This window comes from Psammomys obesus, unplaced genomic scaffold (assembly GCF_907164565.1).
Source record: "Psammomys obesus unplaced genomic scaffold, mPsaObe1.curated_primary_1811, whole genome shotgun sequence".
NCBI classification, from domain to species: Eukaryota; Metazoa; Chordata; class Mammalia; order Rodentia; family Muridae; genus Psammomys; species Psammomys obesus.
Genome location: NW_026592732.1, coordinates 13034186 through 13106274, shown reverse-complemented (window position 1 = coordinate 13106274; position 72089 = coordinate 13034186). Strand labels below are relative to the sequence as shown.

Sequence of the window (72089 nt, the reverse complement as noted above, 5' to 3'; positions counted from 1 at the left end):
GAAGTTTTACCTCTGCTTATCATTGTAGGCTCACAGCTTTTGCTCATCAAAGAATTCTGTACTGTCCATCACAGAAGTCAGCCCAGGTGCACAATTATGAGTCATGCCGAGTGGAGAATCAGACAATAGTTCATCTCCAATAGTTCAAACTACAGTCCCGGAACTGAGTGTTCCTAGACACATTTTAATGTGGTTCACATCCAATCCCTGAGTCAGAGACTTTACATCAACTTGATTTGCTTAAGTTAATCGAAGTAGATCTACAGAACCAAGCAAAAGATTATTACCTTTCAAACATCATGACTGTAAAATCCAGGATATCTTTAATAAATTAGAAAGGAATGTTAGGGGAGCAAGAATCAATTGGCCACAAAGGTAACCAAACATATTGCTATTTATTATTTTATTTACTTCATTTTTGCTTATTTTATTTTGTCATTTTGAGTCCAGTTCTCATAGAGCACTGATGGACTTGAACTTGGAAAGGTACAATGGCCTTGAACTCCCAGTCTTCCTGACTCTACATCCCAGTTGTTCAGATTACAGACATGTGTACCCACATATTGCTTAATTCTTTTTTAAATTTGAGAAAACAATATTTTTGTGTGAAAATTTTATAAATTATTACAGCTGAGAAAATAGTAAAGGATGCCATTTTATTCTATGCAAAAAATCTTATTTTTTTTTAGGACCTTGGGAGGATGAACATCCGGTTATCTCACTTGACATTATTGGTTAGCTCTTACTTTCTTTTTTTTTTTTTCTTATTTTACTTTCTTTTATTTTCTTTCTTTTTTTAATTTTTTATTAATTACACTTTATTCATTTTGTATCCCTCCATAAGCCCCTCCCTCCTCCCCTCCCGATCCCACCCTACCTCCACTTTCTGCGTGCATGCCACTCCCCAAGTCCACTGATAGGGGAGGTTCTCCTCTCCTTTCTGGTCTTAGTCTATCAGTTCTCATCAAAAGTGGCTGCATTTTCCTCTACTGTGGCCTGGTAAGGCTGCTACCCCTCAGGGGGAGGTGATCAAAGAGCAGGCCAATCAGATTATGTCAGAGGCAGTCCCTCTTCCCATTACTATGTAACCCACTTGGACACTGAACTGCTATGGGCTACATCTGTGCAGGAGTTCTAGGTTATCTCACACTTGGTTGGAGTGTGAATCTCTGGGAAGTTCACTGTGTTCAAATATTCTTGTTCTGTTGCTCTCCTTGTAGAGACCTTGTCTTCTCCAGCTCTTACTATTTCCCACTTCTTACATAAAATTCTGTTCACTCTGCCCAACAGTTGGCCATCAGGCTCAGCATCTGCTTTGATAGTCTGCAGGGCAGAGGCTTTCAGAGGCCTTCTGTGGCAGGTTCCTAGGTTGTTGCCTGTTTTCTTCTTCTGGCTTTCAGAGGCCCTCTGTAGCAGGTTCCTAGGTTGTTTCCTGTTTTCTTTTTCTTCTGATGTCCATCCTCTTTGCCTTTCAGGATGGGGATTGAGCATTTTAGTTAGGGTCCTCTCTTTTGCTTAGTTTGTTTAGATTTACAGATTTTAGTGGGTATATCCTATGTTGTATGTTTATATGAGTGAGTATATACCGTGTTTGTCTTTTTGCTTCTGAGACAACTCACTAAAGATGATCCTTTCCAGGTCCCACCATTTACCTGCAAATTTCATGATTTCCTTACTTTTCATTGCTGAGTAATACTCCATTGTATAGATGTACCACAGTTTCTGCATCCATTCTTCAGTGGAGGGGCATCTGGGTTGTTTCCAGCTTCTGGCTATTACAAATAAAGCTGCTACAAACATGGTTGAGCAAATGTCCTTTTTGTGTACTTGAGCCTCTTTTGGATATATGCCTAGGAGTGGTATGGCTGGATCTTGGGGAAGCACTATTCCTACTTGTCTGAGAAAGTGCCAGATTGATTTTCAGAGTGGTTGTACAAGTTTACATTCCCACCAGCAGTAGAGAAGGGTTCCCTTATCTCCACAACCTCTCCAGCATGTGTTGTCACTTGAGTTTTTCATCTTGGCTATTCTCATGGGTGTAAGGTGAAATCTCAGGGTTGTTTTGATTCGCATTTCCCTAATGGCTAATGAGGTTGAGCATTTCTTTAAGTGCTTCTCTGCCATTCGATATTCCTCTACAGAGAATTCTCTGTTTAGCTCTGTTCCCCATTTTTTGAGTGGATTACTTGGTTTGCTGCTTTTCAGCTTCTTTAGTTCTTTATATATACTGGATGTGAGTCCTCTGTCAGATAAAGAGTTGGTGAAGATTATTTCCCAATCTGTAGGCAGTCGCTTTGTTTTGATGACAGTTTCCTTTGCTTTGCAGAAGCTTTTCAGTTTCATGAGGTCCCATTTATTGATTGTTGCTCTTAGAGCCTGTGCTGTTGGTGTTCTGTTCAGGAAGTTTTCTCCTGTACCAATGAGTTCTAGGGTATTCCCCACTTTTTTGTAGCTGATTTAATGTGTCTGGTTTTATGTTGAGGTCTTTGATCCACTTGGACTTCAGTTTTGTGCAGGGTGATAAGTATGGATCTATTTTTATTTTTCTACATGTAGACATCCAGTTGGACCAGCACCATTTGTTGAAGATGCTGTCTTTTTTCCATTGTATGGTTTTGGCGTCTTTGTCAAAGATCAGGTGTCCATAAGTTTGTGGGTTTATTTCTGGGTCCTCTGATCGGTTTCATTGATCCACCATTCTGTTTTTATGCCAGTACCATGCAGTCTTTATTACTGTTGCTCTATAGTACAACTTAAGATCAGGGATGGAGATACCTCCAGAAGATCTTTTATTGTAGAGGATTGTTTTAGAAATTCTCAGTTGCTTGTTATTCCATATGAAGTTGAGAATTTTTCTTTCTTGGTCTGTAAAAAATTGTGTTGGTAATTTGATCGAAATTGCATTGAATCTATAGATTGCTTTTGGTAAGATGGCCATTTTTACTATGTTAATCCTGCCAAGCCATGAGCATGGGAGATCTTTCCATCTTCTCATATCTTCTTCTAATTCTTTCTTCAGAGACTTGAAATTTTTTTTCATACAAGTCTTTGACTTCTTTGGTTAGGGTTACTCCGAGGTACCTTATGTCATTTGTGGCTATTGTGAAGGGTGTTGTTTCCCTAATTTCTTTCTCAGCCCTTTTGTCTTTTGTATACAGGAGTGCTACTGATTTTTTTGAGTTAATTTTGTATCCGGCCACTTTGCTGAAGGTGTTTATCAGCTGTAGGAGTTCCCTGGTAGAGTTTTTGGAGTCACTCATGTATACTATCATATCATCTGCAAATAGTGATAATTTGACTTCTTCCTTTCCAATTTGTATCCCCTTGATCTCCTTCAACTGTCTTATTGCTCTAGCAAGGACTTCCAGAACTATGTTGAAAACATATGGAGAGAGTGGGAAGCCTTGTCTTGTCCCTGATTTCAGTGGGATTGCTTTAAGTTTCTCTCCGTTCAGTTTGAGGTTGGCTATAGGCTTGCTGTATATCGCCTTCACTATGTTTATATATGTGCCTAGTATCCCTGATCTCTCCAATACTTTAAACATGAATGGATGTTGGATTTTGTCAAATGCTTTTTCAGCATCTAGGGAGATTATCATGTGGTTTTTTTTCTTTCAGTTTGTTAATATGGTGGATCACATTGATGGGTTTCCTTATATTGAACTACCTCTGCATACCTGGAATGAAGCCTACTTGGTCATAGTGGATAATATCTTTGATGTGTTCTTGTATTCGGTTTGCAAGTATTTTGTTGAGTATTTTTGCATCAATGTTCATAAGGGAGATTGGCCTGAAATTCTCTTTCTTTGTTGAGTCTTTGTGAGGTTTAGGTACCAAGGTGATTGTGGCTTCATAGAATGAGTTTGGTAATGTTCCTTCTGTTTCTATTTTGTGGAATAGTTTGAAGAGAATTGGTGTTAGCTCTTCTTTGAAGGTCTGGTAGAATTCTGCGCTGAATCCATCTGGTCCTGGGCTCTTTTTGGTTGGGAGGCTTTTGATGACTGCTTCTATTTCTTTGGGGGATATAGGACTATTTAATTGATTTACCTGGTCCTGATTCAGCTTTGGTAAGTCAAATCGATCAAGAAAATTGTCCATTTTGTTTAGATTTTCAAATTTTGTGGCATATAGACTTTTGAAGTAAGTCCTAATGATTGTTTGGATTTCCTCAGTGTCTGTAGTTATGTCCCCCTTTTCATTTCTGATTTTGTTGATTTGGGTGGTGTCTCTTTGCCTTTTAGTTAGCTTGGCTAAGGGTTTGTCGATCTTGTTGATTTTCTCAAAGAACCAGCTCTTTCGTTGATTCTTTGAATTGTTTTATTTGTTTCTAATTGATTAATTTCAACCCTGAGTTTGATTATTTTCAGCTGTCTACTCCTTTTTGGTGTGTCTGCTTCTTGTTTTTCTAGGGTTTTTAAGTGGGCCATTAAGTTGCTTGAATGCACTGTCTCGAATTTCTTCTTGAAGGCACTTAGTGCTATGAACTTTCCTCTTAGCACTGCCTTCATTGTGTCCCACAAGTTTGGGTATGTTGTGTCTTCATTTTCATTGAGTTCTAGGAAGATTTTAATTTCTTTCTTTATTTCTTCCCTGACCCAGCTCTCTTTTAGTAGCAAGTTGTTCAGTTTCCATGTATGTGTAGGCTTTTTGCTATTTCTGTTGTTATTGAGGTCCAGCTTTATTCCATGGTGATCAGACAGGATACAAGGGATTATTTCAGTCTTCTTGTATCTATTGAGGCTTGCTTTGTGACCAACTATATCGTCTATTTTGGAGAAGGTTCCATGAGGTGCTGAGAAGAAGGTAAATTCTTTTGTGTTTGGGTGTAAAGTTCTGTAAATGTCTGTTAGGTCCATTTGATTCATGACCTCTGTTAGAGATATTGTTTCTTTGTTTAATTTCTGTTTAGTTGACCTGTTTTTGCTGAGAGTGGGGTGTTGAAGTCTCCCACTATTAGTGTGTGAGGATCTACGTGTGGTTTAAGTTTTATCAATGTTTCTTTCACAAATGTGGTTGCCCTTGTATTTGGGGCATACATGTTCAGGATTGTGATGTCTTCTTGGTAGAATTTTCCCTTGATGAGTATGAAGTGTCCTTCCCCATCTCTTTTCATTAATTTTGGTTGAAAGTCTATTTTATCAGATATTAGAATGGCTACTCCTGCTTGCTTCTTGGATCCATTTCCTTGGAAACCTGTCTTCCATCCCTTTACCCTCAGGTAATGTCTATCTTTGTGACTTAGGTGTGTTTCTTGTATACAACAGATTGCTGGGTTTTGTTTACGCATCCATTCTGTTAGTCTGTGTCTTTTTATTGGAGGATTAAGTCCATTAATATTGAGAGAGATTAATGACCAGTGGCTGTTGTCATATGGTTGTGTGCTTGGTTGCTTTTTGTTTTACTCTAGTGGGGTTATTTATTTCCTGTGTTTTCTTGAATGTAGCTAGTTTTCTTGGGTTGTATTTTCCCTTACAGTGTCTTCTGTAATGCTGGATTTGTTTGTAGGTATTGTTGAAATTTGTTTTTGTCATTGAATATCTTGTTTTCTCTGTCTATGAGGACTGAGAGTTTTTCTGGGTATAGTAGCCTGGGCTGACATCTGTGTTCTCCTAGGGTCTGCATGATATCCGTCCAGTCCCTTCTGGCTTTCATAGTCTCTGTTGAAAAGTCAAGTGTGATTCTAATGGGTTTGCCATTATATGTTACTTGGCCTTTTTCTCTTGTAGCTTTTAGTATTTTTTCTTTGTTCTGTATACTTACGGTTTTGATTATTATGTGGCGGGAGGATTTTCTTTTCTGGTCTAATTTATTGGGTGTTCTATAGGCCTCTTGTATTCTTATTGGCCTCTCCTTTAAGTTGGGGAAATTTTCTTCAATGATTTTGTTGAAAATATTTTCTGGGCCTTGGTGCAGGGAATCTTCTTTTTCCTCTATTCCTATTATTCTTAGTTTTTGTCTTTTTATGTTGTCTTGAATTTCTTGGACGGTCTGTGTCAAGAATTTTTTAGATTCAACATTTTCTTTGACAGATACATCTATTTCTTCCATTGTATCTTCCACACCTGAGATTCTTTCTTCCATTTCTTGTAGCCTATGCTAAGCTCTGTAGTTCTTCCCTAAGTTCTTTCTCTCACAATTTCTTCCATTTGTGTGTTTTTTTTTAATTTTTCCAATTCTATCGTCAGATCTTGAGCTATTTTGTTGGTTTCCTTCACCTGTCTCACTGTATTTTCATGTTTTTCCATCAATTCCTTCAGTTGTTTGTTTAAACAATCCACTAATTTTTTTATTTCATTCAGTGATTTAAGCATTTCCTTTCTAAAGGCTACAAACTGTTTGGCTGCACCTTCCTCTATTTCTTTTCGTATTTTATTTGTTTCCTCTGTTATCTTCTTCGTGAGCATAGATGTTAGGTCATCTCCTTGAATTTCAGTTATGCTGGGGTGTCTAGGGCTATTTGCCCCTGGCTAACTGGGTTCTGGAGATGCCATATTGCTCTGGCTTTTGTTGGTTGAACTTTTACGCTGTCCTCTACCCATTGGGCTATCTTAGTTGTTTGAAGTTAGTTTCTGGTTGTTCCTGGACTCTTGTAGTGGAGAGAATCCCTTTGGCAGGAAGATGGTTTTTCCTGAAGGAAGCCTTCTCAGCTTTTTGGGTATAGTCACTGGATGGCCGGTGTTTTTCAGGAGTTGCTACAGCTCACCTCAGGCATAGAGACCTGGGTGGTAACTGTGGTCCTGATTAGTCAAGAGGGCTCTCCTCTCACCGGGAGAAGTCCTGGAGACAGCTGCCCTCCTTCTGGGTTTCTTGCTGTAAATTTAGTGATCAGCTGCTGTAACCTGTGTGTCCCGGGGTTTGGTCGGTTTTATTAGGGATAACTGGTTGCCCCTTGGAGCATTATCTGGGGGTTGATCTCAGGGTTCCCGGTCTTTTGTAGGTCTGAGGTTGGGGCTCTGTGCCCCAGAACCCAAGAGGTAATCTATGGCGGGTGAGTACTGCTCTCCTGGTAACAGCAGGCTATCTGGGGCACAGCAGTTCCCTGGGTTGGGTCAGTCTGTGGGACCTTTTCTGGGGATATACTGGGTTGCCTAAGTCCGTCCCCTTTGCTTCGTGCCTTGTTCCTTGTGAGGGTTTCTCCAGACAGTGACTCTAAGACTCTGTTGTTTTGGGGCACACAGTTCTGTCTGTAAGGAGTAGTTGGTACAAAGCAGGCCTCTGTGCAGGTGAAGCATGCGCTCGCCTGCTAGTCGGCAGGAGCTGGGTTCCCAATAACTCTGTGCTCCCTGCTTGGGCCCGGATCTGTGATTGCTGGACATACTCACCTGTTTGCGATCTGCGGTCTGCTAGACTTTCCCCAGGCAAAGCCTAGGTGACCCCAAGCAGCACGGTTTCTTCCTTCCCTGTGGGGCCCTTTCTGGGCAGGGGTTTCCAATCTCTGTTGCACTGGAGCCTGCAGCTAGACTGTACAGGTGAGCTGTGCGTGCAGCTCTCCGCGCAGCAGGAGTTCAGTTGTGATGGCGGCGGGTACCCATGGTCCGTGAAACCTTCCAGGGAAGGACTGGGTGACCCGTGATCAGACTCGAAACTTTGCTTCCCCGTGGGGTTTTCTTACGACTGGGACTCCCAATCTCAGGCACCTTTGTGCCCACCGATCAGCCTGGGAAAGTGATCAGGACACGCAGGCTTGCGGCTCCAGCATTTTTAAAAGGATAACAATAGAACACTTTAAATAATTTAACTGAAACCAAACATAAAGACATAATTCACGGGAGTTAATTCAAATTTTACATTTAAAGGCATATAACCTAGTTGAGATCTCTGGTACCCATATGGATCTCTAGAAACTCCGCCATCATATTGCATACTTGCATCATCGGTCAGAGATGGAAGAGACTTGGAGCATACTGACCAGTCAGTACATCTAGACAATTGTTAAGTTCTAGATTCAATGAGAGACTCTGTCTCAAAACGAAAGGTGGAGAAGTAATTGAGGAAGGTACCTGATGTCAATGTCTGTCTTGCATGCACACAGACATGAAAATATACACATATAATCACACACAGAGAAACACAGAGAGAGGACGAAAGAGTGAATCAGTCTTTAATAAAGGTACCAAATGAATAGAATGAGAAAAGCCTGAGACTTTGAAAAATACATAAAATAATCATCTGATTGGTACAAATTATCATCTCATGCCATGTACAAAACTTAACAGGAAATAAACAATAGAGTTATAACTAATGACAAAATTACTTGAGTAAGGGTTATATGCAGACTTCTATGTTGGGAAGAGATCTTAAATGAACACAGTATCACAAAGTACAAAAGAAAATTAAGCTGGAGTTCCTAAAAAAAAATAAAAATGTTTTGTCCTTCAAATAAGCTGCTATAAAAATGGAAAGGTAAAATAATGCCTTTTTTATCACTAGATTCAAATGAATAACTCAAATGCCTTCAACAGATGAATGGTAAAAAAACAAACAAAATCATAAAACAGAATATTATTCCACAACATTAATAAACATGTTATTGATACACACAACTGCATAGTTTTTCAGGACGAAAGTAAATCGTGGATGGTTTGAAAGAGAAAAAAAGTCTATAATACAAAGCACAAGAAATTATTGCAATTGAGCAATACATTTCTCACCTTTATTTTTGTAATGAACTCCAAGTTTGAATATATGCACAGCTTTTTAAAATTAATATTGATTCATTTTTGGTATAATACATCCCACACAGTTTCCCTTTCCTCTATCCCTGCCATATCCCTTACCCAACACACAAATGCTATTTCTCCCAGACCCACTTGCTCTCTGTTTCCTTCCAGAAAAGATAAGACCTCCAAGAGAAAACACTCACATGCCACAAAACAAGATACAATAAGACAAGACAAATGCCCTCAAATCGAGGCCAAACAAGCCAATCCAATAGGAGAAAGAAAAGTCATAGGTTTTGAAAGTTAAGTTTATTCAATTTATTATACATCAATTTTGCTTCAGAAATACCTGTAAGAGCTAAAACATATAAGAAACTGCTCTAACTCTGAAATCAATATTCCCTTTGATTGGTCATTTGTTTCATTGGCTCTTTCTTTGTTTTTCGAGTTTGTTTCCTTAGCTGTTCAGAGCTTTTCAGTATGTTTTCATTTTCTAGTGTCTCTTTTAATCTTTTCTTTATAGACTTTAAGTTTTCTTTATAGATGTTTTTCACCTTTTTAATTAGGCTTATTTCAAGATATTTTATTATCTTTGATGCTCTTGTAGATAGGGTTGTGTCCATAATCTCCTCCTCAGTGTGTTCTCTGTTGGTGTATGGCAAGCTACTGATTTTGTAAGTTGATGCTGTATTTTGCTACTTTACTAAAATTATTAGTAGATATTGAAAATATTGATAGAAGTCCTCTGGTAAAATTTTGGGGATCACTTACATATTATATACCATCTGCAAACGAGGATAATTTGATTATTTTACTATTGGTATCACTTTTGTTTACTTCTCTTGCCGTATTTTTTGGCTAGGCTTTCAGGAATGTGTTGAAAAGTAGTGGAAATAGTTGGCAACCATGTCTTTCTTCTGATTTTAATAGGATTGCTTCAAGATTTTTCTCCCTCTAGGTTAATGTTGGCTGTTTTTTTTTTTCCATATACAGCCTGTATTAAATCAAAGAAATAAAGTTGTCAACATGGGGTGAGGATGCGAGAGCTTGGAGAAAGGGTACCTGGGAGGAGCTGGAAGGAGGCGAGGGATGGGGGAGACTGGTGGAATTTTATTCCAATTACAGACATTTTAAAAAGAAAATAAATGTTCTCTTTGCATTGGGATATACTAATTACCAATTCTGAATTTCAATTCTTCCCCTGTAAAGGGAGGTTTTACTTGATTTTGGAAGTCCTTTAAAATTTGAAGATCCTATTTTTCCAATTTGTATATGTTATACATGTCGGGGGACCGTGCTGTTTAAGGGGGCAATCCACCATGCCCATATCATTATCAAATTTCAGCGCTAAGTAAAGGATTTTCTCCCTCAAGCATGGACCTTCACTCTTTGCCTGACCTTGTCTGTAGAGAATCTCCATGCAGAGATGTCTAACCATATCTGGAGTAAAAGGTTTGACACAGTTCTCTGCAAACAGTCTCCCTCTGCCTCCCTTAGGATAATTAGGCATTGTGCTCCCATTCATATGAAAGAACCATGCTGCCAAAAGCAAAGAAAGCACACTGTGGGCACCTATCAGGTGATGTCCCGACTACTGCTCCCATCCTATATAATCTCTTCATTTCCCCTGAATAAAGTTGAGCTCTCTCACTTAAGTTGTTTCCTGGGAAGTTATTCCATCATACTCACAGGCTGTCACCTCTTCCTGGTTGACTAGTGGCCAGCGACCCCAGGGAAAGGGACCACCACAATGCACGCTGCATATTTAGCTTAACTGGGCTGGTTGAGTTGTGTTACTCAGTGAAGTATGACTGTAAGGAATACGCATACAAGTTTTAGCTGAATGGTTCTGCCTCAACTATGCAATTAACAAGTCTAAGACATGAGTTCATCTTCAAGCCTGTTTCAGAAGGAGGAAGATGGAGGGGTGGTGAGAGTTGCATCAGAGTTCTCAAAAGCACGATAGAGCTCTCTGTACATCTATGATCTGAATGAATAGCAGCATAGCAAGGTGTGTTATTTGCAGGTGCCATTTCTTTGATATGACCGCAAGCACTGCATGGGTAGCTAACAAAGATCAGAAGAAAGCATGTAAAGGAAACACAATCTTGAGACAATTCTCAAGAAACCTTTCAAGAAAATGGAGAAAGCTCAGAGAAAAATTAGGATTTGCAGGACTGAGAATATAGGACAGATTATTGTTTCCAACCAGCAAATAACATAAAGAGAAGATCCTATACAGCAGTGAGTGATTCACACCTTATCCATTAAAGAAATTCAATCCAACAGTGAGGCTGAAGAGCATCGTTTCTTATTATTATTAAAATCATTACAAATATTCTTTACTTCTAAAGCTAACAGTCAAATAAATAACATCTCTGAGTCCATAGCCATGTCCACTGTGCCAAATATAGGTGCTTGGCTAAACCATAGATTGGTGATGCATACTCTCTTCAGCAAAGTGCATGACCAGTGATCATATGTCCTCTGCTGAGAGGCTTTAACAATATATGTCTGATTTCTAGACCAGCTACATTCAACATCTTGACCACTCTTAGCCAACGTGTTCTAAAGCACGTTTCCTAGACCAATTATTTTGTGTAATGTTAATGTTGAAATAAATCTTCAGTCAAATTTAGTTGTTAGTTATTACCACAGAAGAAAGAGTAGAAAGAATATTAAAAGCTAAGAGATAGGGAGGAATGTTGTGAACTGCTGTTTTCAAGACATGGCATGGCTTCTGTGCTCATGAACTCATAGCAGATGTGGTTATATGCTCAGGCCTACACAAGATTGTATCTGCCAGCATTTCATCATGGATAGGGAGGGGCTGATGAGGTCTTAGCCTTTCCTTTGAAGGTGCTGGCAGTTAATATTTGCTGGAGAAGCAGGGGTCATTTTTTTTCCAGAGGTGTGCTTGAAAGTTACTCATACTCTAGTAAATAGCCCCATAACCATACTCATACAAACAACCCTAATTAAACTCAGTAGTTCACAAAACAAACAAAAAAAGAAAGAAAAAGATGAAAATGAGAAGAGAACTTGAACTTTTGGGAGAAAGAAAGAGTGGAGATAAGAGAATTATGGGGTGAGTATGATAAAAAGACATTACACATCACATACATCTTTGAAATGGCCAAAGAATATTTTTAATTATAAGAAAAAAATTACATTACAATTGTGAATGCAGGACTCCTAAGGGGACTTTACATCAGTGGAAATGGTCAGTTTCTATTATCTGACCATAGAAAGTCTTTGTTTTTCCTGTTAGGCATAGTGCACAATTCCCCTTCTACAGAAAACACACAGAATTCAATACTCCACTAAAATGACTCCAGTGTCACTGGAAACACTAAACAGATGTTAATAGATTTTCTTCCCTTCCTCTGTGTGTACATAGTTCCCCTGTGGAATGAAGAAAGATGAGGAGGGATGATAGTACACCTTAAATGTTTACTTCTGGTCAGTTATATTTTCATGCCATGTGGATTGTGATAATCAATACATTTGTTTCTCCATTATGCCATGTTAATAGCTCAATTACAGCACTTCATTACAGCAAAGAAACTCTCTTTTGTTGTCCCCAGTACAGAATAATAGAGCCCTGCTTCAGTGGGAAACAAGCCAATCATAGCTCACTGCTGGCCGGATGCCTGGCACTCCAGTGTTACATGATACAGGAGCAGGGAGCCATAAAGTGAGTCCTGAGCAAAGTGTTGAAGCATTGCTCACCTCCTACTCTCCCGCTCCTGTTCTGTTCCTGTCACTTATCCAGCTTTGCATTATGCTCTGTTATTCATTACCTGCTCCCTGAGCTCCTCTAGCTTAATGTCCTCAAACTTCTCCACATACGCCTTTTCTTATTTCCTCCCAAATTTCCCTAGTTTGTGCTGATGTGAGCCTGTTCACTCTTTGGGGTTTGCTTGAAATGTCTACTTGTCTTTGTTTTACTAATTAAATGTACACTCCTTCTTAAGAAATAAAAAGCATGTCTTTCATCTCAGTTTTGATGTGATTCTCATTTTTCATTGGTAGTGTTGATTTAATATAACAGTGTCTTACCTATCTAACTATAATGGATGTGGAAGTAGGATGTATAATTTGTTTACCTCTGGCTCTCTGTATACACAATTTTCTTGTTTAGAACATGTACAGGAAGACACTGGTGGATAACCCAATTTAAACAAAACAGTAACCCACAGCTACAGTGAGGGGCTTATACCTGGTCAAACATACAGGACCACATAGTCCTCATACCTGGAACCCCCAGAAAGAGCCTGTTTGCAACAAATGTGTTAGTAAATAACATAAACTTTTGAATTCATGACAGAGGTGACATTCTATACATAGTTATGAGGTTTTATCACCACTCCTTTTGTAATAGGCTCCTAGACCTTTGTTGACCCGGAGAATACGTCATCATTCTCATAGAGTCAAGAACATAAACCCTGTCTTTGCCTTCCCAAGATGCCCACTCCCAGTACTTGAATGCTGTTTCTTTCTTTCTTTCTTTCTTTTTTTTTTTTTTTTTGGCAAAACAAACAGCCTCTGTATCTTCATATCTTCTCAGACAGCATCTTTCTAAAACACTATCCATACTCTCTGCAACTTTTTTTTCTTTCATTCTTTCTTAAGTGTACTGCAATTAAATTTTACTACTACCATCTTCCCCCAAAATCTATACCTCTCAAGGATATACCTTCTAGATAACTGGGTATTTTGTCCACTTTGAAAGATATTTGACTAATACTCACTTGGTCCTCTTGAACTCTTGTTGACAGTGCTACCTAACATGTTTCCCCATGGGGTTCTCCTTCTCATGTGAAGGATTCTCTTAAGGCTCCAGTGGTGGCTTCCTAAATTTTCCTGGCTTCTAAGGTTGCTGTCCTTGGAATCAGTCATTGGACACTTTCCTTTCCCTATCTCCATGTATCCCATAAGTGACCTCATATGAGCCTACAGTTTCCATGTGTCCCACATGTGTTATTGACACCTCAATTTACATACCAGCTTTTCTCCAAATTACAGGTCTCCATAGCCAACTTCCTGTTTATGATTTTCATTTGTCTGATAAACACTCCTCATTCTAAAGTACCGTGAGTATTCTGTCCAAAGCAAAATAATTTACTTAAGTATAATCCTCATACAATAATTTTTTGTTTTAAGTATTAGAACCTACAAATATTGACTATTTAAAATATCAATCTTCTGATAGTTTATGAAAATGTGGATGATTTTCAACACATGGTTTCTACCTCCCTCTTCTGCTTTCTCTTCTGACTCCCACCCATGGGCAAGGTAATAACTGTTTCTGACTTCTCTCTATAGAATCGCTTTGTCTCTTATGAACCTTGTATAAAAAAAAATTGTACTGTATGCATTTTTCTGAGTGTTAGTATTTTGACTCAATCTAGTAGTTCTGAGACAATCGTTTCTGTCTCTGAAACTAATTCATTCTTCCCTGCTGAGCACAGCCTCTTGAAAAACAAAGAAATAAAACAGCAAAAATCATGCCACTGTTTTAATCCCTTCACTTCTGTCTTGGCTGTTTCCAGTTTGTAATTTCTCAGAAGACAGTGTTAGAACATCCCTACCCAAGAGAAAGATGTCTCTATTTCTGTTGGTAAAGACCGGAGAAAAGGCTATCTGACCTGTATTGGTTTAATCTTACAATGGGAGACTCAAGTTTTCTAAACTGAGTAGTTCAGTCCATTCTCAAGAGTCAGGTATCTTTTTTCACAAACTTCTTATCAGTTAGTGCTATCTGTTTTCAGTATTGTAGCATTCAGATTGACTACGAAAATTGATTTCACAAAGATCTTTAGCTCACATTTCCCTGTTTACCTATGATAACAAATCCTCACATGCTGATGAACTATCCCCACCTCATTTGCTGTGGATGCCTTTCCTTCCCACATCTTGATGGGGTTGTTTCTGCTTTGATTCCTATTACGTTTGTAGAAATTTATATATTTTCACTGATATCGCCCCAAAAATGTCTTTCCTCCCCTAAGATAACTGCCTTAATTATTTCCTTTACTTTCTTCCCATTTGTGTGTGAATGTGCATCTGTGTACAAGCGGTGTGCATGAGCCCATATGTACGCTCTGTGTATGTGTGGCATAAAGACATACACTTACATATTGAGGCCTGAAGTTGATTTCAGGAAACATCCTCATCGGGCTTCTGCCTTATGCACTGAGGCAGGGTCTTTTAATCAAGCCCCGAGCTCACAGATAGGGCTCCTGTCAACAGCCAGTTCAGTCTGAGGAGCTCCTTTCTCGGTTTTCCAAGGCTAGCGTTACACACAGGTAGCCATGCCCATGTGTCATTTCATGTGGTGTGCTGGTATTAGAATTCCATTCTTCAGGTTTCTGTGGTAAGTGTTTTAATCTTTGCACTATTGCCAATCCCTATTTATTTTTTAATTATTGACTTTGGTGAGCAAATATTAAAAATACGGTGCTCCCTAATCAAAAAGCTTAACTGATAGTGTGCTGGGGGAAGAATTAAATGACTTCAGGGAGATGCCATATTCATGAGTTGCAGTATAATTATGCATATAATGCCACAGATTCAAAAATTTCGGTGTAAGAGGAAAACACTACTTTGAAGGAATTGGTAGTGATTTCACTTTTTAGAAGACAATTTCATAGAAGTATCAATTCGATATCAAAGAATGAAAGCTAATTTGTTGACACATGCCACATTGGTTGAGAATGCTCTCTAAAATAATTTCAACAAAATCATAATAGTACTTTTGTGAGAATAGGAAATACATCTCTAAAAGGAATACAGACTTTGTAATTAGAGTCATATGGATATGTTCAATTAATTACATTATGGTTCCTAAGTAACTAAATGACAATAGAACAAAAAATGTTTAATGAGATTGTATTTTATTTCATTAATTTTGCATGTCTTTTCTGATCATTCATGACTTAGAAGAGTTGTCTTTCAAGGTATTTAGAAACTGGATGGATCACTCTCAGACTTTTTTTTTTAAAGATAGTTCTTTTGACATTTTTTAAAAATTAAGTATTTATCTCATGGGTCTTAAGTATTTGATTCCATGCAGAGTAGACAACAAGTACATTTTTGTTTTTATCTTCGGTCTCTCTGGAAGACAGGACTTTCAGAACAAATTCTTGTTTTTTGTAGTTGTTGTTGTTTCTTTGTTTTTAAGAGTTTTTTAAAATTAATTAATTTTTTATAAATTACACTTTATTTACTTTGTAACCCAGCTGTAGCTCCCTCTCTCATCCCCTCCAATCCAACTCTCCCTCCTTTTTCTCCTCCCATGCTTCTCCCCTTGTCCACAGATAGGGAAGGTCCTCCTCCCCTTCCATCTGACCCTAGCCTATCAGTTCTCATCAGGACTGGCTGCATTGTCTTCTTCTGTGATCTGGTAAGGCTGACCCTTCCCCCTCCCCCAGGGGAAGGTGATCAAAGAGCCAGCCACTGAGTTCCTGTCAAAGACAGTCCCTGCTCCCCTTACTAAAACACCCACTTGAACACTGAGTTGCCTCAGCCTACATCTGTGCAGGGGTTCTAGGTTATCTCTATGAATGGTCCTTGGTTAGAGTATCAGTCTCAGAAAAGACCCTTGGGCCCAGATATTTTGTTTCTGTTACTCTCCTTGTGGCGCTCCTGTTCCCTTCAGGTCTTTCTATCTCCCCCTTCTTTCATAAGATTCCCTGCACTCTGCCCAGAGTTTAGTTATGAGTCTCAGCATCTGCTTTAATACCCTGTTGTGTAAAGTCTTTCAGAGACCCTCTGTATTAGGCTCCTGTCCTGTTCCCTGTTTTCTCCCTCTTCCAATATCTATCCCATTTGCCTTTCTGAATGAGGATTGAGCATCTTACTCATGGTCCTCCTTCTTGCTTAGCTTTTTTTAGCTATACAGATTTTAGTATGATTATCCTATATTTTATGTCTAATATCCACTTATAAGAGAGTAATTATGACCTAATGAAACTGAAAAGCTTCTGTAAATAAGGAACACTGTCATCAGAACAAAATGACAGCCTACAGATTGGGAAAGGATCCTGACCAACCATATATCTGACAGGCAGTGAATATACACAGTATATGAAGAATTCAAGAAGTTAAACACCAACAAACCAATTAAAATATGGGGTATAGACCCTCCCTAGGGGAGGAGGGAGGGGCTTATGGGGGGATCCAAAATGAATAAAGTATAATTAATAAAAGTTAAAAAAAAACAAGCTTGAACCACATGAAAATGGAAAAGTAAGTTCAAATGTTAATACAACTAGGAGAACAATATTTTATGGATTTCTATTCTGAAAGTCAAATTAATTCTGCTCAAGGTTGAATATTCTCTATTAAAAATAGAGCTAACTGATGTTTGACTAATTCTAAACTAGGTCCTGTTTTCAGTGATGAAAGAATGTTGATTCCCCCCTAGTAATGGGAACAGGGACTGTCTCTGACATGAACTCAGTGGCTGGCTCTTTGATCACCTCCCCCTGAGGGGGGAGCAGCCTTGCCAGGCCCAGAGGAAGACAATGCAGACAGTCCTAATGAGACCTGATAGGCTAGGATCAGAGGGAAGGGGAGGAGGACTTCCCCTGTCAGTGGACTAGGGGAGGGGTATGGGAGGAGAAGAGGGAAGGTGGGATTGTGAGGAAATGAGGGAGGAGGCTACAGCTGGGATACAAAGTGAATAAACTGTAATTAATATAAAAATAAAAAAATTAATTAAAAAAAAGAAATGCTCAACATCCTTAGTCATCTGGGAAATTCAAATCAAAATGACCCTGAGATTTCACCTATACCTATAGAAGGGCTAAGATCAAAAACTCGAGTGACAACACATGCTGGAGAGAATATAGAGAAAGAAGAACCCTCCCCCATTACTGGTGGGAATTTACACTTTTACAACCACTTTAGAAATCAATCTGGTGCTTTCTCAGACAACTAGGAATATTGCAACTCAAGACCTAGCTACACCACTCCTAGGCACATATCCAAAAACAAATTTTTAACACTGGATAAAGTGTATAGCCATCTCCTTCCACAATGAGATTTCTCACATGTGGTCTTTATCTGCTTTTTGGATTGACTGATGAAATCAGAATTCATTTCCCACCTTCCATGTATTACCTTGACTTTAAGCAATCCCACAAGTAGAAAAATGAGAAAGTTGGTCTTGGCTGATGGTGACTTAGTAAACAAAATTTTGGAAACATGATGACAGGAAACCATAGAAATGACTATAAGCATTTTTGAGCTCCAAAGATTATATATTGCTCTTATCCAACAAATTTCAGGTTTATTGCAGTCAATCCCAGGCAAGGAGTAATCATAGTTCTGAGGAAGGAGACAAATGGCCAGTTTGTTTTTTAAAGACACTTTCTTTGAAGGTTTTGAATTATATTTCACATTTGTCTAATAAGCAATGGTTGAATAACTATTTCAAATAGTTTTTGATTTTCAAAATCACTGGGAGCCAGGAAATCCAAGAGCATGCAAACTCCTAAAACCTTTAGTAAATGACCTCTATTTTACCTTCCAGTAATGATGTTTAACTTGTATTTTTTAATTTGATAATAATAATTATAATTTAAATAATACTTTTAATAATTGTTATTATTTATCATAATTTATTCACTTTGTATCCTGACTGTAGCCCCCTCCCTCATGTTCTCCCAGATCCACTCTCCCCTCCCTCTTCCTCCTCTATGCTCCTCCCCTAGTCTACTGATAGAGGAGGTCCTTCTTCCCTACTGTCTGACCCTAGCCTACCAGGTCCCATCAGGACTGTCTGGATACTCTTTCTCAGTGTCCTAGAAAGTCCATACCACAAGGGGAAGGTGATCGAAGAGTAGGCAACTGAGTTCATGCCAGAGAGTGCCCCTATTCCAGTTACTAGAGAGACTGAGCTGCCCAAAGGCTATACCTGAACAGGGAGTCTAGATCCTCTACATGCATGGTGTTTTGTTGATTCAACAGTATCTACAGGGCCCCTGAGCTCAGATATTTTTGGCTCTGATGGGACCTGATGAAACTGAAAATTTTCTGTAAAGCAAAGGACGCTGTCAACAGAACAGAATGACAGCCTGCAGACTGGGGAAAGATCTTCACTAATCCTACATCATGAAATTTGCAGGCAAATGGATGGAACTAGAACAGATCATCCTGAGTGAGGTATCCCAGAAGCAGAAAGACACATGTGGTATATACTCACTTATAAGCAGATATTAGTCACATAATACAGGATGAACATACTAAAACCTATACTCCTAAAGAAGCTAAACAACAAGAAGGATCCTAGGGAAGATGCTTAATCCTCATTCAGGAGGGCAAACAGGATAGACATTGGAAGTGGGAAAAGACAGGGAACAGGACAGGAGCCTACCACAGAGGGCCTCTGAAAGACTACCCAGCAGGGTATTGAAACAGATGCTGAGACTCATAATCACACTTTGGGCAGAGTGCAGGAAATATTATGGAATAAGGGGGAGATGGAAAGATGTATTTAAAGTAAAAGAATCTTAACTCTGCACTGCCCAGGTAGACCACAATCAATCCTGTGAGCTGGGGTAACAAGCGGTGTATCCTCCATTGCTGATCATAAATCTTGGAACTGATCTACAGTCTTCATTTAATACATCTCTTTCTCAGTGTCTTTGAATCCATTAGAATGCTTCCAACCCTTACCCAACAATGTCCTCACTCTTCCTCAGAAACTTTTAGCTTCCTTCCAAAATATGACTTTATCTTGCTCATATGCTATACCTGATTACAAAGTATTTCACTGAGGAGGCTGAAAATCTGTACAGAAGTAGGTCTTACCTCCTGGTTGTTCTCACAACAGTGTATCTGAGTAATTGGTATATCCTACAGTTCACTCTCTCATAGTCTATTAATCATGCTGCTTAAAAGCCTTCAAGTCACAATTTCGTTTATAAAAATTCCCCTAGTCTTTGAATTCTGGGTCTTCCAAATGCTGTGCTTCCCGCTTCACGGGAAATTACTCATTCTGGGCAGCTACCTGCTGACATGAAATTATGTTGATTTTTGTTCATGTGTAAAACTATTCAGAGGAGAGTGATTTTTTTTTCTCCCAGTGTTCTACTGTATCTAAGCAAGCAAAGCTTGCTTTGGTCCAGTTCCTGTAAGACCCTTATGTCAATCTCTTGAGGAACTTATCTGATCTCTCTTTAGATTTCTAAGCCCCAAAATATATATCCTCAATATCGTTGTGGTTTGGACAGGTTTTTGAGGAAGACCGGGTATGATGAGCAGTCTAGCCTACAGCTGTTCCGGGTAGTGATAGGTACTCTGAAAGCCAAAAGTCCAGGTGCAAGTAGAACATTGAGGCTGTGCCCTTAATGGCCTTTGTAGGTCTCTGCTCTCATAGTCCTCCTTTTGTCCACTAGTCCCTGATATGAGAGCATTGTCTCTGCTGTAAACGTCTATGGCAGCCATGGTACTGTACTGTCTTGCCACAAAATAATATGGCCACCAATCATGAACTAGACTCTCTCAAACTGTAAGTATGAATGTATCTTTGCTCTTATTTAGTCATGTCATGTATTTGTCACAGGGACATAAAGCTAACTAACACAAGTATCTGCACAATAATTTTTATGCACAAAAATCTTTGCTAGATCTTGCTGTAATATAATTGTGCCATAATGAGAATATCACACGCTATATAAAGGTTAATTGTCCAGAAATAATCTGCAACAAAACAAGCCTCCTTCAGGAGAAAAAGATCCTGAGGGAGGCACTTACCTCAATTATTTTTAAAATCTCTTTAGTTTAACTCAAACATATATCAAAAGTTATACATGCTAATGAAATATCATATGACATTTGGGTACATGCAATTATGCAATAATTGAATCAAGTCAGGAATATCTATTTTATAACAGCAAAAATCTGACCACATCTTCTCTTCTTTTAAAGTTTGGTCAGACACTCTGTAAATTGTCTAAATGCTGTGCTTTCAGTGTGCACATGCCAATGTGCACTTAACACAAGCAAAAAACTTTTAGCAAAGAAAAGTTTTAGGCAGGTCTTGCATCAAATTACCCCATTTTATAGGTTGCTGTGGAAACAGATCACGTGTCTGGAAGTGCAAAACCATGCTGCAGTTTAAGGCAGAGAACAATCCACTGCATGAAAGGGAAGAACATCTGGGAGCTAGATGGCGTGAGCTGACATGTCAGACAGTAGCCAGACAGTGAGGCAGGCACCGTCTGGGAAGAAAGGCCATGGGGGAAGGGAGGGGAAACAACTGAACATTGTCACCAGGATCTATACAGCTTCCCATCTGCTGCCTCTCATCACAGCAATGAAATACAGAGAATTCCATTCATGAGACGTAAACTCAGATAGTGAAAAATTCAAAATAAAAATGATTGAATGAGATTGCTAAACCATCTTTATTTGAAACTTCTTGAGATAAAAAGTGAAAGCAGGGCCCCATTTCCTAGTCTTTCTAGACACACTGCCCTCACTGATGGTTGATGTGGGATACAGGAGCTCAGGGCCATTCTTCTCTCTTCCTGAGCCATTGCTCTTCTTGCTTTGTGAATTTTGAGCAAATGGTCAAGAATATCTTCACAGGTGGCATTTCCTCTTGCAGTGATCTACAAGGAGTTGCAGAAAATGCCAACTGTGAAATGGAATCAGGATGTCTCCTGGCTTAGTATCATTTGGTGGAGTTACCTAGAAGTCAGGATTCTGGGCACTGCCTACTTCCTTTGCTTTCTCTGAGCAACCCTAAGTGAGTCAACCTTTGCCAAAGGGGCTGTCAGGGAAAATGTTTTATTAGTCACATAGCTTGAGAGTTCCATATTTGTGATTTGTGGTGACTCATAATCGCTTCTATTATACTAAACTTTTAAGAATACTTAAAGAGGGACATGAGAGACACCAGGTTCAATCTGTCATTTCCTTCCATATTTTACAATAGAGGCCTCTTAACACCTACTGAGACCACATGGCAATGGATGGGATCTTTGTAAAATGTGGGAACAACCATTTTCACCTTGAAAATCTGCATTGTACACTGCACTTTCCAATGTTCACACCGTGGGCTAAGATTCATTGTTATTGAAATCTGCACTAACCGCAGAGGGCAGCTTTTAACTCATAAAAAATATGGGTCACGGTTTAACTGGAAGAGGTTATTTTAGTAAGTAGTTCCCCTCCTGCCCTTGAAGACATGAATGACAGGCAAAACTGGCTTTTTACCCATAGGCAGAATCTGGATATTATAGATTTTTAAAAAATATCAAGACAAAACATCCTACAGTCCCAGTTTTTAAAAACAACTCTAGTAGTTGGAGAGATGGATCAGAAGTTTCTGTTTGCCTCTCTTTCAAGCAGTCCTTTCTGCTTGGTTTACTTTCAAAGGACCAGAGTTTCATTCTCTGCACCCACTTAAGACAGCTCTCAACACCTGTAATGCTAGTTCCAGGGGACCCGATGACTTCGAGAAGGCATCTATAACATAGAAAGAGAAAACAGAGCAACTCTGTCACCAGCTGTGAGTTTGGGTAAATTACATTGATGAAGTCCTTAAATTTTCTCCTAAAAAATAAACATAATGTTAGCATTCACATAGTACCTGATATAAAGTAAGTGTTTGATAAAGGTGAAAAGTGAAATCTAGTAAAAACAAATTAGGATTAGTTAGCTTCAGAAAATCCAGACTCTTTCTCCAGAAAAAACATGACATCAAAAAGGAAATGTTTCTTGTGTTAAGTTTTGAGATTATAGCCTTAGTGGCTTGAATTTACATGAATTGTATCTAAAATTAACTGACACACTAGTCATGAAGTTGGTTTAATTTTGTTTTCAAATTTTGCCTCCCTTTACCTCAGTGATACCCATTCCAAAATGAAAACAAAACCTTCCTTGTGACTAGTTGAGATTTTGTCTATCGCTTTATTGTTTAATAAAAAAATAATAATTATTGAGAGCCACAGGATCCACTACCAACTCACTTCTCATGCCCAACTTATTCTACAAACTGCACAATTGTCTTGCTTGTTTCAGAGCACACTTACCTACTGCATATCCTAAGTACCACAGTAACTTGTGGCAGTTTCTGCACAGCACTGACCCTTTGTTGCTGGCTTGGTTTGTTTTTTTCTGGTTGATTCATTTGATGTCTTCTCCAAGCTTTTCCCAAGCATCTTCCAGCCCTCATCCAATCACAGAGCCCTACTCAGTCCTCTGTGTGCTCTGAGTGTTCTTTTCAATTCCTTATTCTCCAGTGTCATGACCCTGGGTTGCATTGAAAGGCTGTGGCTCCTGCTCAGCCTCCAAGTTCCTTCCTGAGACTCCAGGTATCTCTGGCTCCCCAGCATCTCCCAGAAGGCCCCACACAAGCATCTGTTTAAATGAAGGCACTCGAGAATAGGAAGATTTCTGGAAGCTTTTATTTGACAAGTGCCTCTGGGGCATTGAGGAGAAGCTTCCCTCCAGTAAGGGCTTTTATTGTAGTAATAATGTGCATAGCAGAAGCTGAGGCTCGGGAGATGTTTGGCTTAAAATCCAGTTTCTTATCTTTCTAGTTGAAAATTATCAGCAAGGCTCTTTACCCTGGTCAGCCTGTTTCCTTCTCTGTAGGCAATCTTGCATACTCTGGTTCTCAGTACAGATTGGCTGTGTGGTGGCAGTTTGTTAATAGCTATATTTCTCTACAATATATGCCATTTGCATTTTTTTTAACACATGTTAGTTTAAGTTGGTGCCTGAGCCAATATGTGCATTGTTTGACCTTAACAGAGTCGGATGTCTCTTTCTTAAAGGGTAGCAAGAGTGGAGAGGAAGATAGGAAAGACCTCCAAAGATTAATTATATTTATCTGTGTAAGTGCTTTTATGGATGTGTGTGTAAGTACTCTTTGTTTGTGTGTTTGAGTGTCAGAAGATGTCCAAGGCTACTGTTCTTCAAGTGTAGCCTAACTTTCCTTAAATGGTTTCTTACTTGACTGAAGCTCACTAAGTCGTTAGTTGCCAGCTCTCTAGAACCTCCCCAGCTCTTGGATTACAGAACCTGTCACTGCATCTGCCTTTCTTTATATGTGGGTTCTGTGAATCAAACTCAGATCTTCGTACTTTTAAGAGAATCACTTTAGGGCTGGAGAGATGGCTCAGAGGTTAAGAGCACTGGCTGCTCTTCCAAAGGTTCCCGAGTTCAATTCCCAGCAACCACATGGTGGCTCAAAACCATCTATAATAAGGTTTGGTGCCTTCTTCTGGCATGCATGTGTTACATGTAGGCAGAATACTGCATACATAATAAATAAATTTTTAAAAAGAGAGAGAGAGAATCACTTTAGACCATATACTTCCTAAGTATAATCCTCTTGATGTGAAGATCATAAACTGCAAAGTGCTATTGAGCTGTTAGGCCAGTGTTTATCTTATTTAAACTCAGGTTATATATTCTAAGTCTTAAATCTAATTCTAGGTGTGGTAGTTTGTTTGGACACAAAGTAATACAAATGTGTGAGCTGATTAAAAATTGGCTTCACAAATCACCTTTGGAGACACTTTCCAATATAAATATTCAGGATTCAATGGTCTCAAAATTACTGCCTTACCTAGATATGTCAAATCCATTAAAAGCTTCCACAGTCTGTCTTCACTAAAATAAGGGTAATTGAACAAAAAGAATGGAAGTAAATGTGCAGTGATTTTCTGAGGTCTGCTCACTTTTCAGGGAAGGGGTCATTAAATGGAAAAGAGAAGCAGGTTGAGGCACCAAAATCCAGAACTTCATTTACTTGGCAAAGGCCTATACTATACCCTTGTGGGAGCCGCAAGTGGGAGTCATGTTTAAGGAGGCCTTGTTTTATTTGTTTGATTCTTTACTTTAGTAATGACATGATTCTGGAGAGATTGTGCTAGTGGAGAAACAGGAAGAGTGGCTAATAGAATAACTAATCAATAAGACGCTATGTTTCCATGGTGTCAGGTATATGTGTTACACCTTCTTGTCTGCTGACGCCCACATTGATGTATCGGCTTGTGAATCCTGAATAAGCATAAAACACTCAGGGATGGAAACTGCACTTTTCATTCTGAGAGAATAGCTAAGGAGTTAACTTTTGTATTTATACCATTTGTGAGGATAATTCCTCCTTCCAACGCTGGCCACATAGCCAGTGTATTTTAATTCACATGGTTTGTGTGCCACAGCCACCAAACAAACTGCCAAGCATCAGTGGGAGCAGAGGCTAGAAGTCGAGGGATATTCCAGTCTCCCTCTCTGACAGAGCTGAGGTGAATGAATCATGACCGTTTCCTCCTTTATTGGCTCACTAAGCATTAGGATTAGCTCTCTTGGAGTAAAAACATTCTACACCCAAGCCCTGGCCTCTAGTACTGAGGGAAAGGCACATCTTTCAGCCTTTAATGCATAAAAAGCCTGAAAATGCCAATGTCCTTGATTTGGTTCAATATTTTGTATGTATTGTGACACTATTATGAGTAAAGAAATAGTCTGATAATTTATTTTTTTACAGTTTTGGCTAATTTGTGAATAAATTTATCTTTCTGTATGTATCGATATATATATATGTATATTTATATATACACACATATATATACACATATATATCGATATGTATATAGACACACACATACATATATATATATATTAATTATATCAGTTTTCTCCTGGTGCAGAGCCCTTCTACCCAGAATCAGGCCCATGGTCCCTTGGTCCAGTAGCTGTGCTCCACAGCTTTATCTCATTAGGACAAATGTCCATCTATTTCAATTAATATTGAGTTACTGGTAGCATTTCAGATGGCCAGACCTATCTAACCTTACTTGGAAAAAACCTTCTTCAGGAAAAAGGCAACAAGCCTCTAAAGGCATCTGAGTTTGATACAGGCTATGCAATAGATTCTTTCTAAGGCAGCATTCCTCTCTGTATCCATTCCATGTAGTTGGAACTTGGATATGGTGGAGGAGAATGTTAAAGGGAGGTAGGTCTTGTAACAAAGGCTAGCATCCCATGTGTGGAAGTATGCTGATAGTCAAGCAAATAAAATGAATGGCTCACAATTTCTCTACTATGCAGATTTATAGGTCAAGAAAAAAATAACAGAAAAATAATGTATATATATTAATTTTTAAGTAGCTACATATGTGTTTGTATGTTTGTACTTATTTTCACACATAAGTACAGTACCCATGTAAACAAAAGAAAGCAGCAGGGCATAATCCCCTTGAATTGGTATCATATGCTGCTGTACACCAATCAGTTTGGGTACTTGGAACCACATGTTTGTGTGTTTAATCACAGAGCCATCTCTTCAGCCTCAAGTAAAAATGCTCTTAATAAGAAGTTCTTCAGTCTGTATACATTTACCAAGCCCATAAGGTGCTATGAAGACAGTTTATGTCTATTTCTGAATCCAGAGCCATCCTAATCTGGGGACAAGAGGTCCCCAGTTTTAGATACTCATTTTACCATTCAGTGTTACTGACTATAAGGTCACATAGGCAAGTGGAACACTCTAGAAAGGCAGGGAGCCAAAGGACGTGTGTGTGTGTGTGTGTATGTGTGTGTGTGTGTGTGTGTGTGTGTGTGCGCGCGCGCGCTATGAGATTAAGTCAGGCTTCTCCTCCATTACCACTTAAGTTCTTCCTTGGCCTTAGCTATCCCACTAGCTCTACTACCTTCGAAGATTTTCTACTCCATCCACTGAAATATTCACTCACTACTTTGTGTGCTTCTAACAAGGGGAATTAGTGGTTGTTATTCAGATGATTCCTGAAATTAAAAAAAAAAAAAAAAACATGACTCACAGTGTACCACAGCTGCTGTCCTATATTTAAAATAACTGCATACTCATATGTGCGTGTACAGGCATGGAAACACACCTATACACACATATCCTTGTGCCCATTTTTATATACATACTCCAAAAAAGATATGTTTGCTGTGTTCTGAATTTTTTTCTTCAGAATTTCTTGCATTATTATTTTTTTTATCTAATACATATTTAGATCACAAGGAACTGTTTTAGCCAGTTTGGAGTCTCTGTCACAGAACACTAATTTACCTTTTACATGAACCCTGTGTTACTGGAACCAGGAGCTGAGTCAGGAAATAAGACTACTAAATCTCATTATCTTCTCGGTTGGATTTAGTTACAGGAAGGTAATCACTACTCACAGGACCGAGATCATGGCACCGAATTACATGATTGACACTTACTTTCCTGCCCAAATACCCAGAAAAACTGCGGAATGATATCCTCTTGGTCTGAACTAGACTACCACTATAAGATTAAAAACCTAAAACACAAAGCTTGGATATGTTCTTTTAATTGGCTTTAAAAATGTAGAAAAAGGGTCTTGGCATTCAAGAGGAAAATCTGTGGATCAATATAATAAATTCCATGTTCAAGCAAAAGAACAGTGAAGGGTGACAGCCAGGGTGGAAGGGCAGACAGGACTGGATATCATGCAGGCTAGCAGGAATCTAATCACAGACAGCATATACTGAGGAAAATCTGAAAATCAGAAACCAAAGGTAAATGTTTTCCTTAAATTCACCACAGTTCTGAATTTCATTGATAAAGGAGAGGTCAACATTAAAAATAAAAACTTGAAAACAAAAACATGTTTTTCTTGAATTATCCTTAGTTCTCATCTTTCACAAGTGTGATTTACTTTTTCTGTGACTGTGACAAAAAGGCCTGACAGAAGCAACTCAATGAAGGAAAGCTTTGATGGGACTTGCAGACAGAGAGCACAGCCCATCCTGGTGGGGAAGGCACAGCAGCAGAAGCTGGAGACATGCAGTTACTTTGTGTCCACAGTCAGGAGACGAAAATGCCGATGCTCAGTCCGCCTTCTCCCTTTCCTTCAATACAGGATCTTATCCCATGGAGTGATGCTGTGATGCCCCGCACAGGAACAGTCTTTCTTTTTTCCTCAGAAACACCTCTTTGGAAGTATCTTCATAAATAAGCCAGGAGATATGTTTCTATTATGTTTCTAAATCAAGAGAATTTGACTTAATTATAAGTATGAGGAAGGACATAAACACAGAAAATAACCTTCTCTTTTTGTGAAATGAAGGCAAAGGATATGGTTATCTCTAACTTCCTTTTGCCAAGTCACTGTTTTCAGAGGTAGCTGTGTAGGACTACACATCAGCATGGCCTCTTTTTGCAATAGAAGCCACAAACTTCCAGTGGATTCTGAAAGTAGCGACACAGCCATGACAAGGGAACATGAGTATTTTCTCAAACAGGAAAACAACTCAGGGTTGCCAGCCACTTCCACTGGGGCCTTTTGGAAGATTTCATTTCCACAAGCCTTTGGAGCGCATTTCTGGAGCAGATGAGAGCTCAGGAGGCTGTGGAACCTGAGTCCCAGCCTTTGAAGTCACTTCCTATGGGTTGTGTTTCCTTTTAAGAGAGGATATATGGAGCCATACTTTAACTCATTTACCAGAAGAAAATCAAATCAGAAAGCAACGGAGTTATCCCAAAGGCCCTGAAGGGAGGCAGGGGAGAGTGAATTACAGTAATAGGGGAGAGAAAGTGAAGAAAGAAAAGAGTGGAACGTCAGGCAACAGAAACACCCAATAAACTTCCATCTCCTTAAGTTTTGTAAAGGGAATAATCTCCCTTCTTTCATACCTGCCTTGTAAATAATGCAGACACAAGAGTGAAGAAAATAATTAGAACATGCCCTTTGAAGTGCAGGGACAATTCCATTTACTGTGTTAAACACACATGGATTCTGGGTACAAAATTACATGAGAGGAGTTTAATAGATACAAATTCAGAAAGTTCTTTCAGTTTTCTAGAGTTATATGACAACCACACAGAAGTATTAGGTGGTTTCTGAAAGGACAGATTTTCAAAGAGGATGTTTCTTAGGGCTGCTGAGGACAATTCTAGATCATACTGTGCTAATATGGACTTACAGCACATGAAATGTGTGTAAGGCTCCAGAAACATTGTCTATGAATGTTGACTTGTTTGCCAGAAGATTCCCCAAATCACACTTCATTAGCGTTAGCACAGGCTGGGTTAAGAATATTAACCTAACCTGATAAGCTAGGGTCAGGTGGAAGGGGATGAGGACCTCCCCTATCAGTGGACTGGAAAAGGGGCATGAGAGGAGAAAAGAGAGGGAGTGCGGGATTGGATGTAGATGAGGGAGAGGGCTTTAGCTGGGATACAAAGTGAATACATTGTAATAAATAAAAAAATATTAAAAAATAAAAAGATTAAAAACTAGATTTACAAAGAATAAAAAAATAATATTAACCTAATTGAGATGTCCTTTACTAAATTGATACATTCACAGAGCAAGTAAGTTCTCTTTATTGTTGTGGTTAGTTGTGATAGATTTTGGTCATATAACATGCTCTATAAGCATTTCCAAGGGATTAGACAATATTACTCAGTATAATAATCACTTCCCTTTACTTTTTAAGCTTTTTTCATTAGTTGTCAAGTACATGGTTATTAATGTAATTGTTTCAATAAACGATTAGACACAGACTACAACACTCCTCTGAAAACTCAATATGCCAGTGAAACTGACATAGTTTAGGGAAATTAAATGCCCTAGCCAGTAGGCATACATAATCAAGCTTAATGGTCATCAGCAAGAATAACAAAACAAAGGACCATACTTTAACTCCCAAGAAGAAAAATCAAATCAGAAAGACTGTATTCTGTAGTGTCATCATCATCATTGTTGGGACTTTTATTACCAAGTCTGATCCATAGCAGAGCCAAAGAAAATAATTACTCTATGAGTAATTTCTTCCCTAATATGATGCCAACTAAGTTGCATTGCTAGAGAGAGTTCCATTCTGACTATTGAAAATAGGAAAACACAAAGCAGGATATTGAAACCAACCTTCCAGCAGAGAAGCCCCATCTTCTCAAAAGCTTCCCTTCTGATTTAGAAGATGTCCCCAGGCCATAAACGCTCAGCCTCTTTAAAAACTGGATTCCTCTAATCCAGAAAGTAGGGAAAATACACTTTTTCAGAAATGTGAAACCATGGATCTCATGGCCCTGACAGCCCTACACCATAGCAGGAAGTAGAGAAAGGAACAAAGCATATCCTCCTCCTCCTTTGCAGTGTGCATTTCACTTTCCTGGTGTCTTACATCCAGGAAAAACTTTCACATCCAACTGTGTGTGTGCCTTATACAGGTTCACTGTGACTTTAAAGGCAAATCACACCACAAGGACATTACTGACACAGTCACCATCGGCTCACAGCAGAGCCTGTAAAGGCTTGGCACAGAGAATTAACAATCAAGGCAACAGAATTACGTATTTATAAGGATACTTTGTATAAGTAGTTTATATATTTTGGATATTATTCCTTTGTTGGATGTAGGTTTGTTGAAGATCTTTCTCTAGTCTGTAGATTGCCATTTCATTCTATTGATTGTGTCCTTTGCTTTATAGACTATTTCAGGTTCAAGAAGTCCCATTTATTTATTGTAGGTCTTAGAACCTGAGCTATTGGTGTCCTGTGCAGGAAGCTGTCTCCTGTGCCAATGAGTTCAAGCTCTTACTCATCTTCTCTTCTACCAGATTTAGTGTGTTTGGTTTTATGTCAAGGTCTTTGATCCACTTGAACTTGAGTTTTGTGCAGGATTATAAATATGGATCTTATCACACTTTTTTACATATAGACATCTGGTTAGACCAGCACCATTTGTTGAAGATGCTGTCTTTTTTCCATTGTATGGATTTAGCTCCTTTGTCAAAAACCAAGTGTGTATATGTGTGTGGGTTTATTTCTGGAGCTTCTATTCAATTCTATGATAAACATGCAGTTTTTATTACTATTGTTCTGTAGTATAGCTTGAGGTCAGGTATGGAGATATCTCCAGAAGTTCTATTACTGTATACTATTGTTTTAACTATTCTGGTTTAGTTTTTTTGTTATTGTTGTTGTTGTTTTGTTTTGTTTTTCCACATGAAGTTTGGAATTGTTCTTTTTTGAGGTCTGTTTTTTGTGTTGGTATTTTGATGGAGATTGCATTGAATATGTAGATTGGTTTTGGTAAGATGGCCATTTTTACTCTGTTAATCCTACTGATCCACGAGCATGGGAGACCTTCCCATCTTCTGGTATCTTCTTCAGTTTCTTTCTTCACAGACTTGAAGTTCTTGTCATGCAGGTTTTTTACTCCCTTGGTAAGAGTTACCCCTAGATACTTTATATTATTTGTGGCTGTTGTGATGTGTGAGGTTTCCCTAATTTCTTTCTCAGCCCATTTATCATTTGTGTACAGGAGGGATACTGATTATTTTGAATTAATATTATATCCAGCAACTTTGCTGAAGAAATTTATCAACTGCAGGAGTTCTCTGGTGGTATTTTTGGGGGTTTCTTATGTACACTATCATAACATCTGTGAATAGTGATACTTTAAATTCCTCCTTTCTTGTTTGTATTCTTTTGATAACCTTTAGTTGTCTTAATGCTCTAGGTAGAACTTGTAGTACTGTGTTGAAGAGATATGAAGACAGTGGGCAACCTTGTCTTCTCTTTGATTTTAGTGGGATTGTTTTAACTTTCTCTCCATTTAGCTTGATGTTGGCTATTGGCTTGCTGTATATAGCCTTTATCAGGTTTAGGTATGGGCCTTGTATCCCTGATCTCTCTGAGTCTTTTATCATGAAGAAGTGTTGGATTTTGTCAAAGCATATTTTCTGCATCTAATGAGATAATCATATGCTATTTTTTTTCATTCTGTTTGTTTATATGGTGGATTACGTAGATGGTTTTGTATGTTGAACCATCTCTGCATCCCTGGGATGAAGCCTACATAAACATGGTGGATGATGTGTTTGTTGTGGTCTTGAAATCAACTTGCAAGCATCAATGTTTATAAAGGAGAGTGGTTTGAAATTTTCTTTCTTTGTTGAGTCTTTGTTTGATTTAGACAGCAGAGTAACTGTGGCTTCTTAGAATAAGTTTGGTAATGTCCCCTCTGTTTCTATTTTGTGGAATAGTTTCAGGAGTATTGGTATTAGCTATTCTTTGAAAATCTGGCCAAATTCCGCATTAAAGTCATCTGGCCTCAGCTTTTTTTTTTTTTTTTTTTTTTTTTTTTGGGAGGTTTTTTTTTGGTTTTTTTTTTTTATTTTGGTTAATTTCCGCTTTAAAGTCTTTTGGCCTTATTTTTTTTTTTTTTTTTTTTTTTTTTAATTGGGAAGCTTTTAATGAGGTTTTTCTATTTCCTTAGGTGTTAAGCTGCTGTTTAAACAGTTTACCTGCTCTTGATTTAATTTTGGTAGGTGAAATCTATCAAGAACGTAATCCAGTTCCTTTAGATGTCTCAATTTTGTGGAATACAAGCTTTTGAAGTAAGACTTAATGATTCTTTGGATTTCCTCAGTGTCTGTTGCTATGTCCCCCTTTTCATTTCTAATTTTGTTAATTTGAGTATTGTCTCTCTGTCTTTTAGTTAGTTTGGCTAAAAATTTGTCTATCTTGTTGATATTCTCAAAGAACCAACTCCTGGTGCCATTAATTCTTTGTATTGCTCTCTTTGTCTCTAATTTATTGATTTAAGGACTGAGTTTGCTTATTTCCTGCCATCTACTCCTCTTGAATTTGTTTGCTTCCTTTGTTCTAAGGTTTTCAGGTAATCTGTTAAGTTTTTCGTATGCGATCTCTAAAATTTCTTTATGAAGGCACTTCCTCTTAGCGTTGCTTTCATGGTGTTCTATAAGTTTGAGTAAGTTGTGCCCTCATTTTCACTGAATTCTAAGAAGTCTTTGTTTCTTCATTTCTTATTTCACCCTGTAATCACTGAGCAGGGAGTTTTTCAGTTTCCATGAAGGTGTAGACTATTTTTTTTTTTTTCTGTTGTGGTTGAGGTCTAGCTTTAATCCATGGTGATCTGATAAAGAACAATGGGTTAATCCAATTTTCATGTATCAGTTAAGATTTGCTTTATTACTGACTTTATCGTCGATTTTGGAGAAGGTTCCATGTAGTACTGAGAAAAACTTATATACTTTTGTGTTTGGGTGTAAAATTCTGTATACAACTATTAGGCCCATTTGATTCATGACCTCTGTTTGCTTCATTATTTCTCTATTTAGCGTCTATCTCAATGATCTGTCTATTGGTGAGAGTGGGGTGTTAAAGTCTCCCAGTATTAATGTGGTGGAAACAATAAGTCATTTAAGCTTTAATAATGTTTCTTTTGTGAATGAAGTTACCCTTGTATTTGGGGCATAGTTGTTCAGAACTGTGATGTCCTCTAGGTTAATTTTTCCTTCTATGAGAAGGAAATGTCCTTCCCCATCTTTTTTGATTAATTTTATGTGAAAGTCTATTTTATTAGATAGACTATAAAGGGGCCAATATCCAGAATATATAAAGAACCCAAGAAATTAAATGCCAACAAGCCAAGTAATACAATTAAAAACTGAAATACAGAGATAAACAGAGAATTCTCAACAAAAGAATCTCAAATGGTGGAGAAGCACTTAAAGAAATGGTCAGTGTCCTTACTCATCAGGGAAATGCAAATCAAACAACTCTGAGATTCCATCTTATATCTGTAAGAATGGCAAAGATCAAAAATTCAAGTGACAACACATGCTGGCAAGGATGTGGAGAAGTAGAAAACTCCTCCATCCCTTGTGGAAGTGCAAACTTGCACAATCACTTTGGAAGTCAAGCTGTTGCTTTCTCAGGAAACCAGTCATAGCCAGCCATACCTCAAGACCCTGTTATACCACTCCTCACCATACACCCAAAAGATGCTCCACCATAGGAGAAAGACATTTGCTCAGCTATGTTCATAGCAACTTTATTCATAATAGTCAGAAACTGGAAACAATGTAGATATCCCTCAATTGAAGAACGGGTTAAAAAATGTGATACATTTACACAATTGAGTACTACTCAGCCATTAAAAGCAGGAAATCATGAACAAATGGATGGAACTAGAAAAAATCATCCTGAGTGAGGTAGCACAGACCCAGAAAGACACACATGGTATACACTCACTTATCATTTTAGTCATATAGTACAGTATTGACATACTACAATGCACAGACCCCAAGAAGCTAAGGTTGGTGGGCATCTTAGGCTTCATGTGGGCCCACTAGTTGGGGAGTGAAGGATATCTCTGACAGGGACTATATTGCCTGCTTTTTGACCACTTTACTCCTAATGGGACTTCCCTACCAGGCCATAGGGTAGGAAGACAAACTCAGTCCTCATGTGAATAGATGAAATGGAATATCTGGGTAAGGGAGCTCCCCTTTTCCAAGGTGTAGAGCAGAGTGGATGTGGGAGAGAGGTTGGGACTGGGATAGAGGATGGAGAAACTTATGACTGAGATGGGAATTGAATTAAATAATAAAAAATAATTAAGCAGTATAGATGCTCCAGTATTTCCATTTTCTATTCCACAAATGAGCTGACGTGGGTTTTCAGTAAAACACCATAAGAAACAACATGTGAACCAATGAAGGTATTCAGAAAGTAAAAATTTCACGTAATATTTATGTTCTATTAGAAAATGATGTTTATATTCTTTAGAAGTGGGATTTTTCCTTATTGGTGAAAATCTTATCAGTACATGGGACACCTCAAATTGGGCATTTCTGAAGTTGCCATTGTTTTACTAAGGATTTTTTTTCTTTACATTAAAAGCAACTTGAAACTTCAACAACAAAAAAAGAGAGCTGTGGAGGAGCCATATTTGTAGAAAGAAATAGTTCTCATAATCAGAGTGACTAGAAAATGTCTAATAATACATTTTTATACAGTAGATTACTAATTGTAATTGTCCAAGTTCCCAAACAACAGAGAAGGAAATTGGTGAAATTAACTACAGATCCACATATTTAAAATATATTTAAAATATTATTTCAATATTAAAATATAAATGATAAGATATTTAATATTTTTATTTACATAAAGTTTCTGAAATATGGTGTTTATTTTACATGTACAGCATCTTTCAATTTGGACTACTAACTTTTCAGTGACTCACACTTGTAAGTGCCAAGTGGCTGCCATTTTGGAAAGGAACTGAAATGCCTCCTGATACCAAGTTGTAAGCTTTGTGTAACAAGGTCTGCCTGGCTCTATTCTGTTCTGTTTTTAATCTGTAGAGTCTGAATTTCTCAGATTTCTATGGGCATAACTAAAATAAGTGGCCCACGAAGCAGTCAAATTTTACTGTTTCTCAAATTAAGCGATGTTTCAGGGCCAACTTTAATCTAACTTTCTGACGTATTAGGAAAGACTCTCATTGACATAACTGGTCACATGTATGTTGTACTTCCTGATATGTATGAAGAAAAAATTACAGAAAGAAATGTGACCATCAAGATTTGAAATATCTAGTCTAAATATGAAACAAAAAGTTCATTGACCATTCTTTGTGGTTCCCTTAAAGACTACTACTGTGTGTAGACAAGAGTACCAGTAGCTCAACAGTGATGCCTAAGCTTGTAGTCCATCTTCCCTTTGTAGTATTTAATAGAGAACAGCAGAAAGAGCCTATGAAATTAATATCCAAGATCAGGGATCAGAAAACAGTTTTAGAGGACCAGAGGGTAAACACATTAAGTTTTATGGTCCAAGAAACAAAATGGAGATTCTTGTATAACTAGTTCAAAATGATAAAACCGTTCTGAACTCACACACCATGCAGATGTTGGGGGCAGTCCAGATTTGCCATGGAGGGATAGCTTTAGGACCTTTGTGTATCTTTACTCTGTACATGCTAGGGGTGTATTTTCTAGGTTTAAGTTGGTACTTTCACTGGCCCATGAAAACCTGTAACAGATCTTAGCATTATCAGCTCACCCCCACTCTATAGAAACCACAGAGTCTGTGCTAGGCTAAGGCAGAATTACTGCATAATTAGGTGAGCCAACCTCCTTTCTGCTGCTTTCTAGGTCTACAGAAGACAGCCTCTGAGAAGCCTTTTGTCTGACTTCTGGATGGAAGGTACAGGTGTGAGAAATACTTCTTGGGGGAAGAGGGCATACTCCTGAAATGTTCATCACTATACTCCTTGGGAAACTATTGTAATTCTCAATGGCCATTATTTTTCACTAATAACAAGTCAAGTGTTCTTGTACAGAGATATGTCAAGGATGTGTTCTGAGCTTAGTCCTGTTACCTTGGACATAAAAGCTACTCCACACATAAAACATAGACCTAGATGCCTACCTCCTATGATGGCTATTAAAACCAAACTATGCAAGTCAATCAGTCAGTGCATGCACACACACATGCACACATATACAGAGATATACAGCATATAAGTAAAAAACACATTGGAAATACTAAGCTAAATAAAGTTAAATGTGTTCCTTACTGCAGACTCTTGAGGCATGCTTGTTATGATAGCAGTCTCTGTGACTCACTAGAAATCCTTAGGCAATTATTACCCAGACTTGTATGATAGAGGTAAATTTTGCTACCCTGAGCTGATTAAAGTGTCCTTTGTCTATTCAAGACATTTACAAACTGACAATACAGACAACAGGTGTTTGTAACACACTCTGTACTTAGAACTGATACTTAAGGTGATTCTCAAATAATTCCTTCAAGTGGGTAATAATCAACATAACAGTGAAGAAGCTGTCAGGTAATTGCAGCTCCCTATAACCGGAGAGCAGGATTTGGATTTGTACCAGATCAAATCACATCTACTTGACCCATATGAAATATAAAAGCAACAAACAAATTGCAAGGGCTGGTCTTGAGACTCAGTGGTACAGTGCTTAACTAGCAAATATAGAGTCCTGGAAGAGGACTGGAGAGAATGTGGAGGAGGGAAAGGAGGATGTGAGTGGAGGGGAGACAGCGGATCTCTGTCCTCCACACAATAGGTGGAAGGGAACAATTTCCTTCCCACCTACCTCACCATCATTTTTAAGGCCAATCTCCTCAAAGCCCATTCTTGCCAGCAGAGGACTGTGCTAAGTCAAAATAGTTGATCACATTGGATTGATGTTTTCTGTGAGAAGGGCTCCTACTGACATTCTTTACTTGGTTTGATGAAATAATTACAGTTTAAGATTCCACAGCAGGAGGCACAAAGCCCTGCCAGCTTTTGGACACAGGATTGAACTTCAATTACAAAAACCTGGGAGCAATTATACAATTGCAAAGAGGCTTAGATCCTCCACCTACAAAGCCAGAACAATAATAGATCTACATAAAACTTTATAGCATTTAATATTCTTTGTTGCATTATCGCTTACCAGAGTTTCTGGTATATAAGCAAGCAACCACTGATATTCACTTAGCAATAAAAAGGCTCCTAATGAAATTCTGCTATATTCATAGATCAGTGCCTTGTTCAGCTATTGTCAGAGAAGCTTCTTCCTGCAGCAGATGGAAACAAATACAGAGACCCAGAACTGTAAAATATAGAGAGAGTTAGACATTTCAGGACACTTATCCCTAAATGCGATCTTGACATCAAATCCTTCTCCTCAGGGCTCAGGGAACTCTGCAAAAGAGGAGGTGGAAAGAGTGTCAGAACCAGAGAGGACACCAAGAAAACAAGGCCTTCTAAACACGACAGGACTGGAACACATTAAAATTCACAGAGACTGTGGCAGCATGCACAGGGCCTACATGGTGCTGCACCTGATGGGGTACTAGAACTGAAAAGACAAAAACTCTGTCTCTAACCCAGAAGCTATCTCCAATTGGTAATCACTTGCAAATAAACATTTAGTTTCGCCCAAGGATGTTTCACTGGGAAGTAAACCACACATGCCCTGCAAAAGATGGCCAACAGAAAGCTAACTCAGTGGCATCTCTGCAGATGTCAAGTCCGAGCTTTATATTTCTTTATTTTTAATTTTATCTTTTTTTAATTTTTAATCTTATTTATCCCACAGGTTCTTTGCATATATAATATGGCTTCTGTTTTCATGAGATTCCTGAGTGTGTGAATGTGTGGTTCTCTGTGTCTATAGCTGTTCCGTATGCCTTTGTGGGCTCTTTTTCTTCTATTAGTTTCATCCTATTCCAATGTATTTCTTTTTGTTATATCATATCATTTTATATTATAGTATAGTATAATATATTATATTATATTTATTATATTATTATTCCTGATTATTTTTTAATGAGAGATAGAAAGAAGCTGTATCAGGATTGGAAGGGATATGGAGAGGAACTGGAAGAAGTAGAAAAAGGGGAAGCCAGAATCAGGATATAATATAGAAAAAAATCTATTCGCTACCAAAGGAAAAAAAAAGAAAAAATACATATAAAATAAATAGAAAGTGAGTAAATAATATGTGTTTAAGTTGTCATATATAAACACTTCCAAAATGTTAGAGGTTAAAATTATCACTACTAGAAGTTTTTATCAATTTCAGAAAGTTTGTGATTTTATCTTCCTTAATAAAGAACACCAGTATCTCTAAATCCTTGTAAATTTGTTATTTATGTACCATAAAATATTTTATAGAAACATTCTTTATTATTGTAGCAGTTGGGATCCCCAAACTAAAGAGAAGAAATCTCTAAATCCTGTGTAACCCCTTAAATCCCTTCAATAAAAGTTTAGTGCTTTGGGAATGGGAGATATTCTTTTTATTGACACACAAGACAAGTGCCCTTGTCACTTGAACTCCCAGAGTCCAGGTGACTGAAAATAGAAGAATAATCAGAAAAGAGATGAACTTCAGACACTGTTACAGCCCTACAGGTGACAGTTGAAGAATATATCTTTCTGTGATACAGTCAGGTATTATTTGGGGTCACTGACAACAAGCACATCATAGTTAGAATTCAAAGGAAACAGAAAGTTATGTAGAATAACTTCTCCCTAAAACAGTGGTAAATGTGGTTGTGTGATTAAACTTCAGCTGCATGACATGTCATCCCAAAATGTCTACATAAAACAGTGTAGTTAAGTTTATTTGGGGCTACTCAGCCTATGACCTTTTGGTCATAAATTGTAACATAATGGTATCTTATGTTCTTATTAAATGAAATGGTGATTGAGTGCTTATCCTGTGTAAAATCCCACTTGGGAAGTATATTGAAGATAACCAGATGTCCCTAAGCACAAGCAAACTATCTAGGTTTTACATAAACTGCATAGACCAGAGCACTAAAACAAATTCCTAGCAGTAGGGTATAGAGACCTCTCACTGAAATAGGAAATTTTTATGTTTTTATTTTTGTCTTCAGCTACTTACTTGATATTTTTTATTTGAAAAACATTTCATTATAGATAATACTGTGTTATATAAGAATATTTTCAAAGATGATAGTGTGCATTAATCATATTTCTCCATGTCCACTCTCATCATTAATCACACCCTTCTTTTTCCATTATTTCTCATTGCTCTCCTGGATAATTTTGACTTTATTTCCAGGACATATATATGTCTATATATAATATTTTGTATATATGACACAACGTACACACACACACACACACACACACATATGTGTGTGTGTGTGTATTTGCATAAAACCTAGCAAACACATTCAAGAAAAAAACTCATAAAATTTGTCTTTCTGAAACAGACTCAATTTGCTTAATACCATTATCTTCATTTGCATTTATTTTTCTGAAAGTGACATAGGTTTATCTTTTTTTATGGCTGAAAAAAATCCCAGTGTTTGTATAGAACATGTTTTCCTTAACCATGCGCTGGTTGACAGACCTCTGTGCTCACGGTAGAACATAGCTACGCCACTGTGGACAGTGCTGCAGCCAACACTGATGTGCAAATATTTCCAACATGCTGACTCAGGGTCATGAGCCTAAATGTCAGGAAAAGGTACAGAAGGGGCATATGCTAGATCTATTTTTAGTTTTGTGAGAAATGTACTGACCGAACAGCAGCTTCCTAAGTTTGCATTCCTGGCAGCAGAATCAAAGTGATTCTTTGTGTCCATATTTCCATCAGTATTTGTTGTTTGCTTCCTAATGGCATCCATTCTGACTGCAGAGAGTCTCAAATAATGATACATTGAATTGTCTTCTTAATACACAGCTGTTACACATGAGTGTGGTGGCACATGTCCGTAATTCTAGCATTTAGAAGGAGGAGGAAGGGTTAGGAGTTTGGGCTAGCACATTTGAGGCATGAGACCTTAAAGGCATGATGAATAGGGAAGGTACAGGTTTACTTTATTGTATATATGTTAATATCAACATAACAATAACCACTATTATGAAAATATGTGTGAAACACTCTCCTAAAATTACTTATGTTGTCTGACAATTTTGAGGGAAAGCCTGATGGTGTCATGCTACCAGAGAGGAAAGAATATAAATCTTGTTAGATAGCAGGTGCAGGTAACACTGTAGATACAGGTTCACCTTAAGCTCTGTGATGACAGTCAAGGCGCTCTTCTGCTACTCTGAGTGCTGCTACTTTCCTATTACCGTTTGTAAAAACGTTAATCTCGGGGTTGTGAAATAATTCCCAAGACAATTCTCCACAAAGGAGTCCAGGATCAATCTGAAGACTCTAGCAACTGGGTCCCTGCTTTTGGCTCTAAATGTTCCACCCCATTTTCAGGAAACGCACAGTGGGCTAAAGGTCTTGCTTCAAAAACTGTGCTCGTATGTCCCCCAGTAACATGCCAAAGCGTCCTGCAGAAACACACTCCTCCGAAGTGCACAAAAGCCGATGGTAGTGCATCTCCTACCTCTGAGAGACAGAGGCTCTGTTGCTTAGTCAGTGGATCCTCTCCTCTCCGCAGATATGCAAGAAGGAAGGACAATCGTAGGCGAACTAGATAGCCCTGGAACCAGATTCAGTGTATAAGAAAACATTTCACATAAGGCAAGCCATAGCCTTGCTCTTTCCTTTTGCAGAACTTAGGGCTAATTTTAACTCATTGTTTGACTTCCCCAAGTGATAGGATCAAAAAGCCATGGGAGGTCATGTTCTCTGTGCAGATTACAGAATGACTCTATTTTTTAAAATATAATATCTTATTTATTACAATTTATTCACTTTGTAGCCCAGCTGTAGCCCCACCCTTGTCTCCTCCCAATCTCGCCCTCCCTCCCTCAACTCCTCTCATTCCCTTTTTCCAGTTCACCAATAGTAGAGGACCTCCTCCCCTTCCATCTGACCTTAGCCTATCAGGTCTCACCATCCCTCTCATAGTCTTCCTCGGTGGCCTAGTCAGGCTGCTTCCCGCCTCAGGGAGAGATGATCAAATATGAACTCCAGCTGTTCAAAGATCCTTACTGGACAGCAAGAATAGCGGGATTGAAAAAAAAAATCTAGGTAGCTGCACAAATATTCTATCTCGAGTCTCTGTAATTAAGACAGAAAACTGGGCTGTTCACTGAAGAGTCCACTGTGCCTCCTTTCAACATTAATTATGACATTTATCATCATGCGCCTTTGAGGACAAGGAACCCTGCCATATTTCTGAAGGCAATCAATCCCAAGCTTCTATTAAACGCTGCTTCTGGACCAGCACGGAACAGCATGGGCCCCTGCTCTGCCGGTTCATTAAAGACTTCCTCCTGCCGCTCAGCAGCAGGAGCAGACGCAGAGCCCTTAAAAGCCACAGCGGTGGAGAGCGCTGCCATGCACATCTGTGCTGCTGCATAATAAGGGAGTGAGCTGAAACTCTTCTGCCGAGGCCAGTGAGGAGAGGGGAATACAATAGAGGATGCTTCCTCATGTTGCCCATTCACTCTCTACAGGGCCAGTCAAAATACATTTTCCAAACTATAACAACTGTCCTTCATATTAATTGGATCGTGACAGAACTCTGATGCTTCATTGTGCCAGAAAGAATTTTCTGTATCGAATTTAGAGATGATGCTTTCATCTTATTAGACTTCTCAAGCCTTCATAAACTATCTTATGTTAAGGATTACTTTCTTATAGATATATTTCTTATTATAATTTTAGCCATGAAAGTTGGCTTCTAAATTGTAATTTAAAAACTAAGCTTTATTTTTTTCATTCTCAATATTCTTAAGAAAGTCTTGTGTTCAACTTCCTAAGATTTTCAGACTTTGAATCACACCCAGTCACCCTGCAACATCTTGTATCGTTTCAGAAGGGAGTGCTCCAGCGTGTTTTCTCCATTGACCCGTGTGCCACAGGTCAGATGCTTCAGTAGTTTTTATGGATATTTAACCAAGTGCAAGGACTAAGGCATATCTACTACGTATCTTTATTTTCTTTCTATTATTTTGTGTGTTGTGTATACCTGCCACTGTTTCTGTGTTTCTGTCTCTGTGTGTTCACCGTCTGTGTGTGGGTTTCTGTGTGTGTGTCTGTGGATTTCTCTCTTTCTGTGTATGTGTATATATGTAGCTCTCTGCATCTCTGTGTGAGTATGTCTGTGTGAGCATGCCCTTGGTTGTGTATGTGTAAATGCAAAAGTAGCCATATTGTGTTTAGTTGATGTGCTTTTTATTCCAACTAAATGGTATTATATTACTTCTGGCCACCTGGGTATTCAGTGAGCAGCCTTAGTGAATAACATTTAGTTTTTGGTTATACTTCCGGGGATATGCCATCTGGCTGCTCATTAATGTTCATAATAATGTCTTTAACTAAAAATAATGGTACTAACCAGGCCACACAGCTCTCATAAATTGTCCTTAAATCACTCCAATCCTTTTCCCAGATATCTCCATGCACACCACACTCCACCTCCAAGTTCATTCTTCTTTGCCAGAATTCCGGCCAGAGCAGGAAGCAAGGGACTTCTAGTTACCAGGCTTTTCTTTATGAGGTATGCAACCATTCTTGTTCCTGAGGCCCCAGGTATCCAAGAAGTCACTAAGCCTACATGCACATGTGCTATTTTATGAGATGATGTGCATGCAGACCAGGGTATGCCAGAAGCCGCTGGCTTTTCATTCGATCAGGAAAGTAAAGAAGCTACCCTGTGCACAGGGGGAAGGCTCGCTTTAAGTATGTGGATAGTATCAGAGCTTTTCAACAGCAGGTCACTGTCCATCAGTGGACCTTAAAATCAATTTAGTGGACTGAACCTATCACATATTTAGATGTTAATTAATTGCTGTTAATTCCTGTTGCTTTATTTTTTTTAAAAAAAAAAAGGACTTTGGTTTTATTTAACCTTCACAGAGTTGACAAAGATAAAACCAGCCATGCAGCTGGTCTTCACAAACAGGACATGCAAAATATGGCATGTAGTCAATTTCATGACTAAGGTATAGTTCACAGATGAATGCTAATAGCACCATATGGCCTACCTTTGTAGTCTTAAAGATTATTCCCAAGGATTAGGTTAGTGGTTGAGCTGTGAATAAAATCCTCACATAGCATTCTTTACATGCTGTTATCCTTAGGTAAATATTTGGCACCTTCTAAGGATGAATCTGAAAATTTCACCATTGCCCTGGTTTTACAGAACAGAGAACTAAACGGGATCTCTTAGAAAGACAGAACATAATGCCACACCTCTTCTCTGTGAGATGTGGGAGTGTGTACCTGGTAATGTAGGAGTCAGAGCTTCCTGATCTTCCCAGGCACATTGCTTCCTTAGTGAGGGCTGAGGAAATAGATTCCTGAGAACACAGTGGGACCCATACTGTCCCTATCTCAGAGATCATTCTTTCTGCTGCCTTTCCTGAAAATGCTGCCTCATGCAAAGTTGTGATAACATCATATACTCTTTAGTTCCTAGTTCAGTCCTTCTAAGATTCAACTCTATTGAATTTTCTGGAATCATTTGTCTGTTTCTTTCTCCACTGTTATATATAGATTCCCCCCCATCTCTTAGCCACAGTATTTTCTCTCACTAAATTTTCTATTTTTAATTTACCTATTGAGGCATTTTTCTTTTATAGCTTAAAAATGCCATGACCTCAGGACACCCAATAGGCTGAGGAAAAAAAATTAAATCTGAACAATTTGAAAGACTCTACTTTTGGAAAAAAAAAAAAACACATACATATAGATCATAAAATTTTTCTCTGATAATGCTCCAGAGAGCAAATTAGATAGATGGCTGGAGTTCAATCAAAACAACTTTGAAATGTGTAGGGACTGGGTTATTATAGATTTCTGCTGCCTACATTCTGTGGTTTCCTCTTTATTATAAACTGTAAGTTCAGTCTAAAACACTTCCTCCTGTCCAGAACTCAGTTGCTTACTTGCTAACAACCAGCCTGCTAACAACTGTCTCCTACAGGGATTTGATCAAATTTGTGATGGCTCAGAGTTTTTTTCTATTTTTTCTCATACAGCCATTAGTATGTTGGAGAAGTATGATTTTACCTCATTATATGATTAAATTCTTGTGTAGTAAGAAAACATAAGCAAAGGGATGACACCATGCAAAGAGTCAGCTAGGACAGAAATGCCCGACTAGTGTTTCTGGTGCTTGGTAGTTATATTATTCTTGTCTTCCTTTGTTTGAGCTTGACCCAAAAATGTAGCTCTCTATAGAAGCCTGTTGTCCCTTCCCAGGGATAGACAGCCCTAAGTAGAATTAAGGCCTACTCAAGAGGTGGTAATTCACTCTAAACTTAAGCAACAACCCATTGCTGGTTAGGCCATGGAACCTAAAAAAAGAACTTACTAATGCCATTTACTAAATCAATATAATTCTTAACTTAATTCTAAGTATCTTTTCTTGTCTCCTCATTTAAGTGAAGTTCTCGCCCTTCACCAAAAACCTATTTGCAGCAGATAAGATCCTTACAGAAAGCTACAACTGATTAAAATTGCAGAGAATAACTGATTATGGGCTACCTGTCCTCAGTTTATATATTTACAACACAGATCCTACACCTAAGACTCAGAGAACATTATGGAAAAAAGGCCAGAAATATTGTAAGAGCCAGAACATAGTGTTTGCTAATAGAGACTATCTTACAAAAACAAAAAAAAAGTCCAACAAAAAACAAAAACAAACAAACAAACAAAAAAAACAGATGAGGGGTGTAAGGAGGAGAGGTGGAACTAGGAAGAGACAGAAATTAGGTCCCTCACCGTCACTCTGAGGTGTGTAGCGCTGTGAACCGGAAAGCCTTGAGCATCTTATTCTTCCCCCTGAGGTTGATATTCCAATAAAAAGACAGGGCTCACTTTGGAAATCAATATGGCAGTTTCTCAGAAAATTGGCAATCAATGTACCTCAAGACACAATTATATCACTGCCGGGCATATACCTAAAGGGCTCTCCACCCTACCGTAAGGACACTTGCTCAACTATGTTCATAAACAGTTTTATTCATAATAGTCACAAGTTGGAAACAACCTGGATGTTCCTCAACTGAAGAGTGGATTAAAAAAAAAAGTAGTGCTTTTACACAAAATGGAGTATTACTCAGTTGTTAAACAAACAAACAAACAAACACGACATCATTTAATTTGTAGGCAAATAGAACTAGAAAAAAAAATCTTCCTGAGTAAGGTAAGCCAGAAAGACAAGCATAGTATGTACTTAGTTATAAGTGGAAATTAGCTGTAAAGTAAAAATAATCATGCCATAATTGACAGATGCTGCAAAGCTGAGCAACAAGAGGGGCTTAAAGGAAGATGTAAGGTTCTCCCTGAGAAGGGGAAATGGAATAAAGTATTCCAGTGGACTGGGGGCTGGTGTAGTTGGTAGAGGAGGGGTCAGGTTGCAGGGAAGGGAGGGAGAAAATATTGAGAGAAACAACTGGAATTGGGGGCCATTTAGGGAACAAGGTAGAAACTTAGTGCAATGGAAACTCCATGAAATCTATGAGACTAACCCTGGCACAGACTCTTAGTAATGGAGGACAACAGAGCCTCAATTGGCCATCTTCTGTAACCAGGCAAGGTCTCAAGTGGACACATTGGGACACCAACCAAGCCACAAGTCTTTCAACCTACAGATTCCCTGCCTTCAGAGTGTGCTGGGACCATAGCCTAGCATAATCATCATTAGAGATATCAGAAAGACTTCATCTAGCAGCTGGTAGGGGCAGATGCAGAGTCACACAGCTAAATATTAGGCTGAGCTCATGGAGCCTGTGGAAGGAAGGGTTGGGGTAGATGAGTGGCACCAGAGGTGTCAAGGACATACCAGGAGAACATAGCCCACAAAATCAGCTGACAGGGACTTATGGAGCCTCACAGAGATCAGGGAGCCTGTGGAGGTCTGACCAAGTCCTCTGCATTTATGTTATTATGGAGTAGATTGTTGTGGGATTTCTAACAGTGGGAGCAGAGTCTCTGACTCTTTCACCTCCTTGGGGGACCCTTTCCTCCTACTTGACTGCCTCATTCAGGCTTGATGTGAGGGTATTTGCCTAGGACTGTTGTAACTTGTGCCACGTTTGGTTGAAGTCCACGGGAGGCCTGTTCTTGTCTGAGGAGAAGGGACAGGGAATGACTGGGGAAGGGAAGGAAGGATAAACTGCTGTTGGGATGTGACTTATGAGAGAAAAGTGAATGAAGTTAAAGTGATGGCTCATGGGTAAGGAGGCTGGCTTGAGGATTAAATGCGTGAACTTAATAAGGACTCAAAAACAATTACTTCAGTTTTTTTACTTCATCAAACTTCATTCAAAGAAAATAGAAACCAACCTGAATAGTATCTCAAGAAAAATATTGATTTTTTTTTCCAATTTTGATCTTGTTTGTCTTGGATTTTCTTCGATGGTCTCAGAACTACACTGACCTTTACATAGTTGTTCTATGAGTCTAGGACTTCAGGCTTGTTATAGAATATGGCTATAAATTTATACATTCAATGAATTAAGAAATTTGCCAACAATTCACACTGAGGCAAATTTTCTTGTGTTTCTTCTTATGATGTTCTCAATTTTTAGGTACTTTACAATTTCTATGCCCCCTTCTTTCAAGCTCCTCGACACTATTTCTAAAGTTTTATGGAATTAGCTGATAGCCCTAATCTTGTAGCTCCTGCTTCATTCCAGGAAAGATATTAAAGGATGCACTATCAGAGTCAAGAAGCTGTTTTCAACTATGTCTTCGAGATGAAACTTCTATCTCTTTGTGGAGTCATCTTTGGCCTTCAAATGTTGCTGCCGAGACCTCCAGGCAACTTCACTCTGATGTGGCAGGTGCAACAATTTAGGTCAGTGATTCTCAACCTGTGGGTTGTCACCTCTTAGAGGTTTGATGACCCTTTCACAGGAGTCACTTATCAGATATCTACATCACTCTCCATAACACTAGCAAAATTACAGTTATAAAACAGAAATGAAATAATTTTATGGGTGGGGGTCACCACACGGAAGAACTGTTGTTAAAGAGTAGCGGCATTAGGGAGGTGGCAAACCACTGATTTAGATGATGGTATCAACTATTAAAATTAGTCCCAGGGCTGGAGGAATGGCTCAGCAGGTAAGCACGCAAGCTGTTCCAGCGCAGGATCAGAGCCCAGTTCATAGAACCCATGTACAGTGGCCCGAAAGCACCAGCAACAGAGGATCCAAGGCTCTCTTCTATATAGCACAGGCACAGAGACACACATGTCTACACCTAATTAAAAACATAGGGAACTTTAAAATAACTTGACAAAACTAACATTTTATAATATTAAAGGTTGTTTATGGAAAATGAACAATTTGAATGAATAAAATTTGAAATTCAATTAACTTTTAATTCTGTCTCACACATAGTAGAGGAGATCTGCTTTCGACAATAGATATGTTTCTCTGCTGTACCTCAAAGAATATATATATATTCCTTTCTTCCTCTCTGAGGGTCTAGGGCATATGATAAAATATGATGATTAACAAAATAGACAAAAGAGTAGCCTTTATAGAAATGATGGCAATGGAAAGAAATACATTATTATAAGATTTTACAAAATAACATGCTTAAATATTGTGAAATAGGCTCTAGAACAGATACAACCAATCCATACCCAGGGGTCAGTGTAAAGCTGCCCAGACGGTGGAACTGTGTGAAACATAAATATAACATAAGGAATATAATCTAGCATAACCTGAACTGATATGGATTAAGTTTCTTCATGGAATCATCAGTTTACAGTACTTACCAAAGTATAATTTTAGAAATGTTTTGTTTTACTTCTTACAATTCTCTCAAGATCCAGCTATACTACTCCTAGGCATATATCCAAAAGATGCTCAAGTACACAACAAGGATATTTGCTCAACCATGTTTGTAGCAGCTTTATTAGTAATAGCCAGAACCTGAAAACAACCCAGATGTCCCTCAACTGAGGAATGGATACAGAAATTGTGGTACTTTTACACAATGGAATACTATTCAGCAATTAAAAACAAGGAAATCATGAAATTTGCAGGCAAATGGTGGGACCTAGAAATGATCATCCTGAGTGAGGTATCCCAAAAGCAGAAAGACACACATGGTATATACTCACTTATATAGGCCTATGAGATAGGATAAACATACTGAAATCTATACACCTAAAGAAGATAGACAAGAAAAAGGACCCGGGGTAAGATGATCAACTCTCACTTAGAAAGACAAATGGGATGTAGGAGAAAACAAGTAACAGGACAGAAGCCTACCACAGAGGGCCTCTGAAAGAGTCTATCTAGCGGTGTATCAAAGCAGATACTAAGACTCATAACCAAGCCTTCTGCAGAGTGCAGGGAATCATATGAAAGAACGGGGAGTTAATATGACCTGGAGAGAACAGGAGCTCCACAACGACCAAATATATCAGGACACAGGGGTCTTTATGAGACTGTTTCTCCAACCAAGGACCATGTATGGCTATAACCTAGAACCTCTGCTTGGATGTAGCCCATGGTAGCTCAGTATCCAAGTGGGTTTCCCTAGTAAACAGGGACTATTTTTGACATGAACTCAATGGCATGCTCTTTGACCTCCCCACTTTGCCCCCGAGGGAGGAGCAGCCCTGCTAGGCCACAGAGGAGGACTTTGCAGCCAGTCCTGAAGATACATGATAACCCAGGGTCAGATGGAAGGGGAGGAGGTCCTCCCCTATCAGTGGACTTGGAAAGGGGCAGGCAGGAGATGAGGGAGGGAGGGTGGTACTGGAAGGGAATGAGGGAGCGGGATACAGAGTTAATAAAATGTAACTAATATTAAAAAATAAATAAATAAAAATTTTGAAAAGACTCTTTTAAAACTTTTATACTCCTGAAGGTTTACTACACTCTGTCCCCAGTTCTGAAGCCTACAGTGACCACAAATTATATAAACTTATAAACAATTCAAGCTGTGACATCTCTAGAAATGTCTTAATGCAGTCCTCTCTCAGCTAGAGATGTCACCGAACTCATTTTCTACCCAGGTTGACCTACCCCTCTTCATCTGAGATAGACCAACCTGCAAATTCTTTTGTTAAACTGCAATAAGTAAACTTATTCTCTTGGCAAAACGGTCCTTCGAAATTAAATAATTCCCATTGTAGGAATCCACTATACACATAAGAGGAAAACATGGGAAGAACAATTCAGGTAGAAGGGCCATTTGAAATATGTAGATTTGTTCAGGACACAAGGACATGGAAACTATCTTTTTTTCTTCTTTTTTTGTTTTTTTTTAATTAATTTATTACTGTTTATTACAGTTAATTCACTTTGTATCCAGGCTGTAATCTCCTTCATCTCCTTCCAGTCCCTCCCTCTCTCCTTCTTCTCCTTCTATGCCCCTCCCCAAATCCACTGATAAGGGAGGACCTCCTCCCCTTTTATCTGACCTTAGCCTATCAGCTCTCATCAGGACTGGCTGCAGCTTCTTCCTCTGTGGCCTGGCATAGCTACATCCCAGGGAGAAGTGATCAAAGAGCTAGACACTTAGTTCTTGTCACAGAAAGCCCCTGATCCCTTTACTAAGGAACCCACTTGGGAACTGAGCAGTTTATGGCATGGTCCTTGAAGGAGTATTGGTTTTTGCAGGACTCCCTGAGCCCAGGTTTTTTGGCTGTGTTGCTCTCCTTGTGGATCTCCTGTCCCCTCAGATCTTTCTATCTTCCCCTTCTTTCATAAGATTCCCTACACTCTGCCCAAACTTTGGCTATGAGCCCCAGCATCTGCTTACATAGCCTGATGGGTAGAGTCTTATCTTTAGATTGAATGCATACTCTTATCATAATTCCAATCATAGTTTTCAAAAGATTAAAAAATGAGATTTATATAGAAGAATAATAAGACTCTTTAAAAAATCTAGATGATTAAGACAAGTTTGAGTAAAAGGAAGAAAGATGGGAGCATCACAATCCCTGTTGATGCTGTTCTGCTAAGTTCCCATGGTATCAAATTGTGTTTTGGGTTCACATTTATACCTACAGTAGGAGATTGCTTTTGACCTTGGGAAGATAAACTTCTTTCTGTGGTGAGCACAAGGTAATTGAGAATTACAAAACTCCTTAAAGTGGTGGGAATGCTCAGCCTTAAATGGGACATTTGTGTATATCCCATTTATGACGCAGGAGCATTGCAAAAGAGGGATGGGAAAAGTGTAAGAGCCAGAGAAAGAGGAGGGTGGTCTGTGAAATGCTGTCTCCTGGACACAAGGCTTTTGCATTCATGAACTGGCAGTATTGTTGTTATGAGTACAAGACATACACAAGATTAAGGTAATAAATATACCAAGGACTAAGGGCAGTTCGTGAGGATCCTAGTTGACAGAGAATCACTTTTCTTTGAATGTTGCCCATGCTCCATCCGTTGGCCTTATAGCCCTGTGCAAATGTACAGCAGTACATGCCATCACTAGGGTATTGAAAATAAAAGAGGAAATGAAGTTGAGAGGTAGATCTGTTGTGGAGGGTATCTGAGATGAGTTGGAGAAAAGAAGTAGGAATGGACATAATTAAAAAAAATTAAATACATGTATAAACATTTCAAAGAATAAATTTTAAAATTGTTAAAAAGAAACATGAATGTGAGGAAGTTACTTATGGGAAGCAGTGGAGGTGAGAAGGTTGAAAATGAACATAAAACAATAAAATTGTTACTGTCATTAAGGATATTGTATAAACATGAAATTATCTTTTACGATGTACAATGCTAAGAGTTCAGTGGCATAGCTATGTGCTACCTACCAGCATATGCCTATTACCTTTGATGCTCTGGATATGACCCTGCATGCACAGAAAACTTTTTGCTACTGGATGACTCTTATTATGTCTCTTAATTTTAGTTTTCTTACACCCCAAAATGCATATTAACATGTGATTTGGTTGTAAGGGTTGACCATGAGGATAGAACAAAACAATAATGGTAAAATACTGTACCATGTTAGTGTTTAATATTTAATACCTGTGCCTAAGAAAATCCACAAATGTACCATAAGGACAGGCTAATCCAACTTTCTTAACTTCATTCTTGAGAAAACAAGAGTCTGAAATTGACCTTCCCTGTGGATAGTTCAAGACGTCTGTATGGATCCACTGCTGTGGAAATGGAAACTCCTCCATAGGCAACTGGTCATCCATCTGGACAGAACAAATTAAAGAAACACATTATTCAGAAATGACATATTCACCCCCATTGTCAAGTTTGCACATTTGCTATTGTTAGAAACAGAAACAGTTCTGCGGGGAAGTTCTCCTCTTCCTTTCCTGTTTTCAGGAATGTGTTTGTAAGAAGAAACGGGCTGAGGCTCAGTGTCAGCAAAACCCAAAAGAAACGGGCTGAGGCTCAGTGTCAGCAAAACCCAAAAGAAATGGGCTGAGGCCCAGTGTCAGCAAAACCCAGGCTTTACTTCTCTGAGGTCCCTAGAAGTTATGGAGCAGGGATCATCTGACTCTCTCACTTTTGGTGAAGGTCATGGTTCAGGCCACCAGCACTCAAACATGAAAACATAGATGGGTGGAAGACACAACTTTGAAGGCAAGGCATCCAAAGCAGACAAGATTACCTTTTAGCAAAGGTCCAGAGCCTAAGCAAGCAACGAACCGTCAGGACATGAAGATTGTTTTTGTGTAGCTGAGACATGAGGAATAGAGAAGATTTAAATTTATGTGGATGAACAAAAGAAACAATAGCAATTCCAATAAAGAAAAGTAAACTTTAAAGAATAATTCTCCCTACAAGAACATGCCTCTCACAAAGAAGCTCCTTCATTCCTCTCCAGAAACAAGAAAAAGCTCCTGGTGCAGAGCGCCAGTTCCTACTTTATGGATGTGAAATGCCCAGGGTGCTATGAAATCACCACCATCTTTAGCCGTGCACAAGTGGCAGTATTGTGTGCTGGCTGCTCCACGATTCACTGTCAGCCTACAGGTGGAAAAGCAAGGCTGACAGAAAGATGCTCCTTCAGAAGGGAGCAGCACTGAATGCACCTGATTCAATATGAGTGGGAGCCATTCCGATAAACACATTTTGGATATATATATAAATGAATAATTTTATTCAACATTAAATATCTCTAAAGGTGTAATATTCAAACCAAGAAAAGTCAGTGCTATTTTATATTTGTGAGTAGACAAAGAGAAAATTAGAAAAAAAACTGCACAAATATACATATTAGAACCTTAACAAAAATAAGAAAATAAGTAAACAATACATAGATAAACCCATTGGAAGCCTGATTCCCTGATTCAGAAGAAAGTTTTTCAATAACTGTTGTTGAAATTACAGCATTAATTGCCCACATATACTGAATTTGCATAGGTCTCAAATATTTTATTTTATTATTTTATTTATTAATTTCACTTTATTCACTTTGTATTCCCCCTGTGGTTCTCTCCCTCCTCCTGTCCCAATCCCTTCCTTCCTCCACCCTCTGCATGCATGCCCCTCCCAAGTCCACTAATAAGGGAGGACTTCTTTTCCTTCCTTCTGATCCTAGTCAATTAGGTCTCATCAGGAGTGGCTGCATTGTCTTCTTCTGTGGCCTGGTAATGCTGCTTCCCCCTCAGGGGGAAGTAATTAAAGAGCAGGCCAATCAGTCCATGTCAGAGACAGTCCCTGTTCCTATTACAATGGAACCCACTTGTGTACTGAACTGCCATGGGCTACATCTGTGCAGGGGTCTTAGGTTATCACCATGCATAGTCCTTGGTTGGAATATCAGTCTCAGGAAAGACCCCTGTGCTCAGAATTTTGGTTCTGTTGCTCTCCTTGTGGAGTTCCTGTCCTCTCCAGATCTTACTGTTTCCCACTTCTTTCCTAAGATTCCCTGCACTCTGCCCAAAGGTTGCCCATAAGTCTCAGCATCTACATTGATAGTCTGCAGGGCAGAGCTTTTCAGAGGTCCTCTGTGTCAGGCTCCTGACTTGCTCCCTCTTGTCTCCTTCTTCTGATGTCCAGCCTCTTTGCCTTTCTGGATAGGAATTGAGCATCTTAGCAAGAGTCCTCCCTCTTGATTAGTTCCTTTAGATGTACAGATTTTAGTAGGTTTATCTTATATTATATGTCTATATGAGTGAGTATATACAGTGTGCATCTTTCTGCTTCTGGCATAGCTCACTCAGGATGATCTTTTCCAGATCCCACCATTTACCTGCAAATTTCATGATTTCCTTGTTTTTTATTGCTGAGTAATATTCCATTGTGTAAATATACAATTTTACACAATTTGTGCATCCATTCCTCCACTGAGGGGCATCTGGGCTGTTTCCAGCTTCTGGCTATTACAAATAAGGCTGCTACAAACATGGTTGAACAAATGTCCTTATTGTGTACTTGAGAATCTTTTGGATATATGCCTAGGAGTGGTATAGCTGGATCTTGAGGAAGCGCTATTCCTGGTTGTCTGAGAAAGCACCAGATTGGTTTCCAGAGTGGTTGTACAAGTTTACATTCCCACCAGCAGTGCAGGAGGGTTCCCCTTTCTCCACAACCTCTCCAGCATGTGTTGTCTCTTGAGTTTTTTATCTTAGCCATTCTGATGAGTATAAAGTGAAATCTTAGGATCGTTTTGATTTGCATTTCCCTGATGGCTAATGAGGTTGAGCATTTTTTTAAGTGTTTCTCTGCCATTCGATATTCCTCTGCAGAGAATTCTCTGTTTAGCTCTGTACCTCATTTTTTTAATTGGATTAATTGATTTTTTGTTGTTTAACTTCTTTAGTTCTTAATATATACTGGATATTAGCCCTCTGTCAGAAATAGGGTTGGTGAAGATTCTTTCCCAATCTGTAGGCTGTCGTTTTGTTCTGAGGACAGTGTCCTTTGCTTTACAGAAGCTTTTCAGTTTCATGAGGTCCCATTTATTGATTGTTGCTCTTAGAGCCGGTGCTGTTGGTGTTTTGTTCAGGAAGTTGTCTCCTGTGCCAATGAGTTCAAGGGTATTCCCCACTTTTTCTTCTAAGCAGTTTAGTGTGTCTGGTTTTATGTGAAGGTTTTTGATCCACTTGGACTTTAGTTTTGTGCAGGGTGATAAGTATGGATGTATTTCCATTTTCTTACATGTAGACTTCCAGTTAGACCAGCACCAATTGTTGAAGATGCTGTCTTTTTTCCATTGAATGAATTTGGCATCTTTGTCAAAAAACAGGTGTTCATAAGTGTGTGGATTTATGTCACGGTCTTCTATTCGATTCCATTGATCCACCAGTCTGTTTCTATGCCAGTACCATGCAGTTTTTAGTATTGTTGCTCTATAGTACAGCTTGAGAGAGAATTTCAGGCCAATTTCCCTCATGAACATTGATGCAAAAATACTCAACAAAATACTTGCAAACCGAATCCAAGAACACATCAAAGACATCATCCACTATGACCAAGTAGGCTTCATCCCAGGCATGCAGGGGTGGTTCAATACACAGAAATCCATGAAGGTGATCCACCACATAAACAAACTGAAGGAGAAAAACCACATGATCATCTCTTTAGATGCTGAAAAGGCATTTGACAAATTCCAACATCCATTCATATTTAAAGTATTGGAGAGATCAGGGATACAAGGCACATACCTGAACATAGTAAGGGCGATATACAGCAAGCCTATAGCCAACATCAAACTCAATGGAGAGAAACTTAAATCATTCCCACTGAAATCAGGGACAAGGCAAGGCTGTCCACTCTCTCCATATCTCTTCAACATTGTTCTTGAAGTCCTAGCTAGAGCAATAAGACAATTGAAGGAGATCAAGGGGATACAAATTGGAAAGGAAGAAGTCAAAGTATCACTGCAGATGATATGATAGTATACCTGAATGACCCCAAAAATTCTACCAGGGAACTCCTACAGCTGATTAACACCTTCAGCAAAGTGGCTGGATACAAAATTAACTCAAAAAAATCAGTAGCCTTCCTGTATACAAAAGACAAAAGGGCTGAGAAAGAAATTAGGGAAACAGCACCCTTCACAACAGCCACAAAGGACATAAAGTACCTTGGTGTGAACCTAACCATAGAAGTCAAAGACTTGTATGAAAAAAAAATTTCCAGTCTCTGAAGAAAGAATTAGAAGAAGATATCAGAAGATGATAAGATCTCCCATGCTCATGGCTTGGCATGATTAATATAGTAAAAATGGCCATCTTACCAAAAGCAATCTACAGAGTCAATGCAATTCCCATCAAATTACCAACGTGATTCTTTACAGACCTTTAAGAAAAATGCTCACCTTTATATGGAACAACAAGAAACCCAGAATTGCTAAAACAATTCTCTACAGTAAAAGATCTTCAGGATGTATCTCCATCCCTGATCTCAAATATTTTAAAATGCTTTAATTAAAAGTAATTGTGCTTTAAAATAAATTATCAAATTATGCAAGTTTAAAAAAAACTGGTAAAAATTTTCAAGACCTGAGATTAAGCAAAAAATTCTCTAAAATGATAACAGGAATATATGACTAATGTCTTCTCAGCCTGGTGGAAGTAGGAGAGTCATGACTGTGAGGCCAGTATGGCTTCAATCCAAAGCAGATACAAGCCTTGGGTAAATAGTGACACCCCATCTCAAACTCCCACTCTTTAATAAAAAAATCTCATAGGCTGGACTTCTCCAAAAGATACAACTTTTATGTTGCCAAAGATACCTACAAAAGAATGTCACAGTACAAAGTGTGTGATGATGCTTATAAACATATCTATTGATAGATTATATCATGTCCATAATTAATAAAGAACTATGAGTATAGAATTATAGCAAGCAACATACTAATAGATCTGGAACAGGTACCCTACCAACAAAGATGTAAACACATCAAGTAAGTACACAGGAGATTTTCTCATAGCCACAAGTAAAATATGCACTAAAAACTATTGTGACTATCACTAACTTCTTATCCGAATGTCCAAAATAAAATTATTTACAACACTAGCTGTTGACAAGTGCTTCCTGCTAAAACAATGACTGAGTGGCCAGTAACTTCTAGCATGGTCACATAAATCATCTATTGATCAAGGATTACTTTTGATCTGTTTTCTGGGGCATCTCTGAATGAGATTAATATTAAAGTTGGTCGACTCTTTCAGAGACTCATTAACTAAAGTAGACAGACCTCCACTGTGTAGGCTAAACCCATCCACATATTTGAAATCATCGATTGGACAAGGATTGACCTTGCTAGAACCGAAAGGAATTTTGTGCCACTACCACTGCTAAGGCTCTCTGACCTGACTTTTTACCCAGTAAGCAGGCTTATCTCATAAATGTTTTAAATCTACACTCTCATGGGATGGTTGCTTCAATCTGCCCTTTCTTCTCTCCTTCCTTCCTTTCAGCTACTCCTCTATCCTTTTCTTCCTCTTTTTCTCCTTACTCCAGTACCTTTATCTTTCCTTCTCACTACCTCCTTCCTTCTTTTGCCTCTCTCCTTCTATCCTTCCCTCTTCTTCCCTTTTTTCTCCCATACCTTCTTCTTTACTCTCTTCCCCCTCTCTCTTTCTCTCTTTCATTCTAATGAAGATAATTTTCTCATAAACATTTGAGCAATAGTAGGGGTATTTTTACTAAAAGTTAAATGTATTCTTAACAAATAACATAGAAGCTACAACCCTAGCTATTATTTCTGGAGATAAGGCTTGAATAAACCTGATTCTTTGATTTACCCTTAGTGCCTAGAATAATTTCTTAGGTCTAATATCAGTCCTATCTGGTGATAACAGGGGGTTTGTTTACATCTATAAATGTACACAACAGAAAAGAAAAGAAAGACAAGGAAATAAAAAGGGAGAGAAAAGAGGGGAAGTATGAGATTGAGGAAGAGGGGGAGAAAAGAAAATTAAGATAAAGAATACATCAGAGAGAAACACAGGGGCAGATGGAAAGAGACAGATAAAAGACAATGTGTGAAAACTTTTTATAAAAATATAGAGATGATATATGAATGAAGAATTCCTATAAACTTAGAGAATGGCCTCACCACTTTAAAATTAAATAAATAAAAGCACAGGATATGAACACACAGTTCACAAGGGTAAATGATCGTCAAGTCATAGAAAGCCACTCATCTTGCTCAGGGATAGAACTGAAAAATATACTGATGTGCTTTCTTTCTTTCTTTCTTTCTTTCTTTCTTTCTTTCTTTCTTTCTTTCTTTCTTTCTTTCTTCCTTCCTTCCTTCCTTCCTTCCTTTCTTTCTTTCTTTCTTTTTTTTCTTTCTTTTTTTTCTTTCTTTCTTACAATTTATTCACTTTGTGTGCCAGCTGTAGCCCCCTCTCTTATCCCCTCCCAATCCCGCCTCCCTCCCTCTTCTACTCCCATGCTCCTTCTTCTAGTCCACTGAGAAGGGAGATCCTCCTCCCCTTCCATCTGACCCTAGCCTATCAGGTCTCATCAGGACTGTCTGCATTGCTCTCTATAGCCTGATAAGGCTGTTCCCCCCTCAGGGGGAGGAGATCAAAGATCCAGCCACTAAGTTCATGTCAGAGACACCCTGTTCCCCTTAGTAGAGAGCTGATTTGGAGACTGAGCTGCCATGGTCTATATCTGTGCAGGGGGTTATAGGTTATCTCCATCAATGGTCCTTGGTTGGAGACTGATACTGATGTAATTTTAATCTATCATGCATAAGACACATAGGTACCTTCTAAAAGCATACTCCTGAAGATGTTGTAGAAACATGACCCCTCATGTAATGCTTCTGGAAACATTTGTTGGTAGGTGCCTATAATGATTCTCGTAGGTACCTGTGTATCTACAAAGCACCTGTAAGCATATATAAGCAAGTGAACATGAAGTTTCTCTTGGTGACAGTAAGTGGTGATATGGAAGATCAATGACATCCTGAGAGGGAGAACTCTATTACACATTTCCAAATTTTTAAGAATGCATGAATCACAGATGAATTTCTCACTGGAATTTAAATGAAGATATATGAATATTAAGTTGTCATTAGTTTCCCTGTATTAACTCAGTGGACCAACCACTCACCAAAGCCAGAGAGATTTTTAAGAAGAAGCAATCAAATATTCATACTCTTGTAGGCGTTTATTTTTCTTCATTAATTAATTTATTTAATCACGTTACAGCCTGATCACAGAATTCTTCCTTCTCTCCTCCTAGTCCCAACCTCAAATCCCCCTCTCCCCATTCAATCTCTCCTTCTCCTCAGAGAAGAATACCAACCCATCCTGGCACATCAAGTCTCAGCAAGACTAGGCGCTTCCTCTCCCACTGAGGCCAGACTGGCCCAGCTATAAGAAAGGAATTCAAAGGCAGGCAACAGGGTCAGAGACAGCCCCTACTCCAGTTGTTAGGGGACCCGCATGAAGACCAAGCTGTATATCTGCTATACCTGTGCAGGGTGCCTAGATCCAGCCCATGCATGCTCTCTGGTTGGGAAGTGAGGTTCACATGACATTAGCTATCTTTCTCAAAGCTCAAATTTCAAGCCTTATGGTATGGGGAGAAATTTTCTGAAAATTGTTGGTTCTTTCCCCTAACCTCATACTTGTACTCTGGCTGTGACAGTGATGTTCAACTCTTGCTTCTAAGCAACAAGCATTGTTAGAATATTTTTCCTGGGTATCTGTGAATGTGCACACGCTCTCAAGTCACGAAGCTGCAGGAACAGCCCTGCTTTCTCTGCTCCACTCTTTCCCAAAGCCAGCTGCTGGCTTTAGTTGTCATTGCCATGCACCAAAAGATCAGTAAGGATTATTGGCTCAGGATTTCTCAAGTAACAACACTGTGCATCAATAAAAAATGATTGGTCATTTAGCATAATATGCCAGGAAATAATCAGAAGCTTCTGCTTGATAACAAATTGATGTTGAAACTCTAGTTGTTCACACAGCTTTTGAGATGGATTTCAGAATCCATCTTCCTGGGTGACTGAATGGTCATGGGTCAGAGAGTTCAGAATTTCTTTTACTATAGTGGACGCTGGTGATGTTTTGTGCAGATGTGTTTCTTCTTTCCTAAATGACCTGTATGGACACCAGCACTGGCTGCTAAGTGGGTGTTAGTAAATGTGGATATTAAAGTGAGAGATTTTATCAGCCTTTAAAACTTTCAAAAGATAATTCATTTCTTATTGTTGCCAGAAGAATGGGATAACAGATGACAAGGGTTGATTTATTTTTTTGAACAAGTAAAATAGGGACTTATTTTCACCCCATTCTTATTGTAGTAAGAAAACTTCCTGAGTCTGCTTAAATGTGTTTATTATTTTTTGTTTGTTTGTTTATTTGATTCTATTCTGCTCCCAGCCCGCTTGTATGAGGAAGGCCCAAGAGAGGCCTCAGGGAAACTCAGAGGACATATTCTGTTGGAAAGGAATAACTCTGTGAGTTCTGGATCTGTACTTACTAACATAGAACTTATACAAGTTACTTATTTCTGAGCTTTGCATCCTCATATGAATGGGTGTTCATGCTTTATTGTTTTATTTCTAGACAGGCTATATGTATATACATGTGTGTGTGTGTGTGTGTGTGTGTGTGTGTGTGTGTATCCTAAAAATCAAGACTTATCAAAAAAAGTAGAGGTTCTCATTAACTTATTCAAGGTCAAAAGATCAAATTCATTGGGGTAGTTAGGCCTGGAAACAATCCTAGAAGGAGAGAAGTCACCCCAGTTGGAACCTCTCTTATCCCTTGGTCAATTCCAAGTATGTTATACTCATAATTGATCTTTGCATTTTCCTTAGGTGACCAATTTAATAAAATAAAATGGAAAATCCCATTTTTAGTCAAGAATTTATTCTTTAAGCATCCTGTCAGACTCATTAAATTGACATTCAATATGATCAGTTCAATAACTATTCATCAAGTATCTTGTCTCGGACCCTAGAGCTGATAGTGAGCAATACAGATAAGATTCTTCCCTCTATAATTCCTGTGGCTTAGTGGAGTTTATTTGAAACAAAAAATTAGTGTGATACATGCTTTGTGAATATATGGAATGTTATAATCAGAAACTGAAATGTAAGCATGGCATTAAAGAACTATCATATAGACAGGTGCGGTGGTGCACACCTTTAATCCCAGCACTCAGGGAGGCAGAGGCAGGCAGATTACTGTGAGTTTGAGGCCAGCCTATCTTAAAACAATCCCCTCCCTCCAAAAAAAAGAACCATCATGTATGATTAGGCCCATAGTTAAATAAAAATAAATGACAGTTCCCCAGGGAAAGTGATGTGATAGTCACACTGAGAATCAGGTGGAAGACACAGAAGGAATTAAAACAATGTCAGGAAAAAGAAGAACAAAAAGATGCAATCTGTGGAGGAATGCAGAGCAGATTCTATGTCAAAAGTGCCTTCACCAACTTACAGTAAATGTGCTAGGAATCATCTTAAAACAAAAAAGAAGCCATCAACATACTTGAAGCAGGAGTAGACACAATTAAGTCTGTGTAGTAGAAGGCAGCTCTATGACTCTACAGGAAAAATGTGGTCAAGGCAGCATGAGGACTGTGTAAGTTTGTTTTTTTTTTTTGTAGGAGAGGGAGAGACTAGAATAGAAAGGGGTTTCTGAACCGTAGAAATCCCACATACTCACAAGTTGTGGCAAATTTCACTGAACAGTTCAATTAAAAGTTTATCTACAGCTTTATGCTTAAGAATACTTAACTGATTTTGTAGAGGACTCAAGTTGGGTTTTCAGCTACTGTGTCAGGTACCTCTCAACCACCTGTAACTGTGGTGCCTTTGAATCCAATACTTTTTTTTTTTACTTCTTTCAGCAGTTTGCAGAAGCATACTATGCGCTTGTGTGTGTGTGTGTGTGTGTGTGTGTGTGTGTGTGAGAGAGAGAGAGAGAGAGAGAGAAAACTTAAACATCTTCCAAAATGCAAAGCATATGTTTCCTTAAGTTCCTTCTCTTTAGCAATCATGAAACTTCAGCTTTCTTGGCATGAGATAGTTGCCAACCTGCTTGGCATACAGCACATTAGAGTTAGACCTTGTTGACTGAATGGACCACAGAATAGGAAAACTGTGTAGAGCGTTTGATTTTCAGCTTTTAAAACTAGTTTTGTTTCAAATACATTCAGAAACAAATATGTCTGGCCAAAATATTTGAAAAAGCATCTTTGCAAAGAAACAATCAAATAGAATAGCTTTAGGACACCTAGCTGATGTCATTGGAGTCTGCCTAATCTCTATACTTATTTTTCAGAAAAAAAAAAAAAAAGAAATACTAAAAAAAAAAAAAAAAGGACCATGTACTGCTACTAGATTTTCTTTTCTTGGCACACATGACTTGGAAAACAGATATTTTTTTCTGGAGGCTTCTAGAAACCATGAAACTTCTTGGCCAGTGTCAAAGGACAGTCTATGTATCAGCGAAGAGCCCTGAATATCCCCTCTGAAGCCAGCAGGCCAGATTACCAAACGCAGAATCCACCATGCTGCCCTGCTAGCTTCTAATTATCCATGATGGTGCTGAAGCCTGGAGGGTAAAACGGCCTCATAAAATACAGTAATAAAGGTGTCCTTGGTTGAACCATCATTTTGTAAAGTGCAAGCTATGATTGATTAGACAATCTAAACCACAGGCCATCTGCAGCCTGCCAAAGAGTGTGTGTAGCTCTAACATTAGGCTCAGGCGACTTTCCAACCTGACCTTTTGCCCAAACAGTTGGAAGAGACATGGGCTTGTGGTGCAGCAGCCATATTCCATATGTCTCTCTAGTTATCTGAAAGCAGGCTAATACGTTCCCATCTGCTGACTCATCCCCTCTGACAGTCAACGCACTCTCTCCAAGCAGTGCCATCTTTGCTTGACCTTTGAGGCATGCTGGACTTCAGCAGGGATTGTGGAAATGCCATCAACTGAAAACTTGCTAAAGCTCTCCATGTCACTTAGAGGTGGGGACTTGGTGGATGAGGACATTTCTATATATGTCAGGAAAGGGGGCAGCAACTGGAAAACACGGAAATAGGGAGATTTCAGCAGGGTGTACATATGTGTCAACCACCTTGCTACAATGGCTAAAGCATGGAGACAAAGACCCTGCACTGTCTCCAGCTTCTGTTTGTATAGACATAACCTACCATTCGTTCACACATCACTTCATTTGACTGCCACTGCACAACATCTTAAGGAATCACCGATACTATTACACTGTAGTCTAAGGTATTGTGGATAGCCACAGTTTAGGAGTGCACAAGTAAGAAGAAAATGCAAATAAAAACACAAATATATAAACACCAATAAGAAAACCTTCAAATATAAAAAAAAAAAAAAAACAGACAAGTAGTGAAAATAAAAAGAGAATGGATCTCCTCTCCTTTCTGATCTTAGTCTATCAGTTCTCATCAAAAGTGGCTGCATTGTCCTCTTGTGTGGCCTGGTAAGGCTGCTCCCCCCTCATGGGGAGGTGATCAAAGAGCAGGCCAATCAGATTATGTCAGAGGCAGTTCCTCTTCCCATTACTAGGTAACCCACTTGGACACTGACCTGCCATGGGCTACATCTGTGCAGGGGTTCTAGGTTATCTCCATGAATAGTCCTTGGTTGGAGTATGAGTCTCTGGGAAGTTCCTTGTGTTCAAATTTTCTTGTTCTGTTGCTGGACTTGGGGAGGGGCATGCATGCAGAAATGGGAGGGAGGGTGGGATCGGGAGGAGAGGAGGGAGGGGCTTATGGGGGGATACAAAATGAATAAAGTGTAATTAATAAAAAAAAGTTAAAAAAAAGAGAATGGAGAAGACGCCTATAATTTAAAAGAAAATGTCTCTTACAGGCTTGTGTGTTTGAATATTTAGAACATGGTGATGACTCTCTTGGAAGTTGAGGAATCTTTAGTAGGTGGAGTTGAGTTTGAGATTATCAAGTAGTTTTATTGCCTTGCTATCTATCGTCTCTCTGCTTCCTGGTTTACTGATGTGTAGGAGAGCAGCTAACCCCTCAGAAATCTACTTTCTGCACTTCACTATGGTGAATCATAAGCCAAAAGGAACCTTCTATTAAGCTATTGTTTGCCAAACTGTTTGGTCACAGCAATGAGAGAAGCAATTATCCAGTTCTGGAAACAGGGAATGTGTGATAGTTTCTAGTGATAAGCTATAGAACTCCAGTTTGTTTGTTTGTTTTTTCTTTTTTCTAATTTACTTTTTTATTTTTAGTATTTTTATTTATTACAATTTATTCACCTTGTATCTCAGCTCATCCCCTCCCAATCTCACCCTCCCTGCCTCTTCTCCTCTCATGCCCTTCTTCAAGTCCACTGATAGGGCAGGTCCTCCTCCCATTCTAGTCTATCAAGTCTCATCAGGACTGGCTGCATTGTCTTCCTCTGTGCCCTGGTAAGGTTGCCCCTCCCACCCCCCAGTGGAGGTGATCAAAGAGCCAGCCACAGAGTTCATTCCAGACAGGCCCTGTCCACTTACTGGGGAACCCACGTGGATACTGAGTTGCCATGGGCTACATCTGTGCAGGGGTTCTAGGTTATCTCCATCAATGGCCCTTGGTTGGAGTATAAGTCTCAGAAAAGAACCCTGGACCTAGAGTTTTGGGTTCTGTTGCTCTCTTTGTGGTGCTCAGTCCCCTCCAGATCTTTCTATCTCCCCCTTTTATAAGATTCCCTGCACTCTGCCCAAAGTTTGGTTATGAGTCTCAGCAACTGCTTTAATACCCTGTTGGGTAGAAACTTTCAGAGGCCCTCTGTGGTATGCTCCTGTCCTGTTCCCTGTTTTCTCCATCTTTCAAGGACTATCCTGTTTGCCTTCCTGAATGAGGATTGAACATCTTGCGCAGAGTCCTCCTTCCTGCTTAGCTTCTTTAGGTGTACAGATTATAGTATGATTATCCTATATTATATGTCTAATATCCACTTATAAGTAACTTAAAGAAATGTTCAACCTCATTAGCCATTAGGGAAATGCAAATCAAAACAACCCTGAGGTTTCACCTTACACCCATCAGAATGGCCAAGATCAAAAACTCAAGTGACAACACATGCTGGAGAGGAAGTGGAGAAAGGAAGTGGAGAAACTCTCCTCCATTGCTGGTGGTAATGTAAACTTATATAACCACTTTGGAAATTAATTTGGCACTTTCTCAAACAATTAGGAATAGTGGTACCTCAAGATCCAGCTGTACCACTCCTAGGCATATATCCAAAAGATGTTCAAGTATACAACAAGCATATTTGCTCAACCATGTTCGTTATTTGTAATAGCCAGAATATGGAAACAACCCAGATGTCCCTTAGTTGAGGAATGGATACAGAAATTGTGGTACATTTACACAATGGAATATTACTCAGCAATTAAAAACAAGGAAATCATGAAACTTGTGGACAAACGGTGGGAACTAGAATAGATCATCCTGAGTGAGGTATCCCAGAAGCAGAAAGTCACACATTGTATATACTCACCTATACAACTCTAGTTTAAACCAGACTTTAAGGCTCTTTAATTTTGACAATAACAGAAGTGGAACTTTCACGGAGCTCAGGAAACAGCAACACCATTGCCTTGGTAAGAAAGCAATCAAAAGATAGCTTGCGAGACAACAAAGACATTTTTATTATTTTTGATTTTTTTTACTTACATGTGTGTCACTGTGTCCTTACATGTGTGCGTGCATATGCTTGCAGTGTTCACAGAGCCCACAAGAGGGTGTCATAGTCTGTGAACCTAAAATTATAGGTAGTTGTGAGCTGCCCCACACAGGTGCTAGAAACTGAACTACAAGTGGCACATGCCGGTAACCACTCAGTAACCTCTCTAGTCCCCACCACACATCATTTGAAAGCACATTTTGATTAACTTGGAAGGAGAAAGATCACTAAAACGATACAAGGAGAGCAAGAAAAAATAAAATTCAGGTTGTGATGACATGCCAGCTGAAGTGCTCTGTGAATTCTTCTGTAAGCATCTTTCCATATGGGATGTGGTTGCCTGCTTACTGCTCAGGTCTCAGTGTAAAATCCTCCAGCGCCATCAAGAACACTGCTGTAATATGCCTGATTATATCGCCTCTCTTCATGAGTAACACAGTCCCTAAAACACACCATGGCTTTCAGAAAAGGGAGATATTTGATAGTTCTGCCTGAGAGCTGTGAATATGGCAGCTCCATATTCCAGGTTTGCATCTGTTATTTGTAAGTTTCACGGTGAACAGATGGGCCACCAGCTTTGTATGTGAATGAACTCAGGAATAGCAGCCAACAGCATGAAGAGAAGTGAGGACCCATAGAAGTTTAAGGGGAGCTGTGTCTGTAACACATGCCTTTACTTTACCTGTTTATGGAGAACTTTTGCTCCGTATTTTTAGCTTGGCAACATGGTGTCCCAGGTAGCCTAGAAGTTGCAATATAACTACAGATGACTTTGAACTCTTTATAGTCTTGCATACTTTCCCCAAGTGATGGGATTGTAGGCCTGTACCATAATACTTGGCTTGTTCATGGAGAATTTAAAGTTGATTTACTATACAACCAAAGAGTGTTTTCTTTTAAAATTGATCTCTTTAGGGCCAGGAGACTCACCTGTACACTGTCATCTATGTTAGCTAAAAAGAAATGTTCTATGTCTTGTATTAAAGTACTTGTATCAACCATCTTATTGAGTTATAAAATTAAATCCATCTCTGTAGATGGATGGCCGACTCCTAAGCCATGGACGTCATAGTTACAAGAATATGAGTTCAAAGAGCCATTGGTACTTAAACTCAAAAGTGGTAGCACTAATTTCCTTACCTCCTTCTCCCTTGGAGACATCTGTTCTTCACTTCCTAGTCGATGACTCCCTCCCATAACTGATGGGAGGAGGGAATGGGGATACAGAAGAGTTAACACAGTCCCCATCATTCAACAAAGCTGGAGCGTGATATTGTTCTGTTTTCATTATCAATTACTACCATACCCCAATGCCCCAAATGCAAAAAGAAAGTGTGACAAATAAACAAACTGGTTATTAGGTGCATTGATGTCATTACTATCATTTATGTCTAGTAACTTTAATAAAACTATACAGAACCCACTGATAATAATGAGAAAATCTTTTTATGAAACAGATTGACAGTTAAGAGCTGCTCTGAAAAGTTTTCTATGTTTTAACAGTCCTGCTCCATAGGACTACTGATCATGAGTGCACATCTTATTTTATAGAAGCCATGGGGCATTGGTTCTTTATCTCCAGTGTCCAAAATTATAGGACTCACCGGCAAGTGCCTCTAGCTCTAGATAACTCCACAGTAATTCTGTGATATTAATCAAAGTACTCAGTGCTCCCATGTCTAAAGGAATGATAACAAACTGCTCTCTGAGCTTCATGAAGATCAAATTGGAAAGCGTAAACAAAAGAAGAGCATGAAGTCACTATAAATATAATTTATTCTCCTTCTTATCTCCAACATCCTCCTGAAATACTGTCCATGTAAAAAAAAAATTTTTTTAACTTGTAAAAAAGTAAGTAGGATGGTGGATTCAGCCACTTCAAACTATCAGGAACTAACGAAGTTCTCATCAAATGGATCCAGACTGTGTGTTTTGCCTTCCTCCACAGAACGTAGTCTGGGAACACTAGATTCCCTCTTTTATGTTTCAACCTGCACCAGTCCATAAGAGTGTCTGCTTTTATGCCAGGGTGTTTTTACCATCTCTCTCCACTACAGATGAGGAATTGGGGGGAAAAAGAAATCGTTCATAAATCTACCATTCATCAACTCACACCAGCAGTTGTATTAATGAACAGATACACATGTGTCGTGAACTGAGCTAAGTTTTTAAAGGCACAAATTAAAAAAAAAAAAAAAGAATAAGGAAAATGAAATAAAAAGTTGTCCTGTATGGTCTGTGCCCTGAGGTCGCTCACGGTTAAGCTGGGGAGACAGGCATGTAAGCATTACTGAGAAGCGGTGTGATGGAGGGACTCACATTGGCTTCAATGGGTAGATGCTACTTCCTTACTGGGAGAAAGCTCCTCATTCATCTCCAGTTTAACTGTCACTCTTGCTTCTGAGCTGAGTCTTCACAATTTCCTTGAGTCTTAAGACTCCCAGGATAGCCTTTGCTCGAGTCTGGTGGTATTTTAGAGGCTCGTGTACTTTCCTTGTGTCCAAGACTATTTATAGAGCACACCTCATATTGACATGGCTTTCTGATATCCTTGCTGCTAACTGGACTTCAGAGGCCATCTCCTCAGGGACCCACGAGCTGTATCTGGGCTCTGCCACAGGCCCTGGACTTCCTGGAAAGTACATATGCTCTCTACCAAACTACAGATTACAGCCCCTTGAGCTGAGAGGCCTCCTTCCTCTCTGATAACTTACATCATACCTTAGCACCTGATCCTCACTCATCATGAAGTGTAAGAACTCCCTTAAGGATGTGAGGTTTTCTGTGGCCCACTTAGGTATATACCCAAGGCAATTATCAGGCAGAGAAAGAGGTGCCTTCTTCTTGAACTAATATGTACTCATTTGAATGATCCCAACAACAGAATTATTGACTCAGCTCAGCTGCCAATCAGCAGGTACCTAAATACATTAAGCAGTATATCAACACAGATGCAAAGAGGTGTCAGTCAATGATAAAGTGGAACAAAACCATGTAATTTTCAGGAAAATTTATGGTGTTGAAGACTATACATCATGCTGAGTAAAATAAGCCAGCCATGAAGATAAGAATCAATATTTTACTTCATTTGAAGAAAGTAGAGGGAAAAAAAGAAATAATACAGATTTGAAAGGATATAGGAACCAAGAAGGAAGCTAAAGAGACTAGCAAGGCCTGGGAAGGGCCAGAGAAGATATTACACAGGGTGGATTCAAACAAACATGCCACGTGTATACACAGGCATATTATTTTGCATAATTTACATGATTGGAAAAAAAGTTCTTCCTTTATAAAGAAGGTAAAGGTCACATTTATCTTTATCTGGGAATTTTCATAGGATTATGCTACTACCATATTGGTAGCAGAGCTATAATTTCTGAATATTTGATTCGTCCCTCACACAACTAAACACTGGAAACAGAATGGTGAGATCTCATAAACTGGGCACAAGCCAGTTTCCAGAAAGAGCAGTTATCTGGGATTCATTGAAGTTTGGGAAAGTGCCACTTAAAGAGATATTGGTATTTGAAAGTAATAACATTAAATAATTTTCAAAATAGGGCCAGATTCCCTTCCAATATTACTTCTCTCTTAGTTTCATAGTAGCCTCAGAGAGACATACATTAAATGCAATTATGTTTTGCAAAGGTCTTCTAACACTTGAAAACTGTATGAGTTGCCTATGATATGTCATGAATGACGTTACACATTAAGGCAAAACAGAAATCAAAGAGAAAGTTTCTGCCGTAAGTAGCTTATAATAAAGAAACAAAGCCCAGCATAAAATATCATCAGTAGAACTCTTATAACATGCCTCCTTCATAGCTGTTAACTTTACATATGAAAGAAGAGGCACTACAAATTCCTACAATTTAGCTCGAAAAGTGACCTTTACATTGTATGCCTCCCTTGAATTGTAATCATAGACACCTTTCCTTCTATGTACAATATTGCAATGAGAATACTGCAACAGCAAAGGCTTTTACCTCAGAATCTTTGCATACTGATGCCAAAGAGAATTTTCTGCCTATACAACACTGGCTGCCACTTATGGCTGCCATGTTCAGCAAAGCATCCAGATCTTACCCACAGTGATATGGTCATTCTTACAAGAGCCTTACACATTTGCTTTTTTTGTTTGTTGTGTTTTTAATGTGGTGTCACATAGCCCAAGCTGGACTCAAACTTGCTAGGTAGCTAAAGGCGACCTAGAATTTATAATGCTCTTTTCACTTCTTTCTGAGTGCTGACTGTCAGGTACACAGTACCTGTTTTTGTGTGGTGCTAGATTCAGCCCCGGACTCTGTATGCTAAGCAAGCATTCCATCAGCACAGTCCTGGCCTGTAAAATTGCTGATTGTTATTATCTACATGTTCTGATGAAAAAAAAAAAATGAGCTTTGGGGACAATGTTTAGTCTCCAAGGTTAAATTCCAAATGTGACAAAATGAATGTTGACCAGGCCTTTGCTGCCACCATCTCCCTTCTGAAATATCTTTATTTATTCTTTCTTAGTTTTGTTTTGGGATTTTTTATTTTGGGATTTAATTTAGGTTGGGACTGAAATGTCTTTGTGTCCTTTACATTCACATTTATTGCTTGCTTCTTAAGCCAGACTCTGTTAGGAATATTAATGGTAACAAAATCTCTACTTGAGAGAACATAAATCTTTTAAGTCATCCTCTGCTTGTAAAATATAGTCCAGTTAGCCCTCAACTGTTACAAACCTTGCTTTTTATTTAATGATCACTTCAACAGGGAATATCTTACCTATGCCAGTTTCTTGTCTTTTACCTCAAGAGATTCACCACTTGGTAGTAATTTTAGGCATTTTTTTTCATTATTATTATTATTATTATTATTATTATTATTAATATTGTCATCATCATCATCATTTATCACAATTTATTCAATTTATCCTGGTTGTGGCTCCCTCCCTCATCTCTTCCCAATCCCACCCTCCTTCCTTCTTTTTCCCCTGTGCTCCTCCCCTTTGCAGACCACAGAGGAAGACAATGCAAACAGTCCTGATAGGCTAGGGTCAGATAAAAGGGGAGGAGGACCTCCTCTACTTTAAGCAAATTTTAAGCAAGCATTAAATGGAAGCAAAGCTGAGACCTGAAGGTGGTGTCAACCAAGATTAAATATATAGGAGAGGTCTGTAAGGGCTCTGAGAGGAGGACACCTGGATACACTCAAGAAAGGAAACTAGAAAAGAGGGAGAAAAATGATGAATTTAAGAATCCTTGAGGGGTAAACATGACCAAGCTCTTTGTGAAACTCAAAGAGGCCACATATAGATTAAAGTTGACTTTCTTAGATCATTGCACAAATAGTGAGTGCAGGATTCAGTTAAAGCTCTGGGTTTAATGTTAGATCTGATTTTAAAACCTGTTCTTCAGAAACAGGACTCGTAGATGGGTAGTCTGGCAGCATCATATGAGGAAGAATGAATGGCACACAACCATTACTAACAATAAAAACCATATTCAGGCTGTTACTACAGGAAGATGAGGTAGACATGTCCATTACAATCCAACTGCTGCCATTATACATGGTTTCTACCCATGAGATGCTAAGAAAGAATCCGGTCAATATATCCAAAGGAGGATGTGTCCCACTACTGTATATTTAATAAGCAGTAATTCTCCTGTGATCAGGCCAGACATCTCTACGCACAGCACTCACAGAAGGCAGCAGCTGACATCTTCCCTTGCTCTGTTTTCTAAGAAGTGTAATGGCCTCAGCTTCCTTCCTGTCTGTGCGTGAGCAGGACAAACATTAAGTTTATTTCATTGTGCTGCCTGCACTTCATTTCCCTAGACTTATTCTCTGGGTATATCTTTGGCTGTTTCTCATTTGTTAGTCTTTTCCCAGCGCAGCTTAGGAGATCTTTGAGAGAGATGCTGAATCAATATTTGAGCTTTATGTGGGACCTGGAGAAGCCTGACTACACAGCACTGAGCTGCAGTGGCCTGAAGCTCCTGTGGAAACAGCCTTGTCCAAGTGGTTTAGCTCTTTTCTGAAGAATAGTAACTAAGCTGCAAAACCAACTTAGCTGCATTTTATCTAGGGCTCAGAGGGCACTTGGCAATTGGCTTTCAGGGTTTGGGAAACAAAGCCACTATTCATAGGGACCTAAAGCTGCCTGTTAAGTCACCACAGAGGAGTCACACGGCCTAACATCTGTTTAGTCTTACCCTGCTATGTGACCATAAACAAACCATTGGTTTCTGGTCTCTGTCTTCTCTTAAAAATTGGCTGATTGGGCTGTTCTCTAAAGTTACCTTCAGTTCTGTGCTATTTAGAAAAATAGCATGGACCATTTAAATATTGTAATAGCAGCATATTCATACACTTAGCCATCTCATCATTTACTAAAACTATTGCATGCTCACTGATACTGATGCTGACAGTACAAAAAACAGAGCTAAGACAGATTGTCTCTTGGTCTTGGACCTCAGTGGATCTATAATTCTCTTGCACAGAAAGCACCACAAGCCCATGGTTTCAAATACTGTGGGTATAATAAAATTCAAAAGACCCCCCCATGCCCTTCTCTCCTTCCCAGAACTAAATGTGCTTAGAACCTAAAAAAAAAAAAAAAAAAAAAAAAAAAAAAAAAAAAAAAAAAAAACAAAAAAAAAAAAAAAAAAAAAAAAAAAAAAAAAAAAAAAAAAAAAAACCCCGAGCACTTCATCTAAAGGGATCATGGGAACAAAATGACATAGATGTTTCTGTGTGAGAACTTTAAGGGTTGTTGAGATACTATGGATACTGGGCCTCGGAATGAAGGAAGAGTGAGCATGGGAAGCTCAGATTCAGATATGAGGAGGAGAAATTGTGCTGGGGGTGGGCGAGAGCAATCAAGCAGAGGTATCCTCACATAATGGATGAATTGTATGTGGGCAAAATTTTAAGTGTGTACTAGATGATTACATGAAATAAAATTAATTTATTTATTAGAAATAAAATTATTATAGATTAAATTATTTTAATTATCGCCAGTGACTGGAAGGTAAAGGAAAATGGATATTTTGTTAGTTATAAAAAGAAAATTTTGCATCCTACATATACAACAGAATAGGGTGCTCAGAAGGCAACAGTTTCTCTGTTACTGAACATATGAAATTGCTAGAATAACTGTGATGAACAGTTATTAACTGGACAGCCTGGGACTTAAATGAGTAAATGTCCAGTTAATAACTGGACATCCTGGGACTTAAATGAGTAAGCAGAGAAATGCCTAACTGAGTCAGTGCATCCCAGTTCCCAACTGCCACGTAATCTTTCATTATGTAGATGGAAATAGTATCTATAAAATTCTTTTTATTCTGAGAATTTGGGGCTTTATAGATCTTTGTTCCTGACAGAGATTTGTGGCCAACAGTGTGATCTGAAGAATGAGAAATGATTTCTGTGACAATAGATCTTTCTCAACTCCTCATTCTTAGAATCTACAAAATTGGAAATAACCCATATTCCACACAGTGTGTTATTCAGGGTGAAGATAGAAAGCATGTTAGAAGGGGCCTTTTGGCATGAGACTTAATGATTTCATTAACACAAAGCTGCCTAACATAGGGCCTTGTAGAAGTGCATTCAAACCTTCATCAGT

At 38.8% G+C, this 72089-nt stretch overlaps 1 pseudogene; it reads left to right on the top strand.

Annotated features, from left to right (window-relative positions):
• Nucleotides 1–51656: 51656 nt before the first annotated feature.
• On the top strand, nucleotides 51657–51895 carry LOC129683003 (40S ribosomal protein S27-like; annotated as a pseudogene).
• Nucleotides 51896–72089: the final 20194 nt, after the last annotated feature.